This window comes from Neophocaena asiaeorientalis, unplaced genomic scaffold, assembly GCF_003031525.2.
Source record: "Neophocaena asiaeorientalis asiaeorientalis breed wild unplaced genomic scaffold, Neophocaena_asiaeorientalis_V1.1 scaffold320, whole genome shotgun sequence".
NCBI classification, from domain to species: Eukaryota; Metazoa; Chordata; class Mammalia; order Artiodactyla; family Phocoenidae; genus Neophocaena; species Neophocaena asiaeorientalis.
The window spans coordinates 545,995-618,083 of NW_020174826.1; positions in this window are offsets into that span (position 1 = coordinate 545,995).

The window sequence follows — 72,089 nt, forward strand, 5'->3', positions numbered from 1 at the left end:
TATGTGACCCTAGGTCTGAAGCGGGTCTCTTGTAGACACGATATATATGGGTCTTGTTTTTGTATCCATTCAGCGAGCCTGTGTCTTTTGGTTGGAGCATTTAATCCATTCATGTTTAAGGTAATTATCAATATGTATGTTCCTATGACCATTTTCTTAATTGTTTTGGGTTTGTTTTTGTAGATCCTTTTCTTCTTTTGGGTTTCCCACCTGGAGAAGTTCCTTTAGTATTTGTTGTAGAGCTGGTTTGGTGGTGCTGAATTCTCCTAGCTTTTGCTTGTCTGTAAAGCTTTTGATTTCTCCATTAAATCTGAATGAGGTCCTTGCCAGGTAGAGTAATCTTGGTTTTAAGTTCATCCCTTCCATCACTTTAAGTATATCATGCCACTCCCTTCTGGCTTGTAGAGTTTCTGCTGAGAAATCAGCTGTTAACCTATGGGAGTTCCCTTGTATGTTGTTTTTCGTTTTTCTCTTGCTGCTTTCAATAATTTTTCTTTGTCTTTAATTTTTGCCAATTTCATTACTATGTGTCTCAGCATGTTTCTCCTTGGGTTTATCCTGTATGGGACTCACTGCGCTTCCTGGACTTGGGTGGCTATTTCCTGTCTCATGTTAGGGAAGTTTTTGACTATAACCACTTCAAATATTTTCTCTGGTCCTTTCTCTCTCTCTTCTCCTTCTGGGACACCTATAATGTGAATGTTGATTTTTTTAATGTTGTCCCAGAGGTATCTTAGGCTGTCTTCATTTCTTTTCATTCTTTTATCTTTATTCTGTTCTGCAGCCATGAATTCCACCATTCTGTCTTCCAGGTCACTTATCCGTTCTTCTGCCTCAGTTATTCTGCTATTGATTCCTTCTAGTGTATTTTCATTTCAGTTATTGTATTGTTCATCTCTGTTTGTTTGTTCTTTACTTCTTCTAGGTCTTTGTTAAACATTTCTTGCATCTTCTCAATCTTTGCCTCCATTCTTTTTCTGAGGTCCTGGATCATCTTCACTATCATTATTCTGAATTTTTTTCTGGAAGGTTGCCTATCTCCACTTCATTTAGTTGTTTTTCTGGGATTTTATCTTGGTCCTTCATCTGGTACATAGCCCTGTGCCTTTTCATCTTGTCTATCTTTCTGTGAATGTGGTTTTTGTCCACAGGCTGCAGGATTGTAGTTCTTCTTGCTTCTGCTGTCTGTCCCCTGGTGTATGAGTCTGTCTAAGAGGCTTGTGTACGTTTCCTGATGGGAGGGACTGGTGGTGGGTTGAGCTGACTGTTGCTCTGTGAGCAGAGCTCAGTAAAACTTTAATCCGCTTGACTGTTGATGAGTGGGGCTGGGTTCCCTCCCTGTTGGTTGTTTTGCCTGATGCAACCCAATGCTAGAGCCTACCTGGGCTCTTTGGTCGGGCTAATGACAGACTCTGGGAGGGCTCACGCCAAGGACTACTTCCCAGAACTTCTGCTGCCAGAGTCCTTGTCCCCACGGTCCCCCACCCCCCACCCCGTCTCTGCAGGAGACCCTCCAACACTAGCAGGTAGGTCTGGTTCAGTCTCCCAGGGATCACTGATCCTTCCCCTGGGTCCTGATGCACACACTATTTTGTGTGTGTCATCCAAGAGTGAGTCTTTGTTTCCCCCAGTCCTGTCGAAGTCCTGCAATCAATTCTCACTAGACTTCAAAGTCTGATTCTCTAGGATTTCCTTCTCCTGTTGCCAGACCCCAGGTTGGGAAGCCTGACGTGGGGCTTAGAACCTTCAGTCCAGTTGGTGGACTTCTGTGGTATAAGTGTTCTCCAGTCTGTGAGTCACCCACCCAGCAGTTATTGGATTTGATTTACTGTGATTGCACCCCTCCTACATTCTCTTTGTGGCTTCTCCTTTGTCTTTGGATGTAGGGTATACTTTTTATTGAGTTCCAGTGTTTTCCTGTCGATGATTGTCCAACAGCTAGTTTTGATTCTGGTGTTCTCGCAAGAGGGAGTGAGAGCATGTACTTCTACTCCACCATCTTGGTTCCTCCCTGAATTCGTGTTCTTGCCTAATAAAAATTTAAAAATTTTTTGAAAAGCCATGTTTAAGGGACTCCATTACTAAAGGTCTCACACAAGATCTCACATGCTCTGGGACACAAGGAAGAAGTAGCAATTTGAAAGCAGGCTGATTTGGACTCACCTGCTAATCTTGAAGAGCCTCTGAAGAGACAGGAGGCAACTGGAGCTCACCCTGGGTACATAGACACTGCTGGCAGCCATTTTGGGGATCTTGTACTACAATGAGGACACTGGTGCTAGCAAAGGCCATTTTGGAATCCTCCCTCTAGCCTATTAACACCAGGACTCAGCCTTACCCAGCAGCCTGTTAACACCAGTACTGGAACATCTCAGACCAAGCAACTAGCCAGGAGGAGACACAGCCTCACCCACCAGCAGGCCTGCTGTCTTAAAACCCATTGAGACCACAGCCACCCCAGGACCCAGCCCTGTCCACCAGAGGGTCCAGGACATGAATCCATACCCCATTTTACAAGCACTAGTCCCAGACACCCCACCCCATCCACCAGGGCCCTACCGTGAGAGACCTTGGGATCCAGTTCTGCCCACCAGTGGACTGGCATTAGTCCCAAGACCAGCCTCAGCCATTACTGAGTAGGCACCAGTCTTGGAATCCCTGATCCCTGGACCCCCACACCAGTAGGCCATCACACTACCTCCAAGACACCCAGGCCTCTGCAGCCAGAAACACTGAGACACAGCTATGCTTACCAGTGAGCTAGTACTAATGCTGGGGCCTCCTGAGCCTCAGTGATGCCCACCAGTCAGCAGGAATCATATCTAGCATCCCTGGGTCCTGCAGTCAGAGATGCCAGGACCCAGCTTCACCCATCACTGAGCAGGCAACAACCCTGGCCTGCCATAGTGGGTGGACACCAGCCCCTGGACCACCTCAGCCCCATAACCTGTCATGTCAGGAACCAGCCCACCAACTAGCAGATTGTCAACAGACCCAAGAATCCCTGGGCCCTGGCTCTCCCCACCATCAGGCCAACACCATCTCTGGGACATTTTTGGAACCTCAGCCAGTGGCTCTGGGATCTGGCTACACCCACTAGTCAGCCAACACCAGCTTTGGGATCCCAGATTTCTGCAGCCAGAGACCCTGGGACCTAGCTCCACCCACTAGTGAGCCAGCAGTAGCCTACACACATTCTTGGTCACAGCCCTGCCCACCAGCAGGTGAAATTACCTCCAAAGCACTGTGGACCTCTCAACCAGTAACCTTGGGGTCAAGCCCCACTCATCAGTGGACCAGTATCAGCTTTGGGACACACTGGGCCACATAGCCAATCAGGTCAGCAACTATCCCCACCTACCAGCAGGCTGACACTAGATCCAGGAACACTGGCCCCACACCACCCACCTCAGAAACCAACTCTGCCCACCAGTGGGCCAGCAGCAGCTGCAGGACCCCCAGGGATCTGCAGACAGCCACTTTGTGACCTGGCCCACTAGTGGCTGGTAGGCTCTGCACAAGGTGGGGCCTGACAATCCACCAGATCAGAGACCAACCATGCCTATTAGACTGCCCACAGCAGTCAGCCAGCCAAAACAGGAGCCCAAATAAGAGGCACTCCTAGAACATATAATTCATGATGGGAGGGAAGTGTGCTGCTGGGACTCATAGGACATATCCTACAAAGGCCAATTCTCAAAGATTGGAAAAAATAACCAACCTACCAAATACATAGAGAAAAAAAAGGTGTATTAGACAAAATTAATCAACAGAGGAATACGTTCCAATGTAAGGAACAAGATAAAACCCCAGGAGAAGAAGTACTTGAAGTGGAGATAAGCAATCTACTGGAGAAAGAGTTCAAAGTAATAATTGTAAAGATGCTCAAAGAATTGGGCAAAAGAATGGATGAACACCATGAGAACTTTAACAAAGAGTTATAAAATATGAAAAAAGAACTGAAAAATACAATAACTGAAATAAAAAATACACTAGAAGGAGTCAACATTAAATTAGGTGATACAGAGGACAGATCAGAGAGCTAGAAGATGGATTAGTGGAAATCACTGAAGCCGAACAGAAAAAAGAGTAAAAAGAAAAGAAGACTGTTAAAGAGACCTCTGAGACAACATCAAGCATACTAACATTCACATTATAAGGGTCCCAGAAGGAGAATAGAGAGAAAAAATGGCAGAGAACATATTTGAAGACATAATAGCTAAAAAATTCCCTAATTTGGGAAAGGAAGCAGACATCCAGATCCAGGAAGCACAGAGATTCCAAAAGAGGACCAACCCAAAGAGGACCACACCAAGACACATTGTAATTAAAATGGTAAAAATTAAAAATGAACAAAGAATAAAAAAGCAGTAAGAGAAAAGCAACAAGTTACATACAGGCAGACTCCCATAAGACTATCAGCTGACTTTTCAACAGAAACTCTACAGACCAGAAGGGAGTGGCACAATATATTTAAAGTGATGAAAGTTAAAAACCTACAGCCAAGACTACTTTACCAGGCAAGGCTTTCATTCAGATTAGATGGAGATATCAAAAGTTTTACAGACAAGCAAAAGCCAGAAGACTTCAGCACCACCAAACCAGCTTCATAAGAAATGTTAAAGGGAATTCTCTAAGCATAAAAGGAAAAGGCCACAGCTAGACACATGAAAATCACAAAAGGAAAAAGCTTACTGGTAAAGGCAAATATATAGTAAAAGTAGGAAATCTACCAGGTACAAAGCAAGTAGGAAGATTAAAAGACCAAAGGAGTTATATCGTCTATATATTCAACAACTAGTTAAGACATACACAAAACAAAAAGATACATAATGTCAAACACAGTAAATGAAGAGGGCAGGGTTCTTAAAATGTGTTTGAAACTAAGAGATCAGCAACTTAAAATAACCGCATATATATGAGGTGTGTGTTATATATTTATAAAACACAAACCAAAAATCTATAATAGATACACACAACAAAAAAGGAAAGAAATCCAAAATTAGCACTAAAAGTAATCATCAAATCACAAGGAAAGAAGACAAAAGAAAGGAACAAAAAAACCCCTAGAAAACAACCCCAAAATATGTAGCACAATGACTATAACTACATATCTATTAATAATTACTTTAGATGTAAATGGACTATATGCTCCAATCAAAGTACATAGAGATGTCACTCACTTTAGATCAAAATACATACACAGACTAAAAGTAAGATGATGAAGAAATGTGTTCCATGCAAATGGAAATCAAAAGAAAGCTGGAGTAACCATACTTATTTCAGACACAAGAGACTTTAAACCAAAGAGAAAAAAAAAGACATAATGATCAAGGGATCAACCCAAGAAGATATAACAATTGTAAATACATATGCACCCAACACAGGAGCATCTATACATAGAAAAATATTAACAGACATAAAGGTAAAAATTGACAATAACAGAATAGTAATAGGGGAATTTAAAACCCCACTTCTATCAATGAAGGGATCATCAAGACAAATCAATAAGAAAACATTGACCTTAAGCCACACATTAGATCATTTGAACTTAAGATATACATACAGAATAGTCTATCCTAAAGGAGCAGAATAAACACATGGAATATTTAAGTACACATGGAATGTTCTCCAGGATAGATCACATGCTAGGCCATGAAACAAGTCTCAGTAAATTGTTTTAAACATTAAAATCATGTCAAACATCCTTTTTTCTTTTTTAACCACAATGCTATATGAATGGAAATCAACTACAAGAAAAAAAACTGAAAAAAAAGAAAAAGAAAACACAGGCTAAAAAATATGCTACTAAAAAACCAATGGATCTCTGATAAAATAAGAAAATTCCTAGAGACACAAAAAATGAAAATACAACAATTCAAAATCTATTGGACCCAGCAAAAGCAGTTCTAAGAGGGAAGTTTATAGCAATACAAGCCTAGCTCAGAAAACAAGAAAAATATCAGGTGAACAATCTAACCATATAGCTAAAGTAACTAGAAAGAGAAGAAAAAATAAAACCCAGAGTTAGTTTGGTTCCTAACTAACCAAAATACAAAATTGATAAATATTTAGCCAGACTAGTCAAGGAATAAAGAAAGCAGGTCTAAATCAATAAAATCAGGAATGAAATAGAAGTTAAAACCAATACCACAGAAATACAAAAGGTCATAAGAGATTAGTACAAAGAATAAGACTCCAGTAAAATGGACAACCTAGAAGAATTTGACAAATTCCTAGTAATGTACAATCTGCCAAATTGAACCAGGAAAAACAGAAAATATGAGACCAATTACCAGCAATTACATTGAATCAGTAATAATAAAGAACTCCCAACAATCAAAAGTCCAGGACCAGATGGCTTCACATGTGGATTCTACCAAACATTTAGAGAAGTGTTAACATCTAGTTTCTCAAACTATTCCCCCAAAACTGCAAAAGAAACACTTCTGAACTCATTCTACAAGGCCAGCATCATGATGATAGCAAAATCAATCAAGGATATCAAAAGAAAAAAAGAAAAAGAAAATTACAAGCCAATATCACTGATGAACACAGGTTCACAGAAATCCTTAACAAATTATTAGCAAACTGAATACAACAATACATTAAAAGGATCATACACCATGATTGAGTAGGATTTATCCCAGAGATGTAAAGATGATTCAATATCCACAAATCAATCAATCTGATAAAACATTTTAATAAATTGAAGAATAAAAATCATATGATAATCTTGATAAATGTAGAAAAAGCATTTGACAAAATTCAACATCCATTTATGATATTAAAAAAACTCTCCACAAAGTGGGTATAGAGGGAACATACTTAAACATAATAAAGGTCACATATGATAAGCCCACAGCTAAGATCATACTCAATGCTGAAAAGAGGAAAGCATTTCCTCTAAAATCAGGAAAAAGACAAGGATACTCACTCTCACTACTTTTTTTTTTTTTTTTTAACATCTTTATTGGGGTATAATTGCTTTACAATGGTGTGTTAGTTTCTGATTTATAACAAAGTGAATCAGCTATACATATACATGTGCTCCCATGTGTCTTCCCTCTTGCGTCTCCCTCCCTCCAGAACCCAAATTGGAAAGGAAGAAGTAAAACTGTCATTGTTTGCAAATGACTTGATACTATATATAGAAATTCCTAAAGACACTACAAAAAAACTACTAGAGCTCATCAACTAATTTAGTTAAGTTGCAAGATACAATATTAATATACAGAAATCTGTTGCATTTCTATACACTAATAATGAACTATTGCAAGAGAAATCAAAAAAGCAATCCCAGTTATGATTATGTCAAGAAGGATAAAATACCTGGGGATAAATCTGAGGAGGTAAAAGACCTATACTCAGAAAACTGTAAGACACTGATGAAAGAAGTTGAAGACAACACAAACAGATGGAAAGGTATACCATGTTTAAGAACTAAAAGAATTAATTATGTTAATATGACCATACTACCCAACACAATCTACAGATTCAATGCAATCCATATCAAAATACCAATGGTATTTGTCACAGAACTAGAGAAAATAATTCTAAAATTTGTATGGAAACTCAAAAAACCCCAATACAGTCTTGAGAAAGAAGAACAAAGCTGGAGGTATGACACTCCCAAATTTCAAACTATACTACAAAGCTACAGTCTTTAAAAAAGTATGATATTGGAACAAAAACAGATACATATATAAATGCAACAGAATAGAGAGCTCAGATATATACCCACACATATAGGGGCAATTAATATATGACAAGGGAAACAATAATATACAAAGGGTAAAAGACAGTCCTTTCAATAAATGGTGCTACATGCTGGTCAGCTACATGCAAAAGAATCATACTGGACTACTCTCTCACACCATGCTCAAAAATAAATTTGAAATAACTTAAAGACTTAAATATAAGACCTGAAACCATAAGACTTCCAGAAGAAATCTACAGCAGTACACTCTTTGACATCAGTGTTTGTAATAATTTTTGGATGTATCCCCTCAGGCAAGGGAAATAAAAACAAAAATAAACAAATAACCTAAACTATAAAGCTTTTGCACAATAAAGGAAACTGTCAACAAAATGAAAAAGCCACTTACTGAATGGGAGAAGATATTTGCAAATGATATATCTGATAGGGTTTAATATCCAAAATATATAAAGAACTCATAAAATTCAACATCAATAAAGCAAGCAACCCAATTTAAAAATGGACAGAGTGTCTAAAGACATTTTTCCAAGGAAGACATACAGATTTCTAACAAGCACATAAAAAGATGCTCAACATCACTAATCATCAAGTAAATGCAAATAAAAACCTTAATGAGATATCACCTTACACCAATCAGAATGGCTATTATCCAAATGATAACAAATAACAAACATTGGTGAGGATGTGTAGAAAAGGGAACACTTGTACATTGTTGGTAGGAATATAAAAATTAGTTCAGCTACTATGGAAATTGTATGGAGCTTTCTCAGAAAGTTAAGAATAAAACTACCATATGATTCAGCAATTCCACTACTTCATACTTATCTAAAGAAAACAAAAATATTAATTCCAAAAGATATATGCAACCCTATGTTCATTACAGCATTATTTAAAATAGCTAAGATATGGAAGCAACCCAGGTGCCATTAATAGATGAATGGATAAAGTAGATGTGTTATATACATACAATGGAATATTACTTAGCCATAATACTGCTTTAAATCATCATCAAGTTTGTATATATCATAAGAAGTGAGAACCAATATTAGCATTTTCTATAAAAGAAACCAAAGCAGAAAATAATTGGGGAGACACGGCAAGGTGTTATTTTGCTTCATAGAGCAAGCTGAAGTTATTAATCTTTCTCAGAATTTTTCTGAGAAGCATTGACTCTCCCTGTAGGAGTCAATGTCCCTTCTGGGCATGTAGGTAGGAAGGAGCTTTTCATATAAGCTTTCTAGAATCTCAGAGAACTTTTAAAAACATCTATGGAAGTATTTTTACTTAAGAGTTTTCCATTAACTTAAGTATTTATAAATATGTTATAGAGAGTAAATCATAGTAATGAACGTGTGCTGAGCATACTGAGAAAGCTGGATTTCACAGAACTACTGTAAAATACTTAGAGACAGCAACGGCTGCTTGGGAACTTTTAAAGCTGTTGTGACATCCTCTGTAGCAGCAAATCAAGCCTCAAGAAAAAGTGTTATTGTTATTTTAAAAATAACAATCAAAAATAACAAACATACTTATTCCTGATGACTCAAACAAAGCGACAAGAAGAAAAGCCACAAATTCAATTGATTCAGACTTCCTAGGAGGGCTCAGACAATCCTTAATAAATTTCTGAAGATCAATATTTAAGTAGCAGCAAGAAAACAAATATAGAGATTTTTCTTTTCTTCCTTATTTGTGAAATCAGCACAAGCCTTAATGGGACAAGGTAGGAAATAAGATGAAAAATCATTTTCCGACATGAAGAGAAAATAAGGCAATGGGTTGGGGGCTGGGGAGAAAATATACTTTTACAGATCAAACCAGTAAGATTTACTGAAATCCAAGACCCAATTACTTCCAGTGTTATTTTCTAAGGGATTTAGAAATACATCCCCTCCTTATATGGTTCTAGCACCAACTCTTGAGATAAGAGATTTGAGCTGCACACGGGTGGTGTGAGCAGGAAGCCCACAGCTAACAGGTGGATCTCTCTGGCTGTGCTGAAGAGCTGAGTCTGTACAGGGAATATTCTGGATGAAACCCCACCTACCCCAAAGCTTACCAAGGCAATTTATAATAAGAATCCATAAACTCAGAGGGAAGAGATCAAGATGGCAGAGAAGGAGGATGTTGAGCTCACCTTCCCCAATGAGCACATCAAAAATGCATCTTCAGGGCTTCCCTGGTGGTGCAGTGGTTGAGAGTCTGCCTGCCGATGCAGGGGACATGGGTTCGTGCCCCGGTCCAGGAAGATCTCACATGCCATGGAGCAGCTGGGCCCATGAGCCATGGTCACTGAGCCTGTGCATCCAGAGCCTGTGCTCCACAATGGGAGAGGCCACAGCAGTGAGAGGTCTGCATACTGCAAAGAAAAAAAAAAAGCATCTTCATGTGGAGCAGTTCTCACTGAAAACAAACTGGAGAGTGGCAAAAGACTCTTCTACAACTATGGCTGTAAAGAAAGATTCACATAGAGTTGAGTATGAAGGGAAGAGAAGCAATCAGATCAGAAACTGTGCCCTTAGGAGGGGACATAGAAGAGAAGGAGATATTATGGACATGGGGATCCTCCCTGGGTAGTGAAGGGTTTGAACTACATATTGGGCACAACACTCCTGGTGTCCAAACCCAGGAAGACAATGATCCTTAGCTGGTTTGAAAATCAGTGGGACTTACAGGAGGACTGTAAGAAATCTAGACTCTGCTCATGAAGAGCACACACATACTTTCTTACTCCCAGAAACAAGGCAATGGAAGCAGGTTGAAACTGCCTGGGGTTCCTGCCTGCTTCCCATGGCTAACCCTTCATGCCCCCTGACCTGTGCTGAGCTCCCACTCTGGTCTCACTAGCTCTGGTGCAGCTCCCCACAAGGATGAAGGCAGCCATTACTGACAGCACACAGTTGTCGGGGACTGAAGGTACTTGTTTTTTCTTCCTAGAGAGAAAGAAAAAAACACAAGTGAAACACTAAAGAAAATAATCAAGTCACAAGGGAAGAAACTAAAAGAAAATAACAGAGAAGAACTACAAAAATGACTAGAAAACAAGTAACAAAATGGCAATAACTACATACTTATCAATAATCCCTTTAAATGTTAATGGACTAAATTCTCCAATTCAAAGACCTATGGTGGCTGATTGAATAACAAAAAAGACACTCATCTATATGCTGCTTCCCAGAGACTGACTTCAGAACTAAAGATACCCCAGACTGAAAGTGAGGGGATAGAAAAAGATATTTAATGCAAATGGAAATGAAAAGAGGTTGGGGTAGCAATATCCATATCAGGCAAAATAGACTTTCTCAATAGGTGCAGAAAAAGCATTTGATAAAATTGAACATACATTCATGATAAAAACTCTCAACAAAGTGCATAAAGAGTGAACATATCTCAACATAAAAAAGACTATTTATGAAAGACCCACAGCTAACATCATACCCAATAATGAAAAGCTGAAACCTTTTCCTCTAAAATTAGGAAAAAGACAAAGATGCCAACTCTCAACATTTCTATTTAATATGGTTTTGGAATTCCTAGCCATAGATATCAGACAAGAAAAAAAAATCCATCCAAATTGGAAGGGAAGACATAAAACTGTCACTATTTGCAGATGACATGATGCTATATGGCGAAAACTCTGAAGTCTCCACCAAAAAACTATTAGAACTAACAAATGAATTCAGTAAAGTTGCAGGATACAAGATTAATACACAGAAGTCTGTTGCTTTTCTATACACTTAAAAAAACAAAAAAAGACAAAGTAAGAAAATAGTCCCATTTAAAATCACATCAAAAAGAATAAAATACCTAGGAATAAACTTAACTGAGGGGGTAAAAGATCCATCACTGAAAACTATAAACCATTGATGAAGGAAATTGAAGATGGCACAAAGAAATGAAAGGTAATTCATGTTCTTGAATTGGAAGAATTAATATTGTTAAAATATCCATAGTACCCCAAACAATCTACAGATTTAATGCAATCCCTACCAAATTGCCAATGGCATTTTTCATAGAACTAGAGCAAAAAATTCTAAAATGTATATGGAACCACAAAAAAAAAAAACTTAAATAGCCAAAGCAATCTTGAGAAAAAAGAACAAAGCTGGAGGTACCATGCTTCCTGTATTCAGACCATACTACAATGCTACCATAATCAAAACAGTATGGGGACTTCCCTGATGGCACAGTGGTTAAGAATCCACCAGCCAATGCAGGGTACATGGGTTCAATCCCTGGTCCAGAATATCCCATGTGCCACGGAGCAACTAAGCCCGTGCACCAAAACTACTGACCCTGTGCTCTAGAGCCCATGAGCCACAACTACTGAGCCTGCATGCCATTACTACTGAAGCCCACACACCTAGAGCCCGTGATCTGCAACAAGAGAAGCCACTGCAGTGAGAAGACCAAACACTGCAGTGAAGGGTAGCCCCCACTCACCGTAATTAGAGAAAGCCTGTGCACAGCAACGAAGACCCAATGCAGCCAAAAATAAATAAATTAACTAACTAATAAAAAAAAAACAGTATGGCACTGGTACAAAAATAGACACAGAGACCAATGGAATAGAATCAGGAGCCCCAAAATAAACTCACACACTTATGGTTGATTAATCTACAACAAAGAAAGCAAGAATATACAATAGGGAAAAGATAGTCACTTCAGTAAGTGGTTCTGGGAAGACTGGACAGCTACATGTAAAAGGTTGAAATTAGAATATTTTCTTCCACCATTTACAAAAATAAATTCAAAATGGATTAAAGACCTAAATTTAAAATTGGAGACCATAAAACTCCTTGAAGAAAACATAGACAGAACACTCTTTTACATATCATAGCAATGCATTTTGGATCTGTCTCCTCAGGCAAAGAAATCAAAAGCAAAATTAAACAAGTGGGACTAATTAAACTTAAAAGGTTTTGCACAGTAAAGGAAATCAAAAAACAAGAGACAACCTACCCAATGGGAGAACATATTTGTAAATTATATGACTAATAAGATTTTAATAGCTAAAATACCTAAACAGCTCAATACAACTCATGATCAAAGAAATGAAAAACCCAATTACAATCTGTATAGACATCTTTCCAAGGAAGCCATACAGATTGGCAACATGAACATGAAAAGATTTTCAAAGTTGTGAATCATCAAAGAAGACTACAAATCAAAACCTCAATGAGATGTCATCTGACACCTGTCAGACGACTCTCATCAAAATGACCACAAATAACAAATGTTGGTGAAGATGTAGGAAAAAGGGAACCTTAGTACACTGTTGGTGGGAATGTAAATTGGTGCAGCCACTATTGAAAATAGTATGGAGTTTCCCCAAAAAAGCTAAAAATAGAACTACCATATGCTTCAGCAATTCCACTCCTGGCTATATATCCAAAGAAATGAAAACACTAATTGAAAAACTAGATACACCTCAATGTTTATAGCAGCATTATTTAAAATATCCAAGATATGGAAGCAACCTAAGCATTTATCAACAGATGAATGGATAAAGACGATGTGGTATATTTTTGCAATGGAATATTACTCAGCCATAAAAAGAATAAAAATTTCAATTTGCAACAACATGGATGGACCTGGTATATATCATGCTTAGTGAAATATATTAGAGAAAGAAAAATACTGTATGATATTACTTATATGTGGAATCTAAAAAATAAAACAAAGTAATGAATATGACAAAACTGAGATAAACTCACAGATATAAAGAAAAAATAGTTGTTACCAGTGGGGAAAGGAAGTGGGGAGGAGCAAGATAGGAGTAGGGAGTTAAGAAGTACAAACCCTATGTTTAAAATAAATAAGCTACAAGGATATATTGTACAGCACAGGGAATATAGCCAATATTTTATAATAACTTTAAAAGATGTATAATCTATAAAAATATTGAATGACTCTTCTGTACACCTGAAACTAATATAATATTGTAAATCAACTGTACTTCAAATAAATAAATACATAGAATTCATGAACTATGAAAATTTCTCTGCTTCTGATGAGAGAATTGAGAGGGGTAGAGTGCTTCTTCTACGTTTTGTTTTTTTTCTTCTCGGTATCTTGATCTACTCCCTCTGCCTACCAGTTTCTTGTTGATCTCCACGATGTCCAGGAGTAGGCCAGAATTCCCCAGTGGGTTGCATCATGTGTTTTTGAAAAAAGGTCCCCAAAAGTGGAGATGGATGGACCTAGAATCTGTCATACAGAGTGAAGTAACTCAGAAAGAGAAAAACGAATACCGTATGCTAACACATATATATTGAATCTAAGAAAAAGAAAATGGTACTGAGGGGAAGGGTAAGCTGAGATGAAGTAAGAGAGTGGCATGGACTTATATATACTACCAAATGTAAAATAGATAGCTAGTAGGAAACAGCCGCATAGCACAGGGAGATCAGCTCGATGCTTTGTGACCACCTAGAGAGGTGGGATAGGGAGGGTGGGAGGGAGATGCAAGAGGGAGTGGACATGCTGATACATGTATATGTATAGCTGATTCACTTTGTTATAAAGCAGAAACTAACACACCGCTGTAAAGCCATTATACTTCAATAAAGATGTTAAAAAATAAATAAATAAATGAGCATAACTGAAAAAAAAAGTTAAGCCTGTTAATAAAACATAGTCTTGTTAAAAAAAAAAAAAGAAAGCAAGATGGTTTGGAAATTCTGATCTACTTTAGGATACTAGGGTGGTAACATAACTAGTAGTAAGATTGGCTAATGTAACCTGTACAAACAAAAATTTTTATTTTAAAGATCTTCTATTAAGTACAGCAGATTAAGACAATTTTTAAAACTATACCACAAAACACTAAGTACAACTATTTGTCTTCTCTGAATGTTAGTTTGAGCTGGGTACAAAAGGTGTTATTCAATGAGAAAGGGAAAAACAGACAGTTGTTACAGGGTGTCTACTATTTCTAAGGCATTTGATAAATATTTACTCACTTAATTCACAATAAATCCCAGTGATATAGATTTTTCTTGTCCATTTGGAGCCAAGAAAACTGAATTTCAAAGTTAAATAACTAAATCAATTCCACCAGCTACAATGTAGCAAAGGCAGGATTTAAACTCTCCAGTGTCAAGGTCCAAGCTCTTGCCACCAAGCCATGTCTGTCAAATTAGACAGGTACATGGGAGCAGTTTGTCAGCTGAAAAGTCACCTTTAAAGCATCTTTCATACGCTGCCACTGCCATTTGATCTGTTGTGTGACACTCTCTGGGCATTTGTTCTCCATTCTCTAAAATGGTAATAATTTCTGTTATGGATTTAGAGATTATATGGCACCTTTCAGTGTGTTCAATAAACTGCATCTGTTATTATTCCATGATATGAAGAATTTAACTTTTCAGTCTTCTCCAAGTAACTTGTGGGAGGCAATAAAGAAAAACAAAGTTATTTATGTTTTAGCCACCATGATGTTACAGGAGTTTTCCTAAAACAATACTAATTTTTTAAGATTGTCTTGCCCCTTTAGTTTTATTCATCAAAAGACCTGACAAACATGAATCATTTCATTTATCCTTTTTCTTCTTAATAGTTTTCATTGGCCTCCTTGTCAAGTTACCTCTAATAATTTATCAATTATGCCTGATCAGGCCTGCTTAGCTGGCAGAGCTAAGCTATAAAAAAAAAGAACAGGAGCAGATGTCAAAACTGCATTTGTTATCTCTTTTTTGCCAAATTCCAGGCAAAGAATGGCACTGTTCTGCTTGCCTGCCCCTTTTACTGGTGAGTAGTCCAAAATGGTTCACACAACATCTGCTTTTGTAAAGACCTGCCAGCATTGCCCAATATGTCCAAATGTTATCTCACACACACAAATACCTGTAGAACTGAAAGTGAACACACTCTCCTGGGATACCAAATACAGTGTTGTTTTCTTCTAATTTGTTCCAAGGCCTGGGAAAATGGCCAAGGAATGGTAGCATGGACTGGAACAAGAGATCCAGTCTCTTTCTGATTCCATTTGCAGAAGATACTTTCCCCCATGTAAAACTGATTGCCATTTTATTGACACAGCTTTGAGGTTAAAAATTCAAAGCTGTATTAAGCCCCTTAGTTGTTCCCTTGATATTGGGAAGGATGGGAAGGGACAATCCATTACAGCTAGAAAACTAAGTGCACATCAAAACCCCAGAAAACAAGGCAAATGAGTTTTTTCCCCTCAGGAAGTGTAGGGATCCTTATTAACTTAACTTCAGCATGTAGGAAAGTTCTTCCCTGGTTCCCACCTCTCTTTTCCAGTATGACTGTCTTCCCTAAGACTCCCAGCCATTCTGCCTCTCCTTTATTAATCCCACTTCTTTCTCCTGGGTTTTGAAGAGTGTTCTCAGTTATTTGTTTCCTTCAAAATTCCCACTTAGTGGAGCTTGGTGGGTGAGTTGGGGAGCTCATTTCACATCTTGTACATTTCAATCAGTATCAGGGTGAAGCACTTACAAGACTAAAGGTTTTCCTCATTAAAGTAAGCCATCTCCAAACCTAACTTAGGTATGTATAGTTAAGTGTCTCTATGTCTTCATGAATGCCCTAGTTTAGTCTGGGCCACAGCCCTCAAAGAGACATGGGTATGTCCTATGCTGCAGGAGGGTAAGAGATAAATTCAATCATGTTTGGATGAAATTAGAAATGATGATTTCAAGTTGTGCTGGTATCCATCTTCCTCTTCCTGTAGGGATGCTCATCTCTAGACTTACCCTGTAGCAGCAGGTCTAGATTGACAAATGGAACATCATCATATAGTCTTTACATGACAGTCACTGAACATTCTATTATAGAACTGGGGTTGCAAATTATTTTTCTATAAAAGACCAGATATTCAATATTTTCAGCTTTGCAGGACATATGGTATCTGTCGCAACTACTCAAATCTGTGGTTGTAGCATGAAAGGAGCACAGACGATGCAGAAATGAATGGGCATGGCTGCATTCCAATAAAGCCTTATTAACAAAAATAGGTGGCAGGCTGGAGTTGGTCCACTGGTCATAGTTTGCCAAACCCCATTGTAGAAAATGGAAGTAAACGTATATTCCTAGCTATCTCTCTGTGGCTCAGTGAGATATATTTTACTTTGACCTCTCTCTGGACACTCCTTCCACCACTAGAACTCCTCTTTTATAACCCCTCCCTACTGTTCTTTGATTTCTTTTCTTTATTCAATAAAAATATATTCAGAAATAACAAAGGTATGAACCCTGTATTCAAGAAGTGAAACAATGTCATTGATATAAGACACTGTGGAAACAGAGAGGAGACAAATTAGAATAGGAGGAAAACTTCACAGAGGAGTTGATATAAACTGAAGCTTAAAGGTTGCATCGGTGTTTGCTAGATTGGACATTGCAGGCATTGTAACATTCTGTGTAGATTGAGAGCTATGAGCAAAGGAAAAGAGACATGAACATGCAAGGCTCATTTGGGGAAAGGTAGCTTTTCAGCATAGGTTTAGTAAAAGGTGAAACAATGTTGTCATGGTGAGGTAAGACTGTGGTAGAAGGCAAAGTTAGATTCAAAAGCCCTTGCATACTATGCTCAGGACGTTTGTTCCTTTGGTATGAGTGGAAAGAAGTGAAATCATTGGCAAAGATCTCTGTTACGGCAGCATAGCACAGGGCCTGAGCCCCCATTCCTGAGGTTGACTGCCTGGGCCTAACCCTTACTCTCTCACTGCAGTGTGGCACTGCAACCTCTTTCTGCCTCAGTTCTTTCACTTTTACAGGAAATAATGATAATAAAAATAATGCCTACCTCATGGGGTTATGATGATTAAAACATTTCAATGTTTGTAGAGCCCTTTGAACAGGATCTGTAACATAGTAAGGGGCTAAATAACCATTTGTTAAATAAAAAGAAATACAAATATTACAGCATTTCAGGAGACAGTGTCTGAGCCCAAATATTAGTTCTGGGGAGGCAAAAGGGGAGGTAGTTATGAGAGAGGATAAAGAGGTACATCTTTAAAAAGTTCATTATCAATTAAATGAGGATGGCACGTCCTTAAGAGAGAATTGAAAATCTCAGCAGAGAATAGTTTTATGGTTTGTCCATCTGGGTGATTGGTGGTGAGGTTTTTGGATAGAGAATTGCAGTGGAGAAGCAGTGTTGGGGGGAAAATATTAGATATATTAATCATTGCTTCCCACCCACATTCCTTTTTTAGAAAACAGCCTTTCTTTCATAGTATCTGGAAGGAACATTCCTTGTGCTAGGGTGATCATATAATTTATAATCTAAATTGGAGCACATTAGAGAATGAATATAGGAGCCTGTTAGTAATCACTACAGAACAACAGGTATTAACTGGTACTCTCTAGAGCAAAGTGGTCACTGTATCTTTGAAGCTCATGATCCTTCCTAAAGTCCACAGTTGAATGGATCTAACACATTTTAGCCAATAAGACTCTTTCTCCCTAGAATTTGGGATTAAGAAACTGAGAAATCTCTCTTTTAGACATGAAATATACTTATTGAACATTATTAACTATGTGTCAGAAAGTATTCTAGGCACTGTTCATATAGCAATTAACAACAATGAAAAAACTTTGCCTTATTGAAGTCATATTCTAGTGGAAAATCAGATAAACTATAAATGTATATATAATGTCAAATAGTGATAAGAACTACGAAGAAAAATAAAGATAAGTAAAGGGATGGAAAGTGCTAGTGTGCTAATTTAAAAAAATTTTTAGGTTTAGTTTTATTGAGGTAACACTGACTTATAACATTACATGTTTCATGTGTACAACATTATATTTCTACTTCTATATACCCTACAGCATATTCATCACCAAAAATATAGTTTCCATTCATCACTGTACAGTTGACCACTTTTACCCATTTTGCCCTCCCCCTCATTCATTTTGCCTTCCCCCTTATTTCCCTCTGGTAACCACTACTCTGTTCTCTGTGTAGGGTGCTAAGTTTACACTGGATGGTTAACAATAGGGAACTATTTGAGGAGATAACATTTTAGCAAAGATCTGAAGGAAGCAAGAAATAAACAGGATGGCCCTGAGATGGAAATTCTCTTGATGCGTTTGAAAAGAAGATGGGATAAAGTGAAAGAGGTTAAGAATGGTAGAAAATAAGAGCAGGTGTATTGTTGGGATCCAAGTGACAACTGGAGGATGATCATTCAGTACTGGGGCTAAATTTGGCTTCAGGCCTTGACAGACATACATTTTTGGTTACCCACCCAATGGATACTCCATCTAATTCCCTCACTATCTTCTAATTATAGATAAATATTGGAAAATCTACTCCTGCTTGCTAGTAATTGGTTTAGGGATGCAAATGGAACCAGATTTAATCAAAATAGTGGTGAAGTCTGACTGGAATCTTCTTTGGAAGTTTCTCTCATTTTTGAAAAGAACTAAATAAATCTCTCTTCTTTCACTGGATGCCTGGAATTTCGGCAGCCATCTTGGGACCAAAGAGGGAGCTAGTCTAAGGATAAAAGAAGACCCAGCAAGATGGCTGAGTAGAGATACAGAAATAACTTGAGCTCTAATGAGGTCATTGAAGTGCTGAATTAAACAAACCTACCTTCTTATTTCTTTACCATAAAATAACAAAATTTTCCATAGATTGTAAGGCAAACTGAGTAAGTATGTTTTAAAATGGCTAAGAACATCTTAAAATATATATGCAAAAAACCAATACCAAGAGTAATATGAAGCAATAATGCCACTGAGAAGGATAGTATGAATAGAAAAAGAGCATCAGAGACTGGACAGATAGGAATAACAATGTAGAATTATACTCACTCAGAGAGAGAAGCCTGATTCCTGAATTTCCAGTCCAATCCCTGTCTATTAACTCCACTTTAGCATTTGTCCCTGGATGCCCATCTGTTTTTTGTTGTATCCTTTTTGTAAATTCCTTTCTACTTGAATATGCATAGGGTTAGACCCCTTCCAGAAGAGGGTCTTAATTTCACTTTTAAACATGCTGAGTTTGATGGACCTGTGTGTCTCTCAAAGAGGTAATGTCTAATTTGAAGTTACATATTCACATCTCAGTCAGAGATGCTCATAAGAGCATCACTAACATGTCTAGCTGAAGAAACTGATGGAATCATCCAGGTAGTATCTGATACATGGAAGGAAAGAGAGACTAGAATACTGGGGTTGAAGGCAGCATTTGAGTGAACGGTCCTCAAAGGGGTGGCATGAGGGAATTAGAATAAAAATCACTTGTGAGGACATTTTCTTTTTTTTAACATCTTTATTGGAGTATAATTGCTTTACAGTGGTGTGTTAGTTTCTGCTTTATAACAAAGTGAATCAGTTATACATATACATATGTTCCCATATCTCTTCCTTCTTGCATCTCCCTCCCTCCCACCCTCCCTATCCCACCCCTCTAGGTGGTCACAAAGCACCGAGCTGACCTCCTTGTGCTGTACAGCTGTTTCCCACTAGCTATCTATTTTACATTTGGTAGTGTATATATGTCCATGCCACTCTCTCACTTCATCCCAGCTTACCCTTCCCCCTCCCCGTGTCCTCAAGTCCATTCTCCACGTGTGCATCTTTATTCCTGTCCTGCCCCTAGGTTTTTAAGAAACTTTTTTCTTTTTTTACATTCCATATATATGTGTTAGCATATGGTATATGTTTTTCTCTTTCTGATTTACTTCACTCTGTATGACAGACTCTACGTCCATCCACCACACTACAAATAACTCAATTTTGTTTCTTTTTATGGCTGAGTAATATTCCATTGTATATATGTGCCATATCTTCTTTATCCATTCATCTCTCAATGGACACTTAGGTTGCTTCCATATCCTTGCCTCCTTTATCAAAAATAAGGTGACCATATGTGTGTGGGTTCATCTCTGGGCCTTCTATCCTGTTCCATTTATCTCTATTTCTGTTTTTGTGCCAGTACCATACTGTCCTGATTGCTGTAGCTTTGTAGTATAGTCTGAAGCCTGGGAGCTTGATTCCTCCAGCTCCATTTTTCTTTTCTTTCTCAGTATTGTTTTGGTTATTCAGGGTCTTTTGTGTTTCCATAAAAATTGTGAAATTTTTTGTTCTACTTCTGTGAAAAGTGCCATTGGTAGTTTGATAGGGATTGTATTGAATCTGTAGATTGCTTTGGGTAGTATATTCATTTTCACAATGTTGATTCTTCCAATCCAAGAACATGGTATATCTCTCCATCTGTTTGTAGTATATTTAACTTCTTTCATCAGTGTCTTATAGTTTTCTGCACACAGGTCTTTTGTCTCCTTAGGTAGGTTTATTCCTAGGTATTTTTTTCTTTTTGTTGCAATGGTAAATCAGAGTGTTTCCTTAATTTACCTTTCAGATTTTTCATCATTAGGGTATAGGAAGGCAAGAGATTTATATGCATTAATTTAGTACCCTGTACTTTACCAAATTCATTGATTACCTCTAGTAGTTTTCTGGTAGCATCTTCAGCTTTCTCTATGTATAGTATCATGTCATCTGCAAACAGTGACAGCTTTACTTCTTCTTTTCCAATTTGTATTCCTTTTATTTCATTTTCTTCTCTAATTGCTGTGGCTAAAACTTCCAAAACTATGTTGAATAATAGTGGTGAGAGTGGGCATCCTTGTCTTGTTCCTGATCTTAGAGGAAATGGTTTCAGTTTTTCACCATTGAGAATGATGTTGACTGTGGGTTTGTCATATACAGCTTTATTATGTTGAGGTATGTTCTGCCTATGCCTACTTTGTGGAGGGTTTTTATCATATGGGTGTTGAATGTTATTGAAAGCTTTTTCTGCATCTACTGAGATTATCATATGGTTTTCATCTTTCAATTTGTTAATATGGTGTATCCCACTGGTTGATTTGCATGTATTGAAGAATCCTTGCATTCCTGGGATATAACCCACTTGATCCTTTTAATGTGCTGTTGGATTCTGTTTGCTAGTATTTTGTTGAGGATTTTTGCATCTATGTTCATCAGTGATATTGGCCTGTAATTTTCCGTCTTTCTGACATCCTTGTCTGGTTTTGGTATCAGGGTGATGGTGGCCTCATAGAGTGAGTTTGGGAGTGTTCCTCTGCTATATTTTGGAAGAATTTGAGGGGGATAAATGTTAGCTCTTCTCTAAATGTTTGATAGAATTCACCTGTGAATCCATCTAGTCCTGGACATTTGTTTGGTGCAAGATTTTTAATCACAGTCTCAATTTCAGTGCTTGTGATTGGTCTGTTTATATTTTCTATGTCTTCCTGGTTCAGTCTCAGAAGCTTGTGCTTTTCTAAGAATTTTTCCACTTCTTCCAGGTTGTCCATTTTATTGGTATATAGTTGCTTGTAGTAATCTTTCATGACCCTTTGTATTTCTGCAGTTTCCGTTGTTACTTCTCCTTTTCCACTTCTAATTCTATTAATTTGAGTCTTCTCCATTTTTTTCTTGATGAGTCTAGTTAATGGTTTATCAATTTTGTTTATCTTCTCAAAGAACCGTCTTTTAGTTTTATTGATCTTTGCTATTCAACTCGTCTTTCTGAACAAGTGTCTTTAAGCAAAGGTCTAGAGCACTGCAAAGAGGGCTTCTCAATGTCTCAGTAGTGAAACAAGTAACAACTGTAAGAGAATTCATCTAGTATTTATACCTTAATTTGGTAATTGAAAAGTCTTCATCACATGCTTTCAACTCTATCTTACTTGTAGTGTTACAAGAGCCTTTGATTTACTCACTACAATTGCATACATCAAATTAGTGCTAATTATTAGCTAACACACAAGAACAAAATGAAGAAGATCTGCAATAAATGACTTTTTAAGAAATTACTTTCTGAGTGTAATGCCTATGAACAGTCTGACAGAGGGGTGAGGGGAGGTGCACAGAGTGTAATTCTTGCCTTTGTAAGTTCTAGGATGACATTTAACCTTTAGTCTTTAAGACCTGTGGGAAACACTTCGGTAGCACTCCCTGTTGTCCTGTAATAATATCTGGAATGATTAGACAAAGAACAAAGCAAAGCAGTAAATATTCTGCAAGGTTACAGTTTACAATTTGAACAGTATTAGAAAGGAAATCAAATATAAGTGGAATCAGAGTGCAGAAGGAAAGTACAAATGAGATGCTAAGTAGTTCCTTTTCTATTTGTATGTCTACTGTTTCTTTCTAATACCAGTATAGTTAATCAGGTCTTCAGCATTTATTTTTTCAACTCAATGATGCCATAATTTAAGCAGATATCCTAGGAAATGAGGGCAAAAGGAGATCTAGACCAGATGAATGTGTGAATGACTTGAAACTTGAGAAGATATTGGTTCATTAAAATGGTGGTCTGAAAGCATTTTTTGATTATTCTAAAAGCCACAGAAATGTCTTAACCATGAACTTGCAATTTCCCAATAGAAATATAAGTGTTAAAGATCTATAGGTGAATCTGAGAGTAAACAATTACCCTTAAAGACCAACATTCAATTCCATCAAATAGTTATTCAAGAACAATTTGTTTTCAATACTATAGAGAGTGGACAGAATTTGGGGTCTAGCCCTGTGTCATGAGTGAAAATCCCTTATCCATTATGAACTTCCATTGTGTCATCTGAAAAATGAAGATACTTGTGCCAGTTACCTATTACTGTGAAACAAATCACCCCAATTGTAATTTAGACAGGTCCCACTAAGACCCATCCACTCCATGCAACATCAGCTGGGGTGAAAGAAAGGCTGGAGGTAATTTGTCAGCCGAGGGCTGGAATTGTCTAGAGGCTCACCACCAATCTGGTGATTGCTGGTTGATGGCTGGAACCTCTGCTAGGAATGTCAAGTGTGATCTTTGGTTCTTCTCCACAAGGGCCAATTCTGTGGTGCTTGAGTTCCTCATGGCATAGAGCCTATGTTCCAAGACCCCCATAAAAAATGTTGAAGGTGGAAACTGTATATTCTTTTATGACCAGCCTTGAAAGTGATATATTGTAACTTCTGCCACAATCAGGAGCCTACTCAGATATAAAAGAAGGCAACTCAGACCTAACTCTCATTGGGAGGAATGGCACAGTTACCGGGTAAGAAGAGCACAGGGGAGATATTGTTGTGACCATTTTTGGAATATACGACCTACAACAATAATAAAATCTACCATTTAACATACATTGCTATTACACTTTTTATTTCAAAAAAACTCCTTACAAGTGTTTCCACATATTTTCACAGATTTTTTATCAACTTCACAAAATAACAAGGAAATTAAAATTTAACATTGAATTTAATTCCTAGTATCACATCTTTGTCTCTGAGATAATGGCTTCTTGGGTTTGTACACATGGTAGCTTCAGTGCATTGTAATACAAGAAGAGAATGACAGGTAAAGCAGCTGATTTGTTGTCATTGCCTTGAATTGTGAGAATAAAACCTGATTAATCTTTATTAGTGGGACAAACAGTGTGGCACTTTCATCAAGGCTATGTTTATGAATATCCTTTACATTTAATATCCATGTGCTAAACACCTCTTCTTCTTATGCTTTTTTGTTTTTCATGAAGTAAGAGCATTAAGCAAGGGCTAGGGTACCTACTCTCTTGAGTAAGGCTGTGGGTATTACCTGTGACAGTTGTATATGAGAGCCTCTACTCACTGGTTGAATGAGCAAGTCTTTCAACAAGTAAAAACTAAATCTCACACAACAATCTAAAGAACCAAGTTTGCTGATTGGCAAATTAGTGATACATTATTAATTTTGAGTCCCAATATCCTCAATTCTTATCTAGAGAATTACATATAAGACCAGTTGGGAGAAATAAAAAAACTTTGGCAGACACTTTCCCCAAATGTCCTCAGATGTTCCCCAAATATGGTAGAGGATGCACAAAGAGAATTCTTTAATGTTTCTCTTCCCATCAGAAAGCTGTTATAATATTCAGTGCCAAGTAGTCAAACAAAATAAGACCACCAAATTATTTATAATTTTACATTTTCCAAATTCCCAGATATTTAACATCACAAAGACTCAATTGAAATCTGTTTACCTCCAAGTTTTACTTTGGCATTAATTTATTAAACAAGAAACTGAGAAAGTCATTGAGAATAGTAGCAAAATGAAGTGCATTATTGAACTGTCAGCAAAACTGCCAGGCATATTTTCTACATTGTGGGGAAAAAAAAATAATGTAATTGACAGAGTTTTCATTACTTCCACTAAACTGTTGCTTTCATTGTTGCCAAATCATACTATCTGGATGTAGTTCACTGAAGGATGGGTAGACACTGAGGATCCACATTATCAGCCAATATTTCACCCCAGGTGTTTCCTGCTCTCTTATATTTGGTTACTGTGATTACAAGTAGCTATCTTTACAGTGGTAAAATCAGTGGTGGATTTTCTGTTGTCAACAGGAATAGCCCTGGAGGTTTATGTTGGATGTTAGAAATCAAAGTTGGCTTTGACAAAATGCATTTTAGACAATGTAGAGGAAAGAAAAGCCAGTTATATCCTATGAGTATGTTGTCCAGTTTAAATAGCAGGACACATTTTGCCAGTGTAAATATAACCACTGTTTCACCAGTGATAACAGGTACTTAGTAAATTAATCCTTATACATACCTTAAATCAGTAGATTGAGACTGCCACTTAAATTAAAAGACCCTATATATGGAGAGAAAATGACATAAAATAAAGTAGCCTTAAGAAGTATAGCATCAGGTCTTGATGCTGCAGCCCTGGTTCCTGCAATCTCACTGGAGGCATTCTCGGTGCTCCAGCCAGGCCTCCCTCCATCACCTCCTGGAAGAAACATTCACAAACCACCATTTGCACCTCTCAGGTGAACTTTCTCAAAAAAGCTCACCTTCCTCATTCAGCAGATTAAGATTGGAAGAGCGTAGACCTTCAAGATGGCAGAGGAGTAAGATGTGGAGATCACCTTCCTCCCCAGAAATACATCAGAAATACATCTACATGTGGAACAACTCCTAAAGAACACCTCTGAATGCTGGCAGAAGACCTCAGACTTCCCAAAAGATGCCCTTAGGTGACCTACACACGGAGGCGAGGCAAAATCCAAAGCTGAACACCAGGAACACTGTGAACAAAGTGAAAGGGAAATCTCTCCCAGCAGCCTCAGGAGAAGTGGAATAAATCTCCACAATCAATTTGATCTACCCTGCATCTCTGGAATACCTGAATAAACAATGAATCATCCCAAAATTGAGGTGACGGACTTTGTGTGATTTTGTCTGTATAGATTTGCTTTCACCATATGCCTAGGGTTCTCTCTGTCTGTATTTTTTTGTTTTTTGTTTTTTTTTTTGGATTTTTTTTAGTATAGATTTTACTGCTTTCTATCATTGGTGTATTTGGTTTTTGGCTTGGTTGCTATCTTCTTTCTTTTTTATTAATTACTTTTATTTTATTTTATTTTTCTTTTTGCGGTACGCGGGCCTCTCACTGTTGTGGCCTCTCCCATTGTGAAGCACAGGCTCCGGACACACAAGTTCAGCAGCCATGGTTCACGGGCCCAGCCACTCTGTGGCATGTGGGATCTTCCCAGACCGGGACATGAATCCATGTCCCCTGCATTGGCAGGCGGACTCTCTACCACTGCGCCACAAGGGAAACCCAATTACTTTTAATTTAAAAAATTTTAAATAATATTTTAATTTATTAATAACATTATTTTATTTTACTTTTTTCATTCTTATTTCATTTTTTCTCCCTTTTCTTTTGAGCTGTGTAGCTGACAACTTGGTGCTCAAGCCAGGTGTCAGGCCTGTGCCTCTGAGGTGGGAGAGTTGAGTTTAGGACATTGGTCCACCAGAGACCTTCTGGCTCCACTTAATATCAAATGGTGAAACCTCTCCCAGAGGTATCCATCTCAATGTTAAGACCCAGCTCCACTCAACAACCACCAAGCTACAATAATGGGCACTCTATGCCAAACAACTAGCAAAACAGGAACACAACCCCACCCATTAACAGAAAGGCTGCCTAAAATCATAATAAAGTCACAGACACCCTAAAACAAACCACCGGACATGGTTTGACTCAACAGAAAGACAAAATGCAGCCTCATCCACCAGAAAATAGGCACCAGTCCCTTCCACCAGGAAGCCTACACAACCCATTGAACAAACCTTAGTCACTGGGAACAGACACAAAAAACAATGGGAACTATGAACCTGTAGCCTGCAAAAAGGAGGCCACAAACACAGTAAGTTAAGCAAAATGAGAAGACAGAGAAACATGCAACAGATGAAGGAGCAAGGTAAAATCCCAACAGACCAAACAAATGAAGAGGAAATAAGCAGTCTACCTGGAAAAGAATTCAGAATAATGATAGTAGAGGTGATCCAAAATCTTGGAAATAAAATGGAGAAAATAAAAGAAACATTTAATGAGGACCTAGAAGAACTAAAGAGCAAATTAACAATGATGAACAAAAATATAAATTAAATTTAAAATTCTCTAGAAGGATTCAATAGCAGAATAACTGAGGCAGAAGAAAGGATAAGTGACCTGGAAGATAAAAGAGTGGAAATAACTACCACAAAGCAGAATAAAGAAAAAATAATGAAAAGAATTGAGGACGGCCTCAGAGACCTCTGGAACAACATTACATGCACCAACATTCGAATTATAGGGGTCCCAGAAGAAGAAGAGAAAAGGAAAGAAGACAGAAAAAATATTTGAAGAGATTATAGTTGAAAACTTCCTTAACATGGGAAACGAAATAGTCAATCAAGTCCAAGAAGCACAGAGAGTCCCACACAAGGTAAATCCAAGGAAAAACATGCCAAGACACACAATCAAACTATCAAAAATTAAATACAAAGAAAAAATATTAAAAGCAGCAAGGGAAAAACAACAAATAACATACAAGGGAATCCCCATAACATTAACAGCTGATCTTTCAGCAGAAACTCTGCAAGCCAGAAGGGAGGGGCAGGATATAATTAAAGTGATGAAAGAGAAAAATCTACAACCAACATTACTCTACACAGCAAGGGTCTCATTCAGATTCGACAGAGAAATTAAAATGTTTACAGACAAGCAAAAGATAAGAGAATTCAGCACCACCAAACCAGCTTTACCACAAACACTAAAGGAAACTTCTCTAGGCAGGAAACAAAGGAGAGAGAAAAGACCTACAATAACAAAACCAAAACAATTAAGAAAATAGTAATAGGAACATACATATCAATAACTACCTTAAATGTAAATGGATTAAGTGCTCCAACCAAAAGACATAGACTGGTTGAATGGATACAAAAACAAGACTCATATACATGCTGTGTACAAAGACCCACTTCAGACCTAGGGACACATACAGACTGAAAGTGAGGGGATGCAAAAAGATAATCCACGCTAATGGAACTCTAAAGAAAGCTGGAGTAGCAATTCTCATATCAAACAAAATGGACTTTAAAATAAAGAATATTACAAGAGACAAGGATGGACACTGCATAATGATCAAGGGATGAATCCAAGAAGAAAATATAGCAATTGTAAATATTTATGCATGCCACATAGGAGCACCTCAATACATAAGGCAAATGCTAACACCCATAAAAGGAGAAATTGACAGTAACACAATCATAGTAGGGGACTTTAAATCCCACTTTCAGCATTGTACAGATCATCCAAAAAGATAATAAATAAGGAAACACAAGCTTTAAATGATACATTAAAGAAGATGGACTTAATTGATATTTATAAGACATTCCATCCAAAATACACTTTCTTCTCAAGTGCTCATGGAACATTCTCCAGGATAGATCATATCTTGGATCACAAGTCAACCCTTGGTAAATTTAAGAATATTGAAATTGTATCAAGTATCTTTTCTGACCACAACACTATGAGACTAGATATCAATTGCAGGAAAAAATTTGTAAAAAATACAATCGTATGGAGGCTAAACAATACATCACTAAATAACCAAGAGATCACTGAAGAAAACAAAGAGGAAATCAAAAAATATCTAGAAACAAATTACAATGAAACATGACAACCCAAGACCTATGGGATGAAACAAAAGCCATTCTAAGAAGGAATCTTGCCTCAAGAAACAAGAAACATCTCAAATAAACAATCTAACTTTTACACCTAAAGCAATTAGAGAAAGAAGAACAAAATACCCCAAAGTCAGCATAAGGAAAGAAATCATAGAGATCACATCAGAAATAAATTAAAAATAAATGAAGCAAACAGTAACAAAGATCAGTAAAACTAAAAGCTGGTTCTTTGATAAGATAACAAAAATTGATAAACAATTAGCCAGACTCATACAGCAAAAAAGGGAGAAGACTCAAGTCAATAGAATTAGAAAAGAAAAAGGAAAAGTATCAACTGACACTGCAGAAATACAAATGATCATGAGAGATTACAACAAGCAACTATATGCCAATAAAATGGACAACATGGAAGAAATGGCCATATTCTTATAAATGCAGAACCTTCTGAGACTGAACCAGGAAGAAATAGAAAATGTGAACAGACCAATCACAAGCATTGAAATTGAAACTGTGATTAAAAATCTTCCAACAAGCCAAAGCTCAGGATGCGATGGCTTCACGGGTGAATTCTATCAAACATCTAGAGAAGAGCTAACACCTATCCTTCTCAAACTCTTCCAAAATATAGCAGAGGGAGGAACACTCCCAAACTCATTCTACAAGGCCATGATCACCCTGATACTAAAACCAGACAGTTGTCACAAAGAAAGTAAACTACAAGCCAATATTGCTGATGAACACAGATGCAAAAATTGTCAACAAAATACGAGCAAACAGAATCCACAATCACGTTAAGGGGATCATACACCATGATCAAGTGGTGTTTATCCCAGGAATGCAAGGATTCTTCAGTAGGCACAAATCATTCAATGTGATAAACCAGATTAACAAATTGAAGGAGAAAAAACATATGAACAGCTCAATAGATGCAGAAAAAGCTTTCAACAAAATTCAACACCAATTTATGATAAAAACCCTGCAGAAAGCAGGCATACAGGGAACTTACCTCAACATAATAAAAGTCATATATTACAAACCCACAGTCAACATCATTCTCAGTGGTGAAAAGCTGAAACCATTTCCTCTAAGATCAGGAACAAGACAAGGTTGTCCACTCTCACCACTATTATTCAACATAGCTTTGTGAGTTTTAGCCATAGCAATCAGAGAAGAAAAAGAAATAAAAGGAATACAAATTGGAAAAGAAGAAGTAAAGCTGTCACTGTTTGCAGATGACATGATACTATACATAGAGAAAGCTGAAGAGCTACCAGAAAACTACTAGAGCTAATCAATGAATTTGGTAAAGTAGAGGGTACAAAATTAATGCATATAAATCTCTTGCCTTCCTATACCCTAATGATGAAAAATCTGAAAGGTAAAGTAAGGAAACACTCTGATTTACCATTGCAACAAAAATAATAAAATACCCAGGAATAAACCTACTTAAGGACACAAAAGACCTGTATGTAGAAAACTATAAGACACTGATGAAATAAATTAAAGACGATACAAACAGATGGAGAGATATACCATGTTCTTGGATTGGAAGAATCAACATTGTGAAAATGACTATACTACCCAAAGCAATCTACAGACTCAATGCAATCCATATCAAACAACAATGGCATTTTTCACAAAAGTAGAAATAATATTTCACAATTTGTATGGAAACACAAAAGACCCCGAATAACCAAAGCAATGTTGATAAAGAAAAATGGAGCTGGAGAAATCAGGCTCCTGGACTTCAGACTATACTACAAAGCTACAGTAATCAAGACAGTATGGTACTGGCACAAAAACAGAAATATAGATCAATGGAACAGGATAGAAAGCCCAGAGATAAACCCACACACATATGGTCACCTTATATTTGATAAAGGAGGCAAGGATATACAATGGAGAAATGACAGCCTCTTCAATAAGTGGTGCTGGGAAAACTGGACAGCCACATGTAAAAGAATGAAATTAGAACACTCCCTAACATCATACACAAAAATAAACTCAAAATGGATTAAAGAGTTATATGTAAGGTCAGACACTATCAAAGTCTTAGAGGAAAACATAGGCAGAACACTCTATGACATAAATCACAGCAAGATCCCTTTTGACCCACCTCCTAGAGGAATGGAAGTAAAAACAAAAATAAACAAATGGGACCTAATGAAACTTAAAAGTTTTTGCACAGCTAAGGAAAATATGAACAAGATGAAAAGGCAACCCTCAGAATGGGAGAAAACATTTGCAAATGAAGCAACTGATAAAGGAATAATCTCCAAAATTTACAAGCAGCTCATGCAGCTCAATATCAAATAAACAAACCACCTTATCCAAAAATTGACAGAAGCCCTAAATATACATTTCTCTAAAGAGAATATACAGATTGCCAAGAAACACATGAAAGGATGCACAGGATCACTAATCATTAGGGAAATGCAAATCAAAACTACAATGAGATATCATCTCACACTGGTCAGAATGGCCATCATCAAGAAATCTACAAACAATAAATGCTGGAGAAAAGGGAACCCTCTTGCACTGTTGGTGGGAATGTCAATTGATACAGCCACTATGGGAGCACTATGGAAACTCCTTATAAAACTAAAAGTAGAACTTCCATACTACGCAGTAATCCCACTATTGGGTATGTACCCTGAGAAAACCATAAAAAGAGTCATGTATCACAATGTTCATTGCAGCTCTATTTACAATAGTCAGGACATGGAAACAACCTAAGTGTCCATCGACAGATGAATGGATAAAGAAGATATGGCACATATATACAGTGGAATATTACTTAGCCACAAAAAAATGAAATTGAGTTATTTGTATTGAGGTGGATGGAACTCGAGTCTGTCTTACAGACTGAAGTAAGTCAAAAAGAGAAAACCAAATACCGTATGCTAACACATATATATGGAATCTAAAAAAAATGTTTCTGAAGAACCTAGGGGCAGGGCAAGAATAAAAACGCACATGTAGAGAATGCACTTAAGGACACGGGGAGGAGGAAGGGTAAGCTGGGCCGAGGTGAGAGAGTCGCATGGGCATATATACACTACCAAATGTAAAATAGATAGCTAATGGGAAGCAGCCACATAGCATAGGGAGATCAGCTTGGTGCTTTTGTGACCACCTAGATGGGTGGTATAGGGAAGATGGGAAGGAGATGCAAGAGGGAGGTGTTATGGGGATATATGTATATGTATAGCTTGTTCACTTTGTTATAAAGCAGAAACTGACACACCACTGTAAAGCAATTATGCTCAAATAAAGCTGTTTTTTAAAAAAAGGAATGATAGCATCTGGAGTTTTATACAGTTTTTTGATTCTGTGACTTGATGCTTTCAAATCTGTGACTATACCCCTGGGACAAATTAATGTAAGATGATTTCTTTAGTTAATTCTCAGTTTTTCTTGAGAATGGGAGAGTGTGGATAAAAAAACCCCACACATAATCCAAAAGCATTTCCCACATTCCTGCCTCTGAGGAAGAAGTCGATGGATGGATTGTTGTAAGGTCTTTATCTTGAGCCTGAACTTGACTATGCTAATTGGTGAGTCAGGCTTCCTGGACTTGATTCACTTGCAGAACAGAGTTTTTGGAAGTACTCTACTGGGAAGTGTTTTGTTATCTATTTCTGTGTAACAAACTACCATAAATTGAGTGGCTTAAAGCAATACACATTTATTATCTCACAGTTTCTGTGGGTCAGAAATTTGGGCACAACTTCTCTGGGTCTTCTGCATCAGGTTTTTCCACAAGCTTCAATCAAAGTATCAGCCAGGGCTGAGGTTTCATCTAAAGGTTCAACAGAAGAAAGACCTGTTTCCCAGATCAGTGGGCATTGGCAGAATTCAGTTCCTCAAGGGCTGTCAGACTGAGGATCTAGTTCTTTTCATGCTGTCAGACTGAGCGTCTTACTTTCTCACTGGCTGTTAGCCAGAGGTCACCCTAATTTCTTGCTATGTGGGCCTCTCCATGTGTCAAGTTGCTTCAACAAAGCCAGCAAGGCAAGAAAACAATAGAATCTGCTAGCAAGATGGAAGTCACATTTTGTAGCCTCATCATGGAAGTGACAACTCATTATCATTACTGTATTCTGTTGATTAGACAGAAGCCATTATGTCTAGCCCTCACTCAATGGGAGACTGTTACACTTAGACATGAATACCAGGACACAGGCATTATTGGAGCCAGTCTTATCTGCTTGCCTCAGGGTGGTTGAGGACAGATAGACTGGGATTAGAGGAGAGCTATGTATCTGCCCTGAATAGTGGTTTCTGGACATAGGCCCAGTTTCTGTGGTGAAACCCTCTTTAGGCTAAAATTGAAGGAATTGTTTTCACCCAGAAAGATTCAGGGAAACTTGAGAGGTGTGGCTTTCTCTCCTATGTGACAGTATGTGACACTGGGTGGGAGTAAAGCGTATGCTCTTCTTTTCTACGTGTAACACAGCATTGCTTTATCCTCACAGAACCTGTGTTATTTGTAATAAGAGCTCAGATAGTGGAGCTTCGCTGCTTCAAGAATTTGAATTATGAGGAGTGCTGAGAGATTGTATCCTTGGATTTTTATGCCACTGTAAAAGGGTATGTTGAACATTACACAAATGGATGACTCTTGTCTGTTTGAGCAGATTTGTGCACACTGGATATGTAGTTGAACACTAAATTATTCTAAGTAACTGTTATCAGTTCTTCTGTTTCTTACCCTCCTTTCTTCCTTTGACTCAGTGATCAAGTTCTCTGGAGGTTTTAAACATCTTAATCTGTATGTAAAAATAATAAGGAAAGCCAAATATAAGTTAATTATCTAAGTTTCAAAGCAGAAGACTTGGCAGGGAGGAGCAGCTGCTGCTCTGACTTCTAACCTATAGCCAGAGATATATTTTGAACAATGCTTATGATGTTCTTACATTATTTTGGATGGGTAAGTGGATATCCAAACGTATTAATCCTAAACTTTGTGAGAAAAATTTAAAGTATTTCTGTTTATCCGTGGACATACTAGATTACACAAAGAGGATGTAAGTGTTGATGTCCATCAAATAACAATAAGTTAAAGATAAAGAATATAGAAAAGGAAGAGGTGGAAGCAGAGAAAGAGAAATGTGGAAGAAGTGGGTGTTTTTCCTCTGATAATCCTTATTAGATCTTTTCTGAATGATATACTGCAAGGACCATTACAAAATGTTCATAACATTTTGTTTCTTTCGAACAAAGCAACTCAGACTCTCCATGGAATGAAGGTAAGGACAGCAGGAGACAGACATATCAGCTTTGTCTATTGAATTGGCCCAACAATTTCTTCTGTAAATAGTTTTAGAATGAGCTTATTATGATGGACTATTTTCTCTGAAAACTTAGAGATTTCAGGACAGTGTTTCAGTACCACCTTATGTCTAATATTTATCAAAACAGGATAGGCTAAAGGATTAAAATGTCTAAACTTTATCATGTGTTTCTGTCTGCTGGCAAGGCTATAGAACAGTTGTTAATATTGAAAATGAGATGAAATATGTTCTAAATTTATCTTATCAGCCCTGTCTTTCAATAGAATGATAGTTACTTGACACTATCACATTGTTTTTCAGCCAGTTGAAACCAAATCTGAGAAGGCACAAATACATCCAGAAGTCATGGCTCAGAAATACAGAGTGATGCCAAATGAAACAGGTAAATGTTCATTCACCTGGGGACCATATTTTGACTGCATTATGGTGCAAATGAAAAAAAACCCCACAATGTTCTCATCAATTCAAAAATCATACTTAAAAGACCTCAGTTGGAAACCATATATTTTTCCAATATCCATAATATATACCATCTGGGTTACATCTGGCAACATAAAAATGTTGTCTTATGAACACTAAAGGTGTGAGAACCATCAAGCAGATCCAAGTTGATTTGGCACATTTGTTCACAAAGAAGGCAGTTCTTTTTGTGGTAAGATTTAGCTTAGAAAGTAAATGGAAGTTTAAGAACTCATCCCAATATACCCAGCTTTACCAAAAATAAAGAAATGGATTACTTTAATATTGATGAGACAAAAAGATGGTGTTCTATACTAGAAGATTATAAAGAAGAGTGAATTTTGGAAAATGAAACTGAATAACTAAATTTGAATCTTTTTATCAAGGCTAATTCCTACTCATTTTAGAAATATAATATTGTGTATAGAAATTGTGATTCTCCTAAATAACACCAAGATTTAACTCGCAGTCTGTCTGTATGTAGGTCTGTGCTCAATGTTATATGAAAGTTTAAATTACACCAATGTATAGTATACACTGACCATTGCTCTGAAAGCCTCAACTTCAACAGTTACCTTTATACCTTAAGATCAACATTAAGAAAAGTGTTTAGTATGCTGCCTATTCCTTATTGTTGTTTGGGAAGTATTATTTAGATGTTACTAAAATGAAAACAAAATTTGTTCCAAATTATATATGTCTCCCATTTTTTAGGAGATATCCAGGCTAAAAGCTAATATACTTAACTAAGAACCTTTATTCAATATGAACAACAAGTAGATAAAATAAGGGATAAGCAGGTCCACAATTTGATATACAAAGAATGATGTTAAATCATCTTGATTTTCCACTGGTGCTGAAATTATGGGTGGGAATATACTAGACTGAAGATGGAAAATAATAACCGTAACCATAGTTATAACTGGAAACACTTATTCCATAGAACAGGCAAAGTTGTGAGAGAAGCAATATAATCAAATAATAAAATATGCTCAGTTTCCTCAGTCTGAAGCCTGGAGGAAACTCAACCTGCTGATCCATTCCTTAGATGTGGCCCTGGATAGCCAACTGGAACTGTGCCTCCTGCAGGGGTGGAGGGTGGGGTGGAGAGAGCAAGAAGCAGAAGGGCTGCTGGGAAGAACTGAGAACAGAGACTTAGGGCTTCCCTGAATTGTGGGTCTGGCTACATTTCTGGGATGCTTGGCAGGATGCTTAGGCTAAGCCAGGCTATTGGGTGGGGTCACAAGGCACCTTATGTACTTACTTTTCCTTTGTCTCCCCAGTATTTTTATGCAGGTCAAATCAGTTCAAGGTAAGAAACAAGTGAAACACTGAAGAAAAAATAAGCAAAAAAGGTTATCAGGGGAAGTATCAAAAGGTAACAGAGGTTGTTCCCTGTCAAGAGGAAGGACCGGGCTGGCCACTGAGGAAGCCACCGACTGGCATGTACTGTGAATAGAGAGGTTTAACAGGACTAGCCAGTGATGAATGCAGCCCAAGGGCTCCTGGGTACCTCACTGGCTACCAGAACTGAACGAAAATTACCATAATCAATAGCTTTTGACAGGTATGCAGACTCAGAAACCCGACTTGGGCCTCATCTAGACAAGAATTGTCTTTTTTAAATTAATTTTTATTGGAGTATAGTTGATTTACAATGTTGTGTTAGTTTCTACAGTACAGCACAGTGAATTAGTTATACATATACATATATCTACTCTTTTTTAGATTATTTTCTCATATAGGTCATTACAGAGTATTGAGTAGAGTTCCCTGTGCTATATAGTAGGTTCTTTTATATATAGTAATGTGTATATATTAATCCTAATCTCCCAATTTACCAGAAAACCATAATTCGAAAAGATACATGCACCCCAGTGTTCATTGCAGCACTATTTACAACAGCCAAGACATGGAAACAACCTAAATGTCCATGGATGGATGAATGGATAAAGAAGATGTGGTACATATATACAATGGAATACTACCCAGCTATAAAAAAGAAAGGATTGTCTTTTGAGGCAGATTCACATTAATTAAATTCATGAGCCTGATGAAGGCAATATGGAGGCCATTTTATTCTTTAATGGCCAGCAAGTTTCTGCCTATCTGCATTCCTCTACATTACTTTTCAGAGTGAATCTCCTACTACCCTACCCTTTGCTATGCGTGGGCCACCCTAAACCATGTGAGCTTTGTCAGACACACCTGACATGCTTCCTTCTCCCAGGGCCCTTTTCCTCACTTTTCTTCCCAGCTTGCTTTTGGTCAGCTTATCTTGCTTTTTGTCTTGCTTTTCTCCAGCTCTTTCAGTCATTTTGCAAATGACCCCAGTGAGGCTTTCACTCATGTCCCTGTTTAAAATTCAACATCTGTCCACCCTCACCCACTTCCTGCTGCTTTCCCTTCTCCTTTTTTCCCCATAGTCCTTATCACCATCTGATGCATTTTATATTTTACTTATTTACTTTGTTTATTTTTTTTATTTACTAGAATGTAAATTCTGCTTACTTACTAAAAGGTCAATTCTATGATATCAAGGACTTTTGTCTGTTTTATTTACTGATGTACCCTCAGAATCTAGGACACTGCTTGGAACATAGTAGGTACTCAATTAAAAATATATTTAATAAAGTCTGAAATGGGGATCCTCCCTCAACAAATACACACCCAAAACAGGTCCCTTCCTTGTTCCTATCAGTAAGGATGGGAAGAGGGAAGTATTGATGATCTTAGAAGAACTCCTGTGGATGGGGACAAGGTTTAGAGCCTTCTGTTTTAGAACTAACAGCCTGGTATGGAAAATTTTGTGTGTAAATAAAAACAAAATAGAGAAAAATGTGTTTATTCAGTTAATTAACTAATTTACACAGAAAAATATAACTACAGCTATGTCTATTAGTCAGGGTTCTCCAGAGAAACAGAACAGGACATATCTATCTATCTAGATAGATAGATAGATAGATAGATAGATAAATAGATAGATGATAGATACTCTTGAACAAGGCTGAGGCTTCAACCCCAAGCAGTTGAAAATTTGCATATAACTTTACACTCAGCCCTCTCTATCTGCAGTCCTGCATCCCCAGATTAAAGCAACCACAGATAATGTAGTACTATATCGTATGTATTTATTGAAAAATAATCTGCATATCAGTAGACCTACACAGTTCAAACCCATGTTCTTCAATGAGCAACTATATATATTTCATGTATATGTGTATATGGGTCTGTGTGTATCTATCTATCTATCTCTATGCAGAAAAAGAGAGAGAGGGAGAGAGAGGGGGCAAGTAGGTTTATTATAAAAATTGGCTCACACAATTATGGAAGTCGAGCAGTCCCATGATCTGTCACCCGAAATCTGGAGAACAAGAAAAGCTGGTGGTATTACTCAGTCTGAGTTCAAAGCCCTAAGAATTGGGGGAGGGTGATGATGTAAGTCCAGGTCTGAGTTCAAAGTCTGAGAACCAGAAGAGCAGATGTCCAAGGGCAGGAGAAGATGGATGGATATCCCCGCTCAAGCAGAGAGTGAATTTGCCCTTCCCCCACCTTTTTGTTCTATTCAGGCCCTCAGGGGATTAGACAATGCCCACCTGCAATGGTGAGGGCCTCTTCCTTACTCAGTCTACTGATTCAAATGCTAATCTCTTCCAGAGACACCCTCACAGACACACTCAGGAATAATGTTTTATCAGTTATCTTGTGCATCCCTCAGTTACTAACCCTTAAAATTACAATGATAATTTTATCAGTCAAGTGGACACATAAAATTAACCATCACACTATGTAAAAGTATAAATGTGATAACTTATGTTACATGATACTTTACATGATAAACATACTTTGTTACATGCAAAATACAATTGCAATATTATGTACAGCATGACTACTGTATTTATTCACAGTAGACAGTGGAGCTTGGTAAGAAAATTAAAAATTTTAAATTCCTTGGAGAGTATGCAACCAGACTAAGAGAATTGATTATATTGGGTTAGCCAAAATTTCTTTCGGGTTTTTCCATTCCGAACAAACTTTTTGGCCAACCAAATACCTATAGTAGTTACTAAATCTTAAACTATAATTTTTTGTATGCTCCTCAAAAAAGTAATTATATTTAATTGCACTTAATTTCCAGCTTGAGTCCCATTCCGTCTGGTAGCAGAATCATTAGTTTCTTCTGATAATTCAGAGTAAATGTACTCAGTTCAACACAGATTCAGTCAATTCAGAATTGCTCTCCTTCTTTTTCTCCCTTTGATTACTTCCAAGTCTTGGGAAGTTTATTTAGTGTCACTGCACTGAAGGCATGTCCTATCCTGTCTTTTGTCATCATTTTCTACATTGCTGGCCTCTGAAGAGAGTGCCACATTCCCACTTGCCACCTTGTATGGCTCATAGTATCATTCCCTCTCTTCCCTTCATCCTACCAACAGGGCTTCTTCACATCTGTCTTCTTTCTGTCCTTTACATTTGTGTTCCTCTGGGAAAAGTTTGAAAGGTACACATGAAGATGTCCCATGCTCTTCAATGTCACTCTGGAGGCCTAGGAAACTTAGAGGAGAGTGCTCATGAGGGTGATGGTAGGTAGGGGATGTCTTCGAACTTCTCTGACTATACAAGCTACATTTCTCCTTGACTGCTACATCAACATTCCAGTACCGGAATCTCCTCAAACCTTGCCAATTTCCAGAACCACAGATAGTAAACGGGACACATGTTGACTTTGCCTTAAGGTTCAAACCTGCATGGTAATTAGTGGCAGAGATGGCCATCTGTCCACAAAAATATCATACTTCTCCTTCCATAGTACAGAATTATTGCTGGAAGGAGGCTGTATATCCAGGGGCTGTATTTCCAAGTTCCCTTTGTGAAATCCGGTTGTGAGTATGTAACTAGTTCTTGCCAATTGAATGAGAGTAGAAACGATGTATGTCATTTCTATCTGAGGGTTTATAAGAAGCAGGTGTGACTTTTTCACTTTCTATTTTCCCTTTTCCCTACTGGATGCCAAGGTTCTATGGAACTGAGGAACCATAAAATGGAAGTAGCTTGGGTACTTGAGTCACCACATGGAGAAAAGCTGCCCACCATTCAGACCAACCTCCTTGGACTATTGCATAAGAAATAAAATACTATTGTATTAAGCCTCCAAAATTTGGTTATAGAAGCAAGTATTACTTTAGCAAATACTAAATTCCGCGGTCTTCCAGACCTAGGTCTGGGAATGGAGGGTAGACCATTTCATAGTATGCTCAGTGACATCTAATTTGCTTCCTTTCTCGTAAACTCTATTCCTAGTCCATGGAATCTTCATCTAGTGTGAATTCACAAGAAAAACCTTTCCTGGGTGATATGTATTCTTTCGTGAATATTACTTAGTGTAAGGCCAGCCTTAGTTCTATGAAGAAGTCAAAGTCTTTTCCTTGAATTTCAAAAGTACTTGTGGACTTAGTTCACTCTGTATGACAGACTCTAGGTCCATCCATCTCACTAGAAATAACTCAATTTCATTTCTTTTTATGGCTGAGTAATATTCCATTGTATATATATGCTGCATCTTCTTTATCCATTCATCTGTAGATGGACACTTAGCTTGCTTCCATGTGCTGTCTATTGTAAATAGAGCTGCAATGAACATTGTGGTACATGACTCTTTATAAGAAATCTTAAAAAAAAAAATTGGTTCTGAAGAACCTAGGGGCAGGACAGGAATAAAGATGCAGATGTGGGGAGGGTGAAGGGTAAGCTGGGACGAAGTGAAAGAGTGGCACGGACTTATATATACTACCAAATGTAAAATAGATAGCTAGTGGGAAGCAGCCGCATAGCACAGGGAGATCAGCTCAGTGCTTTGTGACCACCTAGAGGGGTGGGATAGGGAGGGTGGGAGGGATAGGCAAGAGGGAGGAGATATGGGGCTATATGTATATGTATAGCTGATTCACTTTGTTATAAAGCAGAAACTAACACACCATTGTAAAGGAATTATACTCCAATAAAGATGTTAAAAAAATGTACTGTGGAATATAAAGTTGAGTACTGCCTGAAAACATTCTCTTTGCTTTCTCACTGTCATAATTCTTCTGAGGCAGTGGATGTTTCTAGCTGAATGGAAGTTAGAGAGGATAGCTTCTAGTTAGGGTTGTTTGGGTAAAGAAGGTAAACTTGAATTAAGATAATATTTTCTCACCTCGTAATTCATACCATTGCATAATATTAGGGGGTACTTCTCATAGAACTGTAGTACATAAAGTCTAAAAATTAATTTATTTTTCTACTTTTCCCTAGAGAGTGCTTAGATGAGTTTTGCCAACATTTGCTTTGGTGACCTTCCTTCATCTGTACTTTCCTGACTGATCCTCACTTCTGAGAAACACATGATTTCTTTAGACAGTTCATCCTTGCAATCAGATTATCTTCAATGCTGAGTGTTGAGAGTTATTTGAGTTTTTAAAGTGAGTGTATTTATCTGTGTTCTTGCCCATTGCATTTTTAAAAAATAAAACTTATATCAGAGGATGATCAAATTAAGAAAATCTTAATTTTAATATTTTGGGGAACAGCAACTCTTGACCCAGTCACCATGTTCTTAAATACTGGGTTTTTTTTTTTTTTTTTTTTTTTTTTAGGGTTTTTTTTTTTTTTTTTTTGGAAACAAACTAGACTGAGCATTTTGTGAGACACTGTGGAGAGTGAACCTTAGGACACCCCTCTACCACCTCTTTAAGGGCTGAAAACCCCTTTTTTTTAAATTCTGGGTTTTTTTTTTTTTTTTTTTTTCTTACAGGCATTTCTTCTATTGTGATTTGGCAACAAACCTACACCTTTTGGGAAGCCAAAAATCCCTGAAATTATAGAAGAATCCCCTTCAGATGTGAAGAGACTGAAGAGTTTCAGATATATGGACATTCCCTGTCATGCATTTTACTAAGCAAATAAAAAAGCCTAGCAATGGGCACAGGGGACTGAAACCACATGCTGACAACTCTGTCTGTTTCAGGGATAGGCTAATGCAGGTATGATTGCTATCACTCAGGGCAAATGTTCAGTTAGGGTAGTGAGAATTCAGAGTTTAGATAGTGAAAGATACTTGTATTTTATTTTTGAATTAAAATAGAAAATTTTTGGATAATGAAGAAGAGTACCTGCATTTCCATGTTCCTCTTTATGAGGAAAAGTATTCTCTCAAAAAGGGCATTCTACTGGATTCTTCTCATTGTTATGTCAATGAATGTCTTCCTATTCACTTGGAGGTAGGCAATTAACTTAATATCAGCATTAGGAATCTTTCAAATATCTGCATGATTAACAGTAACTTAAACATTGTTGACCTTATGAAAATGGGATATATCTCCTCCTTCTAGAACCAGAAGGCATTGCCTCATGCATTCTCTGCACTTCTCAGATAGTGAAACTGAGCCTCAGAAAGGTAAAGTATTTGCTAAGGTTATTCTTTGTACAGAATGAGAAATGCATACTAGCTAGGAAAGGAGAAGGAAGAAATATGAAGAAATGCATACTAGCTAGGAAAAGAAAAGGAAGCATGGAAACACTCTCAATAATAGGGAATGTGTTTGTAACATGTCAAATGAGATACACACATATATGTTGGGTGGTTATAGAGCTCTCACTTTTTCTCCCTCTCTACATACTCACCCACATACCCCCCCACACACAAACACACACATATTTGCTTCATAAGGCAAGAAACATTGAATACCAACATATTAAAATATATGAATTTTTCTATTTTGAGAATGATTTATTTGTTATGGACACATGTTCAGAGCCTTGACAGCTAAACAACCTTATAAATTGAAAACAAGTGAATAAATGGGGTGTTCAAATATGCACACCAAATAATTTAAGTATTAAGGGGAAAGTTGTAATAACAATGAACTAAATTATAATAGCTGTTAATATGCTAAGGATTTTGATGTTCATTGAATCCTTATAACAACCTGATGACTAATATAAGGATTGCCATTTTAAAGATGCAGAAACTGAGGCTCAGTGGAAGTTATGAAACCTTTTACACAACAGGGTTTCCTCGGGATCTTATGCACATTCAAAGAATCACTGACCTCTGTCGCACATCAAAGCCACTCAAATAAGTAGGAGAGTAGTTGTTCTTGTGAACTAGAAGTTCATCGTCCAGACCAAGGGAATGTTCCATTGGAAAAAATTTCAAGACCCAGTAGTCCATAAAGATAAAAAATAGTCTGCCTCAACAATTCCCTTATGAACTCCCGCAAAGAGCTGTAGAGTGAAAAGGGCAGCCATCAGTAAAATATAGTGGTAACTTAAAATTATCTTTTGAAACATAGATCATTAGTAATGCTGCTACTTCTCCTTTCTTCTTTTCCTGAGTGTAATATGCACAGCTGTATGAATTATGTAAGACTCTAAGGTAGGGCTCACAGGTGAACCTGGCTGAGAAGAACAAAATCTTCCCAACCTTGTTTTTACACAGTCCTCTCTAGCAATCTTCTCAGATAATGTATCTAATTCTCAATCAGTAACTTGGTATTTTCACTATAGAGGTAAAAGGAGGTGCAGAAAAACCAGGAGACATGCCGTTTTCATTCAGACATATGTTACTTATTTATAGAGTTCTGTCTGGGTGTTGTGCCCCTGCCAAGTCAGGGAATACAAACAGAATCAGGAAAGGCTGCTGTACTTAAGGAGCTTACAGCCTAGTGGTCTTTTATGCTCTTTTACTTATCCACATTCCAGTGGTTGAACTGGCATCTCCAAGGTGGGATCAGCATTATGAACTACAGTAGCTAATTCTGTGAAAGAAAGGGCAGCATGGCAATTCCAAGTTAATACACAGAGGACTTGCAAACTCATGCTGAATAAATATTCTAGCTCCAGCACGTTGACATATCAAGAATCACACACTAAACATTAAACTGCCTTCTAGATGCTGGTGTATGCTTGAGGAATAGAGTTCAAAGGACAGACTTTTATCATTATCATACATTTGTATAGAGACTATTATAGACAGCTAAACATTCCCAAGTTTAATTTGGTCCCCTCACTGACTATCAGCTTTAATTATGTCCCTAGACAATTTGTGTGCTATTTTTCATGCAAATTACCTTATTAGAAAATGAGGTATCACTTCAAGAATTAATCCAGTTTCCTTTTCTGCCTGTAGCCTATAGCTTTTTACTTCAGTCCACATACTCTCTTCTTCTCCCACAAGTGACATCCACCATCACAGTGAAATAGAATTTCTGAGTGCATGAATGTCAAAACAATGGGCTAATGTGGAATCCAGCCTCTCAAGTTTGCTTTGAGCACAGTTATTGCAAAATCCAATCTATTTTATCACTCTGTCTTCTTGCTGGATTTAGCAGTTTCATAATTCCACACCTCTGTCAATGAGACCTTTATTATGCAGGTTTCTAAACATTTTACTTGGGGAAAGAATAAACAACACATTTAGTAATAATGAGGTGAGACATTGTTTTTGTATTTGCATTACTGTTTAATGATTGTGATATCTCCAGCACTTTGAGCTCTGGGAGCTTGTTTTGATTGATGCGGTTTTTCTTGCAGACAACCAGTTACTTGCACTGCACAGTTTGTCTCATGTTCAGAATATGTGGCTTCAGAATTATAGAAAAATGGAGTGCCCATCTTCCACTCACCATGGTTGCTATACAGATAATATTGCTACTCATTTTGTTTATGTTTCAGTATAAATATTTGAAATGGAGTGTTCAGCAACCAGAAAAATTTAATCATAACATTTTTTTCCAGTATTTTTCTCCTCCTTTTTGCTGTACAATGGCTGTGAAACCCCAATGATTTAAAATTTTTTCCCTGACCCTAATTCATCCTAATTCTTCCTGCTTCAATGTGTCTTTCAAAGTTTATTTACTTAAACGCTATTTAGTGCCATCTTATAAAATAAAGCTAAGTACGCCATACTTACTCTAAGCTAAGCCTGATTGACAGCAGCAACTTCCGGTCTCTAAATGGAGAGAGTTCAGGAGCAATAGAATAATTACAAAATTAACTTCAGGACAGGTCAAATACAAAGGCAAAATGAAAAAAAAAGAGAGACTTTGCGGTTAGGCAGTGCTGAATTTAAATCCCAGCTGTGCTACTTAGTAACTCTGTAAGCTTGTGCTAGTGACTTAATTTGACATGTAGGTTCTTTATCAATAAATGAAGATTTAAAAATATTAATCTCATTGACTCCAAAGGATTAATGAGATAATGTATGTAAAATTCCATTGTATAGAAGTCTGGTGCATATCAGGCACTTCATATACTTTTCCTCTTATTATTGTTATTAAAACACACCAGAAGGGCTTCCCTGGTGTCACAGTTGATTGAGAGTCCTCCTGCCGATGCAGGGGACACGGGTTCGTGCCCCGGTCCGGGAAGATCCCACATGCAGCGGAGCGGCTGGGCCCGTGAGAGAATAAGTCAGATATATGGATAATGGATAACCCTATGTAGATAAATAGTAGTGGTGCTAGAGCTGAGTATTAATAGGGAGACCGAAGAAGAGCAGTTTGTCTGTGTTTAATTCCTGAACTCTGAAAGCATAGGCTACTCTCCATTCACATCCAAACTTTAGTATGCCTAAGGGACATTAAAGAGCTTCCAAATTATTCCTCTCAGAGTGGGGAAAGGATCTATTCTGAGAGGCAGTCCTCAAAGACAGTTGGTGCATTGCGACATGGTGAAGTTGTAGCTACTAAACCCAAATGGAGGCCATACTAGCTTGCAGAGATCCTTATCCAAAGGAAAATGTAAGAAAGGCCTAGAATTAAGGTAGGAAACTTGTACTTGTGAAACTCTTCATTCAACAGATACTTTTTCTAACTCCATTCAGAACACTAAGTATGCTGTGTGAACACCCAGGTGCAAATCCTGATTCTATCACTCACCAATCTATAAAAGAGAGCTCTATACTTTTTACATAAAACAACTGTTGTGTGACTCACATGCATAATGTAATGGTGACTGCTTAGCAAATTCTAAAGCACTTTATATACGCTTTAGCTGAGATGTATAAAATAAGATACTACTCTGTTAGCAATTCAATTTAAATTTGTTTATGGTTTTACTTAATTAGTAAGTTTAATTAGTAAGTTTGAGTGTCCACCGCAGTAAATTTGTTTTTTCTTTCCTAAATGCCTGAGGCAAGAGGTCCACATTAACATCATTAGGGCATCCCACAGGAGAAGACAAAGCTTCAAGAGCAGATCACACTTAAATATCTGCAGATCTCTTTAGCTACAACATTTATCCAGCTTATCTCTGTGGCACACAAAATGTTAAAATATAGAAATGAAGATGTTAGGAACTGGGTAAAAGGAAGGTTTTACAAAGAGTGGGTGGAGTTTCTGAAATATTTTAAAATCTACATAGATAATACTTTCTGAGTTTAACCTCAATAGACCGTCAAAATTCTTCAGAAAAAAATTTCAGGGCCTATAAGTGGCCTAAAGGAAATAATACACATTTTCTTTGACTGCCTAAAATAGTTATTTCTATTCATTTGTGAAGGTTACCTTTGTTATGTAATGTTATGAAATAAAATATACTCATCAATATAGCTAGCATAGAGCTTAAACATGATCATCAATTTTTTTACTTGCTCAACCCTTTGACATCATGTCTTTTCTTCAAATTTGTCTGTGAATCACAGTAAAGTATCATGAAGCATAGTTTAATTTTATTTTAAAATTTTCATTGGAAACAAAACATTATTCTGGGGTTCAATGAGAATTTCTTACTCCCCCAAAATTTCTTGACGTGGGGCTGGTTTTGAGAAATTCCCCAATATAGTTTAAGTTCTTTCTCTGGTTTTACTGATGGCTTCATTTATTCATATGTGTTCGATGAATTTCTTTTATGCTCCAGGCAGTGTGCTAGAGCTTGGGGTACTAACATGACCCAGGTCAAACAGGGTGCTGCTTTTACATACAGTTGGCCCAATGAGCCTGTGGCCTGACTTGCACCGTCATAACCCCAACATATGGTGTAAAGGGAAAACAGAAAATGTAAGCTAAAACTTTGAGAATAAGTGGGAAAGAGTATTGATAGAAAGTGAGATTGAGTTAAAGAGAAGAAACAGGAGAGATATGAGCCCTCCTAAAACTCTCACTGAAAAAGAATCTCAGATGTCACTTCCTTTCCATAAATAACTGTTTATAGGTGAATTCTAAATTTTTATACTTCCAAGGAAATGCCAAGTTAATGTTTCATATTATCGAATACACAGCAAATTGCTGCCTTAAAATAAGGATTGGCTAGAAATTTGAAGTCGTGAAAGTCTGTTTTTATGCCTTTAATGTTTTTGTATATAGTAATCATACTCTGCAGTGAAAATAGGGTAAAACAAGCTTATCATAAAGGGCAAATTAAAAAAAATTGTACTCAGAACTATAGTTACAAAGGATTAGGTAGGTATTTGAGCTTGGACACTATGGAGAATTACTTTCACTTATGCATGAAACGCTACTGCAATTTATTGTGATTATAATCAACTTGTTTGGCATCTTGTAAGTTAGAAATATGGGTTGAAACACCACTTAAGTCCAATCTTTACCAAGTTAGTTGCAATTCTTACTTAAAGAAAGGGCATGGATTAGTTGAAAGAGATTAATCATGATTCATCTGAATGTTATTGTCTTAAAACACATCTTGGAAACTTACTCATTTTATGGAATTCCTTTTCCCCCTACAGTATTAATAAATAGTAGAGATAGAATGTTAGTTCCTTTGATAAAATATCATGTGTGTATCTATCTACAAGGCTATGGAAAAGTCATGGAAATTAATTTCTGAGAATTAATTCCTTTCAACCCTTCCAGCTTTCATGCATTGTCCTTTTATAAGGCATCTTTCTGCCTCTGCCTGAGGCAGGGTCATAGGGAGATAGTGACATTCTCATGCCAAGAGTAACAGCACTGCTGTTAGGCAGAATATTTTTCATCTCATATATGAATCTTGACAAATGTAGCTACTTATTGGTCTAGTGTCTGTTGATTCTCAATCTGCTACCCATTTTTTTTTTTTTTTGGTGCCCAGGGTTATACAACCTTTAATCTTTTTACCAGCAGTGCCAGGAGGAGCTTACTTCAATACACCCAAATTTGAACCCAAGTCTGAGATGCAACATTCCATCCACCCCACTTCCTTTGTGATTATCTGAATACCTGGGCAGGAATTGTTACATTTCACATTTTGGAGGAAATAACCAAATGGTGAAAAGCTCATACAGAAATTACAGGCTCTCTCAGAAGTTAATAAAAAGTCTGCTTTCTGTGGATAAATGAAGCTACATACCATAAATGGTGAGGAAAGTAATAGGTTTGATGAGAGTCAGTAGCAATCTTTTAAATACACTAAAATGAATGTATGCATTTCCACAAGGCAATGTGATGTATTATAATTAAATGGACAGGAAAGTGCACAATTTGTTTCACTTGAAAAAATAAGTTTGTCCAGGGAAATACAGCTCATCATGAGTACATGTGAAAGGAAAGAAAAAACATAGAGGTAAAAGATCCCTTTTTGCCCTAACTAGAGTAGACAGGGGTTGATAGTTGATCCCATAGGAATTTCATCTTCTCCCATCTTCTCACAACTTCCTAAGTCAAGTGTCAGTGCTCTTCACAGGTGTCTTCTGTTCTTAGTCACAGAAGTAAATATTTACAGTGGACATTCATTTTCTGCAGACTTTTGGGGTATAGAAAAAGTGTCTACACAGAAAATTTTTCTAAAAGCTGAATGTAGATTTCTGTTTGGTTTTTATTTTATTAATATATATCAGTAGACTAAAAATTTTGAATTTTAAGACTTTACATTAAGCTCAATAGGTAATAATTATCTATTATTCTATACTGTTTTCTCATGTCCATTGGCCTATTCCATCTCCCATGTTATTCTAGTTCTCTCCTAGTGTGTGAGGATGGGGTGGGGAGGAGGGTTACTAGCAATGTGTCTGTGTTGGAATGGAGGATTCCTACTCTAGACAACATGAGTTGCCAAGATGATATCCACTGGAAAGTGTCAACATTTGAATGTTAACATGATAAAGTCCAAATTCTAGCAAGCACAGGGATCAGAGTAAAAACTCCAGTTTGGTGTTACTGAACCAAGAATTCATACTGAGTGAAGTGGGTTCATATCAGGAGTAGGACAGGAATAAATACAGAGGGTCCTAAGTAATTGACTCTAATGCATGTGAACATTAATAATTTACCTCTAGGTATCAGGAGTTGAGTGGGCCAGAGAGGCAAAAATTGTTAAGACAGAGTGAGTATAACTTTTGGACATATACTGATACTCCTGGCATCTCTAAGCAGTCTAAACTGTAACTATTATTTCCCTCAAATAATTAAGATTTATTTTTTCCATAACCAAGATAGTTAGAAGTCAGAACTAAAAGAATTCTTGGAATGATCTAACATGGGTTAGATTGGGATGAAGCCAAGATACAAAAAATTGATGAGTTTTAAGAATATCTATGAAATCTAATATTCTGGGTGTACATTAGATTCACCTGGAGAGCTGGGGTTTTGTTATTGTTGTTATTTGTTTTGGTTTGATTTGTTTTTTTCTAAAAATATTCTAATGCCTGGGCTTCACTCAAACCAAGTTAATAGAATATCTGGAGGTTGGTCTCAGGCATCAATATTCATTTAAAAGCTTTTTAGGTGATACAAATGCACAGGCAAAATTGAGAACAGCCAGCCTAAATCCATCAGTCTTGGAAGTCAAGTTCAGTCTTTTAGGGATAGTTGAGACAAGCCATTGACTGAATTTTCAAGTATAAAATATGAAATGAGGAAAGGATAGTTACTGTTCATTGGAAATTATCCTTTGTTATATTCATTCATTCAACAAACATTAACTGAATGGCTACTCTGTGCCAAGCACAGGTACTAAGGTTATGAGCAAACAGCAAAATAACAAGCAGAAACGTGTCCTCTGCCTTTTAAGGAAGCCCCAAAACATACCACACCTTTCTCCCCACAGGCTGATAAAAGGGATCAGGGACAGTTCAAGATGATTTCAAGAATTTCCATGAACCTCTTCATTTTCTCTTATCCTGGTATTTCACAGACTTTATCTGCTTGGCTTGAGATCTGCTCTGCAAGCTCAATTCTGCCTGTGGATCTTTGAGCCTGGTTTTTGTATATGATCTCCTCATCGTTTCACTCTTAGATTCCTCCAGCAATTCCTCCTCCTCTTTACAATGCTGACTCCCCCCTGCTCCAGGTTGCTTTGGATGTTTTTCATTTCAAAGAATAATTTCTTGATATTTCCAGTTCTCTAGTAAAATGGGAGAATTCCAGTTCACACACATTTACTCCTATACTCCAAGAAATAAGAATTAAGATGAATCTGAGCAATAAAACAGCATTTTCTATATATAACCAATGCAAGAGATAACTCAATCTCAAACATAGCTGAACCCTAACTAGCCAATTAAATTTAACTTAAATGCTCACAAAATCATGAGCTCTTAAGAAGTGGTTCTCAAATTTGGTTGGGTGTCAGAATCATCTGATATTGGAGGGTGGGAGGATTTGAAAATAGCATTCCTAGATACTACTCAGAGAAATCAGAGGCTGAGGAGATGAGTGTGATAGAGGATGGGCACCTTGTTTCTTAAGTTTGCCAGATGATTTTGATGTACAATGACAGTTAAGAATCACAGCTTTAAAAGAACATATGAAGATGGAAAGAAACCCATGTTCAGTAGCTTTCTTAAAATTCACTAGGAACCCAAAAAATGTATATGGCTTCTTCTCATTAGAGCCTACAGGAAGCCCATAAAATGAATTCCAATGACTCTTCATAGAGAAGAGGGAGAGAAGGAAACTCAACCAAATGACACTGACTTTACAAGGTGACCACAGTTTGGGTTAGCATCTCAAAGTTTCCTTTTAGCATGCACTTTGATCAAGAGTTTTTACATTTTAATGACATACTTTTGACTGAATTATTTTAAAGATACTTTATTCTGCAAGAACATAACCATAACTCTTCCTTGGAAAACCACTATGATTCCCAAACTCATATGGCTTTTGGATAGAAAAAGAGAACAAGGTAATATCAAAAACAGATAAAGCAACAGTCAATAATGGATCAGAACTTTTAGTCTGAAAAGAAAAATAACTGTCATCTACCTCTAAAGATTAACAGTTACCTTTCATTTATTTTGAAAACCTGGTGGCCAGTTGTAGAACTCCATCACATCTCCCTAAAAGTATTTGTCTTCTCTATGGACACAGTATGGGGTTTCTCAATGTTTCTAACATCTCTCTTTAATTACACAGCAGGCCATTGTGTACTTCACTCTCATACTCTGCAACTAGTAGCACCATTGTGCTGAACGCAGTATGTGGCCTCTGCATTTCTGCAAAATAGCGTTCTCATAGGAATTTCATCCATAGACTAATGGTAACACTACAGATTGTCTTCCCCAAGTAGAAATACTACATTTTTGCTATTAGATTTTTTCTTCTTTCCTTTACCTAAGTTACAACCTTAGGTAATCTATGAAAAAAATCCATGAAATTTTTGAAAAAAAACATGAAAAAAACAACTGCATTACTAGACCAATGTCCTCTCTTTGTAAGAAAAAAATTAAGATAAGTTAAATCTCTATGTATCAGAAATTCCAGAACATTTTTCTTAGGTTGACATAAAATTTCACATTTTACTCCTTTAAATTTTTTTTATTTAAAAAACAGGAAGTCTCCTAGGATTTTCCTAATTTGTACAACACGGCTTTATGTTTAGACTTATTCATGTTTGGAATCAAGTCTGTCAGTGTTTTTATCCTTAAATTATAGAAAGGAAACACTTTTCTAAAAAAGCTTTTAACAGACTGCCTTGTCTACAAACTTATTTTCAAACTTTTACTCAAATCACCATTACACATGGCCTCAATTTACCAGAAAAGATTTGCCATTCAGAATATTGTACACTGATAATGTTGCCTGTGTTTTTTATTCATTCTTTTCTTTCTTCATTAATCATCAGCTGTTACAAGTTGTTGTGCTAAAATTGCCGATAGACAATGTAAACATGAGTTCATGACAATATAAACATTTTTTCTGTTCTCAGAAATCTTGAAATTTTAATGATGTGAAAGGGGTGGTAAAATTAAATAAAATAATGCAATCACAATTTGATAAATGTCACAAGAGACAGTGCTATGCAGGCTCATAGAAGAGAGAATAAACACACTTAATTGGAGTGGATAGACCAGGGAAGTCTCTATTTTTCATTCATTTAAAATTATTAACACTATCCTCTATGGATATAGTGAACAAAATATCTTGAAGATGCAGAAGTATTCTTTGGGTATAACCCATGCCAGTTTTACAATAAAAGAAAGTTACCTTTCTCCACAAAAAAGAAAAAAACCATGTACGAATAAACATGAATGCCTGTATTTTTCTCAAGTCCCTGAGGTAAGGCACAGATGGCTGAGGGTGGCTTGCCCTGCTGCTGCAGATGCACTGCCTTTGTGTAGCACCACTGATTGTCAGTCCACTTAGTATACCGACCACTACCCTTACAGATGAGGGAGGGACAGCCAAAATTATTCTTATCAAAATTTAATCTTAGCCTGACTAAAAATAGTCAAATTTATCTTCAGAATTGTAGACTGTTCTTTCTGGATCTTTTCCACTTTTATTTAACATCTTCATTTCCACCAACTTGCCTCAGAAACCCTGGAATATATCCTATTGAAACATACTGTTAAGTCCCTCAAATTCACATGAAGATATGAATGACTGATATTATGTAAATTTATGTTATTAGTAATTCAGAGAAATTGCTAATTATAATAAGAATAACATTATTTTTGCATATATTTTATAGTTTGAAATACCATTTTGCCTTTCTCTTTTTAATTTGCTCCCATCAACAGCTCTGCACAGTGGTCATGCAGGTATTATTCAAAGTTTTCAGGTGGTGAAAATAAGGGTAAAAGAGATTATGCCATTTATCAGAGTCACACGTGATCAAGTGCCATCATCACTGCTCAAACACCAAGCGATCTGACTCTAAATCATTGCTGTACAAACAGGTAATGATGAAAGTTCAGGCACTCATTTTGTTCTGAGGGAGGTATTTGGAAGGTTTACCAGTTCTTAAGACAACAGACTATAAAGATAGTCAATTATTTTTCCTTCATGCTTGACCAGCCCTAGTTACATTAACAGGGACATATAAACTTTCTGATAATTTTCTGTTTCTCCAGTAACTTAAGTCTACTGTTCATCATTCAGCATGCATTATACCAGAGAGAGAAAAAAAAAAAAAACACCCCACAGGAAATCAGCATTTAAAATTCAAGACTGAAGCATGGTTTGGATGAATTAAGGATGCCAAGTGATATCTACTGATACCATAGCTGTCACTCAATAGCTTTCTCAAGATTCTCCTCCAGTCACAAAAAACAAAGTGTCTAAGCTTAGCCAAAGTAGGACCAGTGATGATACAAAGTGACAGAGCTTTCATTGCATGGGAGACAGTTTAGCTAGTTCTTGCTTTGGATTCCTAAAAGATGCATATGGAACACTCAGTCTATGACTGAAGTATGTGTGATCTTCAGGGGAGCCGGCCAAAGTGCTAAAGTGCATGGGTTTTGGATGTCAGTGTGAACATGTGGTGCTGTGTGAATAAAATGTGATAGTGCCTATCAAAATGAGCCTGCATCATATTTTTACTTGACACATTAAGTAAAGCTTTCAGCTCTGGGTGTATTGATGATGGAATTTTGTTCACAATTGTTTCATGATAGCTTGTTTTGGGACTTGAAAAACAAATACTCTTTATCTTCTTATCAGGAAAGATTTAAAAGTAGTATCACACACTTAACCAGTGCTCTGTAGCTCTAGATTTGAGAACTCATTATTTTCATCTTCTACCTAAAGAGTTTAACCTGTTGAATACCCCAGCCAATATTATACTTTGCATAGAGAATATTTGTTTTTGCTGTCCAATCAAAAGCACTGGACCAAGAATTATATATTTGAGTTGCAAATTCAAAAATTTAATTCACATTTTGAATAAAATTATTTGATCAGATGAAATAAAAGGGATAGTTGTGTGTCTTCCAATATATTTTTCATATATACTGAGTTAAATAAATGCAGGTAGTATCTATGTTTCTTGTTTGTTTGTTTACATTTTATTTTAAAATTAATCTTTACTGATATAATTCTTTATTATTCATGGATAATTTTAAGGCCAGGGTATCTTAGACTGGGTTGCTCAGAAATCAAGACGTGAAACAAAGTGAAAGTGTTTATTGGGAACTGTGTTCTAAGAAGTAGAAATGAGAGGTGAGGGAGTGAAGAAAAGAAGAAGGGAGAATCAATTCAAAGATGTCTCCCTGAAATGGCGGTTGCTATGGTGCAACTGGTTATTCAATACTATAAGACCTATTGAAGAACTTTATAAAGTAAATTTTAGGACAGTTGTTAGAGTAAGAAAGGAGGAAGAATCTATCCATGTGCTCTTTTCTACCAAGAGCTATCCTTCAGAGCACTTCTAGATTACACTTGAGTGAGTTGCCCCACTCCAGCAACTGTATCAACAAGGGCCTTCATGAAGAGTCTGAAATGCTGTCAAAACATAAACATGCATGAAACAAGTTTGAGCTAAAGCAAAACTGGTTGTTCCCATGGCTGCAATAAGAACAAATCTGTGGTGGTACTGAAGAGGTTTCTGATTCATGAGGGCTCCATTACTTATGAATACCTGGGTTCTAAAAATTCACTTGTAAGTCTGTTATATGAATATTCTATTCGTACACAAACTGTCTAAATCTCCTTCTATAGACATAATTAAAGAAATTCCCCGAGTAATCCACAAAGGTCCACTTAATGCATGTAGATAAAAGTATTAACTTTTTCCAATGAAAAATTGTGTTTAAAACTACTCTTGTAACTGTATATCATATTGTTTTAGCTAAACATTCTAACTGACATCTAATAGCTCTTGGGAGATAGTTGCCAACAGTCTCAGCCAAATAAGGCTGAAATCTGAAATTCATTCTCATTAGAGTATTAGTGACTGATATCAGATGAGTCTGATAAGTGGGAGAGGAAAAAGAAAATAATGAGAGTGAAGTATTAAGGGAGAGGATTGGCAAAGGTGAAAGTTTCCTAATTTTTAAAAAATAATCTGTCTGCTTCACAGCTTTCCTTCTTCTCATAGCATTTCATTACATATATTGCTTTAATATTGTTTCAATTTTGACTATAACCTTTGAGTCTGGGTCTGCAAGGCACATTCAAAACAGCATGGTGAGATCGGTTCAAGATGGTGGAGTAGAAGGACGTGTGTTTGCTCCCTCTTGCAAGAGCACTGGAATCACAATTAACTGTTGAAGAATCATCAACGGAAGAAATTGGAACTCACCAAAAAAGATGCCCCACATCCAAATACAAAAGACAAGCTGCAATGAGACAGTAGGAGGGGCACAATCACAATAAAATCAAATCCCAAAACCACTGGGTGTGTGACTCACAAACTAGAGAAAAATTATACCACAGAAGTCCATCCAGTGGAGTGAAGTTTCTGAGCCCCACGTCAGGCTTCCCACCTGGGGGTCTGGTAATGGGAGGAGAAATTCTTAGAGAATAAGACTTGGAAGACTAGTGGGATTTGATTGCAGGGCATTGACAGGACTGAGGGAAACAGAGACTCCACTTTTGGAGGGCACACACAAAGTAATGTGTGCATCAGGACCCAGGAGGAAGGAGCAGTGACTCCATAGGAGACTGAACCAGAACTACCTGCTAGTGTTTGAGGGTCTCCTGCAGAGACGGGGAGTGGCTGTGGCTCACCATGGGAACAAGGACACTGGCAGCAGAAGTTCTGGGAAGTACTCCTTGACATGAGCCCTCCTGGAGTCTGCCATTCGCCCCAACAAACAGCCTGTAGCCTCTAGTGCTGGGTTGCTTCAGGCCAAACAACCAACAAGGGGGGAACTCAGCCCCACCCATCAGCAGCCAAGTGGATTAAAGTTTTACTGAGCTCTGCGCACCAGAGCAACACAGACAGCAGAAACAACAAGAACTACAATTCTTCAGACTGTGGAATGAAAACCAAATTCACAAGAAGATATCCAAAATGAAAAGGCAGAGGACTATGTACCAGATGAAGGAACAAGATAAAACCCCAGAAAAACAACTAAATGAAGTGGCGATAAGGCAATTTCAGAATAATGATAGTGAAGACAATCCAGCACCTCAGAAAAATAATGGAGGCAAAGATTGAGAAGATGCAAGAAATGTTTAACAAAGACCTAGAGGAATTAGAGAACAAACAACTAGAAGAATTAAAGAACAAACAAACAGAGATGAACGATACAATAACTGAAATGAAAAATATACTAGAAGGAAACAATAGCAGAATAACTATGGCAGAAGAATGGATAAGTGGCCTGGAAGACGGAATGGTGGAATTCACTGCCATGGAACAGAATAAAGAAAAATGAATGAAAAATAACGAAGACAGCCTAAGAGACATCTGGGACAACATTAACACACCAACATTCACATTATAGGGGTCCCAGAAGGAGAAGAGATAGAGAAAGGACTCGAGAAAATATTGGAAGAGATTGCAGTGAAAAAAATCCTTAAGGTGGGAAAGGAAATATCCACCCAAGGAAGTGCAGAGTTTCAGGAGGATAAACCCAAGGAGTGACATGCCGAGACACATAGTAATCAAATTGACAAAAATTAAAGACAGAGAAATTATTGAAAGCAATAAGGGAAAAATGACATAAAAAATGAGGGAACTTTCATAAGGTTAACAGCCGATTTTTCAGCAGACACTCTACAAGCCAGAAGGGAGTAGCACACTATATTTAAAGTGATGAAAGGGAAACACCTACAACCAAGATTACTCTACCCAGCAAGGATCTCATTCAGATTCAACGGGGAAATCAAAAGACTTACAGACAAGCAAAAGCTAAGGGAATTCAGCACCACCAAACCAGCTCTGCCACAAATGCTAAAGAAACTTCTCTAAGTGGGAAACACAAGAGAAGAAAAAGAAAAAACAAACCCAAAACAAAGAAGAAAATGGTAATAGGAACATACATATCAGTAATTACCTTAAATGTGAATGGATTAAATGGTTCAACCAAAAGACACAGGCACACGGAATGGACACAAAACAAGACCAATATATATGCTGTCTACAAGAGGCTGACTTCAGACCTAGGGACATATATAGACTGAAAGTGAGGGATGGAAAAAATATTCCATGCAAATGGAAATCAAAAGAAACCTGGAGTAGCAATACTCATATCAGATAAAATAGACTTTAAAATAAAGAATGTTACAAGAGACAAGGAAGGACATTACATAATGATCATGAGATCTATCCAAGAAGAAGAAATAACAATTATAAATGTATATGCACACAACCTAGGAGCACCTCAATACATAAGGCAAATGCTAACCACTATAAAAGAGGAAATTGACAGTAACACAGTAATGGTGGGGGACTTTAATACCTCATTTATACCAATGGATAGACCATCCTAACAGAAAATTAATAAAGAAACATAAACTTTAAATGACACAATAGACCAGATAGATTTAATTGATATTTATAGGAAATTTCACCTGAAAACAGCAGATTATACTTTCTTCTCAAGTGCACATGGATCATTCTCTGTGATAGATCACATCTTGGGTCACAAATCAAGCCTCAGTAAATTTAAGAAAATTAAAATGATATCAAACATCCTTTCTAACCACAGTGTTATGAGATTAGAAATCAATTACAGGGAGAAAAATATAAAAACACAAACACGTGGAGTCTAAACAATATGTTACTAAATAACCAAGACATCACTGGAGAAATCAAAGAGGAAATCAAAAAATACCTAGAGACAAATGACAATGAAAACACGATGATACAAAAACTATGGGATACCGCAAAAATAGTTCTAAGAGGGAAGTATATAACAATAAAATCATACCTCAAGTAATAAGAAAAATCTGAAATAAGCAATCTAAATTTATACCTAAAGGAACTAGAGAAAGAAGAACAAACAAAACCCAAAGTTAGTAGAAGGAAAGAAATCATAAAGTTCAGAGCAGAAACAAGTGAAATAGAAATAAAGAAAACAGTAGCAAATATCAATAAAACTAAAAGTTTGTTCTCTGGACTTCCCTGGTACAGTAGTGGTTAAGAATCTGCCTGCCAATGCAGGGGATGTGGGTTTGAGCCCTCGTCTGGGAAGATCCCACATGCCATGGAGCAACTAAGCTCATGTGCCACAACTACTGAGTCTGCACTCTAGAGCCCAACTGAAGTCTGTGCACCTAGAGCCCATGCTCCATAACAAGAGAAGCCACTGCAATGAGAAGTCCACACCCTGCAATGAAGAGTAGCCCCCACTCGCCTCAACTAGAGAAAGCTTTTGCACAACAATGAAGACCCAACACAGCCAAAAATAAATAAATAATTTTTTTTTAGAAAAAGCTTGTTCTTTTAGAATATAAACAAAATTGATAAACCTTTAGTCAGACTCATCAAGAAAAAGAGGAAGAGGACTCAAATCAATAATATTAGAACAAAAAAGGAGAAGTTACAACAGAAATACAAAGCATCATAAGATGCTTACCTCAAGCAACTATATGCCAATAAGATAGACAACCATGAAGAAATGGACAAATCCTTAGAAAGGTATAACCTTCCAAGACTGAAACAGGAAGAAATAGAAAACATGAACCAGACCAATCACAAGTACTGAAATTGAAACTTGATTAAAAATCTTCCAACAAACAAAAGTCCAGAACCAAATGGCTTCACAGGTGATTTCTATCAAACATTTAGAGAACAGTTAATACCCATCCTTCTCAAACTCTTCCAGAAAACAGCAGAGGATGGAACACTCCCAAACTCATTCTGTGTGGCCACCATCACCCTGATACCAAAACCAGACAAAGAAATACAAGAAAGAAGAAAATTACAGACCAATATCACTGATGAATATAGATACAAAAATCCTCAAAATAATACTAGAAAACAAAATCCAACAACACATTAAAAGGATCATACACGATGATCAAGTGGGTTTTATCCCAGAGATGTAAGGGCTCTTCAATATATGCAAATTAATCAATGTGATACACCATGCTAACAAACTGAAGAATAAAAACCACACAATCATCTAAATAGATGTAGAAAAAGCTTTTGACAAAATTCAACACACATTTATGATAAAAACTCTCTAGAAAGTGTGCATAGAGGGAACCTACCTCAACATAATAAAGGCCATATATGATAAACCCACAGCAAACATCATTGTCAATGCTGAAAAACTAAATGCATTTCCTCTAAGATCAGGACCAAGACAAGGACGTCCCTCTCACCACTATTATTCAACATGTTTGGAAGTCTTAGCCATGGCAATCAGAGAAGGAAAATAAATAAAAGAATACAAATTGGAAAAGAAGTAAAACTGTCACTGTTCACAGATGACATGATTCTATACATAGATAATCCTAAAGATACCACCAGTAAACTACTAGAGCTAATCAATGAAATTGGTAACGTTGCAGGATTCAAAATTATTGCACAGAAATCTCTTGCATTCCTATGCACTTACAATGAAAGATCAGAAAGATAAATTAAGGAAAGAATCCCATTCACCATTGAAACAAAATGAATAAAATGCCTAGGAATAAACTTACCTAAGGAGGTAAGAGACCTGCATGCAGAAAACTATAAGACACTGATGAAAGAAATCAGAGATGACACAAACAGATGGAGAGATATACCATGTTCTTGGATTGTAAGAATCAATATTGTGAAAATGACGGTACTACCCAAAGCAATCTACAGATTCAATGCCAAATATATAAATAGCTCATGCAACAACTATGCAAAATATATCAATAGCTCATAAACAAACAAACAACCCAATCAAAAAATGGACAGAAGACATAAATAGACATTTATCCAAAGAAGACATAAAGATGGCCAAGAGGCACATGAAAAGCTGCTGAACATCACCAAATTTTAGAGAAATGCAAATCAAAACTATAATGAGGTATCACCTCACACCAGTTAGAATGGCATCATCAGAAAATCTACAAACAATAAATGCTGGAGAGGGTGTGGAGTAAAGGGAACCCTCTTGCACTGTTGGTGGAAATGTAAATTGATACAGCCATTATGGAGAACAGTATGGAGTTTCCTTAACAAACTAAAACTAGAATTACCATATGACAGAGCAATCCCCCTATTAAGCATATTCCCATAGGAAACCGTAATTCAAAAAGATACATGCACCTCAATGTTCATTGCAGCACTATTTACAATAGCCAGGGCATGGAGGCAACATAAATGCCCTTCAACAGACGAATGGATAAAGAAGATGTGGTACATATATACAATGGTATATTACTCAGCCATAAAGAGGAACGAAATTGTGTCATTTGTAGAGATATGGATGGACCTAGAGACGTCATACAGAGTGAAGTAAGCCAGAAAGAGAAAAACAAATATATATTAACACATACATGTGGAATCTAGAAAAATGGTACAGTTGAACCAGTTTGCAAGGCAGAAATAGAGACACAGATGTAGAGAACAAATGCATGGACACCAAGTGGGGCAAGCGGGGGTGGTCATGGTGGGATGAACTGGGAGATTGGGATAGACGTATGTACACTAATATGTATAAGATAACTAATAAGAACTTGCTGTATAAAGAAAATAAAATTAAAATTTTAAAAAGGCATGGCATGGCATTTTGAATTGACAATGAGTCCTTTATTTGTCATACATTAATATTTAAGTCATTACTTGAATGATAAGAGAAAGGAAAATCGGGGACAGTATGTAGTGATTCTGTATTTTTATTGCATTTGTAAATCAAGTTATTTAAATTTGGGGAGTGCATCTATTTTTATTATGGCCAAATTTTACTCTTTATTTCTGTCTCTGTTTTTATTTGTGGAATGGAAAAAAACTGGGAAAAAAATCTGGTTTACTACTTTTCAGTGTTTCTCTTAGAATTCTTTTAAGAGGTACTTTTCTTTGGAATTTATCCAGTTATTCTAAGAGGAGAGACTATCCCTTTGGTATTTAGATTATGAACAAACAATAAAAGGTATAAAAATTTATTGAAGAGTGATGTCAGTAAAAATAGTGGAGTTAAGAACTCTAAAACTCTATCCCTCCATAAAAGTAATGAACAATTTAGCAGAAATGGTTGGAATCATCTTTTTCAGAGCTCTAGAAACTAATCAAAACCTTTCACAATCAGGGTAAAACTATATTTATATAAAAAAACCAGAATCTTGTTAAAATAAAAAAAAGCAAGATTCATGGCATTTTAACCGACCATGATCCCATCTCCAACTCCTCTGGTAAGTGGTGTTCTTAAAGAAAACAGTCTGCATTTCTGGTACACATACCCATGCCAGAAGGAGCAGAATGGACCACATTTACAAAGAATTGTGGTTGTTTGTTTTGACCTGTCTTGTGTCAAATGGAGGACCAGTTCAAAGGAGTTTCCTTCATCCTACCTAATTCAGAACTCTCCCAGTGCTGAGGTGGCTACCCAGGGGGCATTTGTCAAAATATTTATAGGCAATTACATTAGTTGTTTCTGTCTATGGCAATGGAATACAGTTGGAGCAAACAACAAACTAACCAAAACTTGGGAAGAAAGGCTGGGGAATGAGATGTTTTGGGGAATAAGGATATGAAAAATCTGACATATTCCTGGGACTCTGAAGTCTCTGCACATGTGCAGGGCTGTATGCATGTTCAGAAAAAAAGGCCCTAAGCTCTGACCTCTGGATGACCTTCAAACTCTGCACAAGTAGGAAATGAAGTCTAAGGCAGAGCTGTAAATTGCCTAGATGAGTGTTGAAGGTGTGCACTAACACACACAGAAAGCCCATCTGCAAAGATTAGAAGATATATTTTGTTTCCGGGAGTTAAAGTAGTCTCTGTCCAATCACTGGATAACCACTAAGCTAACAAAATAGAGACTTCAGTCACCCCACACAACAAAGAATATAGATTTGCAAAACTAGTTCAGAAAAGTCAGTAAATAAATATATAATGACTTTTTGTAGTTGTGACAAAAAGTGGCAAAAACATACCCTGGGTATGAAGTAAAATTTATTTCCCATAATTGTCACATTATAATATTCAAAATTTCCAGAATTCAATAAAAGATTATGAAGCATGCAAATAAATAAGAAAACATGACCCATACAAAAGGGAACAAAGCAGGTAATAGAAACAGTTTCTGTGGAAGCCTGGCACTGGACTTACTAAAAAATAATTTTAAATCACATGTTTAAACATGTTCAAAGAGCTAAAGGAAACCATGACTAAAACTAAAGGATATTGTGTCACTGAATATATAATGTTAATAAAGAGATAGCCATTATGAAAAGGTATCAAATAGAAATTCTGGCACTGAAAATTATTATAACTGAAATAAAAAATTGACTAGAGGGACTAAGTAACAGATTTGAGAAAGAAGAAGAAAGAATCAAGAGACAAGAAGTTAGATATATTGAGATTACTCAATCTGAGAAACAGGAAAAAGAATTAAAAAAGGTGAACAGAGCCTAGGAACCCATTTGGCTACTATCAAGTATACTTGCGTATGCATAATGGGAGTCCCAAAACGAAAGGAAAGAAAGGAGTGGAAAGAATATTTGAATAAGTACTGGTAAAAACCTTCCCAAACTTAAAAAACAAACAAACAAACATTAATATACACATCTGAGAAGCTCAATGAGCTCAAGTAGGATAAACTAAAAGAGATCTAGCCTGAGACACATTGTAATCAAAGTGTTGAAAGACATAGACAGAGAGTATTGTGAAAGCAGTAACAGAAAAGTGACTCATCATTTAAAAGGGATCCTGCATATGATAACAGCTGATTGCTTATCAGAATCCATGGAAGCCAGAAGGCTGTGGGATGACATATTCAAAGTGTTGAGAGAAAACAAAAATTTTCAGCTGATAATTCTATATCTGATGAAACTATCCTTCAAAAATAAAGGAGAAATTAATCCATTCCCAGATAAACAAAGCTGAGAGACAAGTCCTATTAGACTTGCCCTACCTTTCAAGGTGAAATGAAAGCATACTCGACAGTAATGCAAACACACACACAAAATAAAGAACACTGTAAAGGTAACTACAAAGGCAAATATAAAAGCCAGTATTCACGTTTCTTGTTTGTAACTTCTCTTTTTTCAGATCTTATTTAAAAGACAACTTCATAAAATAATAATTATAAATCTAGTTTTGATGGACACTCAATTACTAAAGATGTAATTTGTGAAAATAAAAGCATAAAGGGGGAGATGGAGTTATGTAGTATCAAAGATTTTATATACTATTAAACCTTAGTTGGTATTAACCCAAACTAGATTGCTATAAATTAATATGTTAACTGTAATCTCTAGTTCAGTTTCTAGGAGAATAATTTAAAAGTATATAGTAAAAGAAGAGACAAAAGTATTAAAATGGTACAGTAGAAAATATATATTTAGCACAAAAGAAGGCAATAATGGAGGACTTGAGGAACAAAAGAGATATGACATATAGAAACTAATACCAAAATGCCAGAAGTCATTCCTTACAAGTTATTACATTAAATGTAAATAGATTAAGTTGTCCAAATAAGAGTCAGAGATTGGCAGAATGGATTAAAAAGATATGATGTCACTAAGCACTGTCTGCAAGAGATTCACTGTAGACTCAAAGGCAAATATAGGTTGAAAGTAAAAGGATAGGAAAAGATATTTCATGAAAATAGTAACCAAAATAGAGCCAGATGGCTATACTTAATATTAGACAAATCTACTTTAAGACAAAAATTGTTATAAAACACAGAGAATATTCTATAGTAATAAAAGGGTCAATTCATGAAGGAAATATAACAGTTATAAATGTATATACCTAAAGTAAAGCCCCAAAATACATGAAGCAATTACTAACAGAATTGAAGGGATAATAGACAGTTCAACAATAATAATTGGAGATTTCAGTACCTCACTTTCAATAATGGATAAATGAGTAAGCAGAAGATCAGAGAGATTAGACTAGACTAGAAGGCTTGAACATTATATACCAACTAGACCTAATAAACATATATAGAGTATGTCACTCTAAAACAGCAGAATACACATTCTTTTCAAGTGCATATGGAACATTCTCCAAGACAGACCTTATGTTATACCACAAAATATCTCAATAAATTAAAATCACACAAATTATGTTCTACACAACAATGGAATGAAATTATAAATCAATGACAGAAGGAAATTTGGAAAATTCACAGTTATGTGGAAATTAAACAATACATTCCTAAATTGCAATAGGTCAAAAAATAAAAGGGGAAATTAGAAAATACTTTGAGATGAATGAAAACAAAAACACAAAATACCAAAATCATGGGATGCAATTAAACTAGTGCGCAGAGGGAAGTTTACAGCTGTAATCTTCTGTATTAAAGAGAAGAGAGCTCTCAAATGAATAACCTAAATCTACCATAAGAAATTAGAAAAAGAAGGGCAAACCAAACCCAAAGCAAGCAGAAGGAAGAGAATAAAGATTAGTGCAGAGATAAACAAAATAGAGAATAGAAAAAAGAAAATTTTAAAACACAAAAGTATATTCTTTGAAAATATCAACAAAATTGGCAAGCATTTTGACCAAGAAGAAAAGAAAAAGAATCAAATTACTCAAAACAAGAATGAAAGTGGGGGTATTACTACAAAGACCTGACTGAAATAAAAAGGATTCAAAGAGAATACTACAGATTTTGGTATATCAACAAAGTAGATAACCTCAATGAACTAGGCAAATTCCTAAAAATGTACAATCTAATAAAGCTGACTAAAAAAGAAAATAGAAAATCTGAATAGACCTGTAACAAGTAAAGAGATTGAGTTAGTAATCAAAAAACTTTCCACAAGAACAACAAAAAAGCCCAGGACCACATAGCCTAACTGGCGGATTCTACAAAATGATTAAAGAAGGATTAACACTAATTAACACTAAGGATTAACACTAATTAACACTGTCTCAAACTCTTCCAAAAAATAAAGATAATATTTCCTAACTCATTCTATGAAGCCAGTATTACTTTGATAATAAAGCCATACCAGAAGAATAGGAATAGGAATAAAAGGAGGAGAAAGAGAAGGAGGAAGAGGAGGAAGAGGAATAAGAACACTATAGACTGATCTCAATTATGAACAAAGATGCAAATATCTTCAATAGAATAGTAGCAAACAGAATCCAGCAGAATATTAAGAGGATTATACATGATAATTGAGATTTATCTCAGGAATTCAAGTTATTCAATGTATGAAAATCAATGCAATAAGCCATGTTAATAGAATAAAGATTTTAAAGATACATGATCATATCAATAGGCGCAGAAGATGCGTTGGAAAAAAATTCAACACTTTTCATGATAAGAACACTCAGCAATCCAGGAGTAGAAAGAAAGTTCCGCAACCCAATAAAGGACATCTATGAAGAACCCAGCACTAACCACATACTTACTGTGAAACACTGAAAATCTTATACCCCCAGGATCAAAAAACAAAAGTCTGCTCTTTTTACTTCCTTTCAACATTTTACTGGAAATTCTAGCAAAAGCAATTAAGCAGGATAAATAGATGAAATACATTTCGATTGGAAAGGAAGAAGTAAAACTGTATTCACAGATAACATGATCCTTATATACAGAAAACTCTAAAGAATCCACAAAAAATAGTAGAGGTAATAAATAAGTTCAACGACACTGCAGGATACAAAATTGATATACAAAAATCAGTTGTATTTCTATACACTTGCAATGAACAATCTGAAAAGTGAAATTAATTAAAAAAATACATTCACAATAGCATCAAAAAGGATAAAATGCCTAGGAATAAACTTAACCAAGGAGGCAAAAAACTTCCACATTGAAAACTACAAGACATTGCTAAAAGAAATTAAAGACACAGATAAATGAAAAGACTTTTTGAATATCCAATAAAATTAGTATGGGCATATAATGAAATATTGTTCAGATATAAAAAACATGAAGTACTTATACTACAACATGGATGAAACTTGAAAACATGCTGAGTGAAATAAGTCAATCACAAAGCACCACATATTGTATATTTTTTGTATGAAGTATCTCCCTAAACTAGGCAAATCCACAGAGCCAGAGAGTAGATTATTGGTTGCCAAGGTCTGGGAAGAGAAGGGGATGGAGATTAACTGCTTAATAGATATGGGATTTCTTTTGGGGGGGAGAAAAAATGTTCTAGAATTATATAGTAGTGATGGTTGCACAGCATTGCAAGTATACAAAAAATCCCACTGAACTGTACACTTTAATATGGTTAAAATGATGAATTTTACGTTATGTAAATTTTAACTCAAAATTTTGTACGTTTATTGGAGAAAATATGGCAAATATTTACTTTTGCCCTTGATTATCAGAATTAAAATATTATATTAAATTAAATACATATAATAAACACATATAAATTTCCATGAATAAAGTAAATGATATAATTCTTAATTTTGCAACATCTAGGATTTTTTCTCATTAAAGGTAAAGAAGTAGAAAATCTCATTAAAGGTAAAGAAGTAGCTGCCTGAAGAGAAAGGAAAAGTAGACTTTGCTGTTTAGTATGAGAACTAGGGTATTCCTTTGAATTAAACAAATGTAAACATTTTTATCTCAAATCATTGGATTCCCAGAAATAATGAACTTTAACTATAGCTTCCAGTTATATTCATTTAAATTCAAACTTGGGACTAAAATCAAAACTCTTTCAAGTAAATTAAATAGACACACAAATTTATTCTATATCTTCAGCACTGGAGGTAGGGCTCCTTGATGTAACTAAATCTTTCATCATTTGGAGTCATTCTAAAAGTGCACTAATTGTACTTACACTGGAAACTTTCAGACAGTAATCCATGTGCTAGGATTCTCTTCCTTCAGTAAGATTACAGCTCTGCTTCAGCATGAATGTGCTTTCCCTCAGGGCTCACTAATGCCTTCAGTCGTTGCAGCATATCAAATTCCCTCTGAACTAGATTGTAATGAAATGCATGGTGCATCCTTCAAGATGGATTTATTTCAAGGTATTTAGCAGAGGCTGAATGAAACAACATTGATAAAACAACCACACTAAAACTGATAGGATCTGATAATAACTGTTTTTTATCACCATCCATTCACTTGACAAACATTTGTTCAGCAGTTGTTCATTTTTTTAGCTAGACACTGCTCTTGATAAGGAGTTAAAATTTAACACTACTTTCAAGACCACAGTACATTGGGGATATGATATAGAGACAAAAATAGAAATAATAATAACTTAATGTAGCAAGTACAATGACAGAAATATGCCAGAGTGAGAACACAAGAAAGAAGCAAGTAGCATAACCTGGATGATGAGGGAACGTTTCAAAGAAGAGTAAAATCTGTTTCTGTGGGTAAAATAGTTAACCAGAGAAAGAGGAAAAGGGAAAGTAATTCTAGACACAGGATAATAATTCATAAAGACACACAGGTAAGAAATAACACAGAGTGTAGGTAAATTGCAAGATACTTTGCAATGTTTCTAGAAGGGGTCAGACCAAGAAAAGCTTTGCATACCATGTTAAGAAGTTTAGCTATTATCACGTTGGTAATGGAAAACTACTAAATAGTTAAGAAGCAGCAAAGTACAGATTGATTTGTACTTTACACAGTACACCTCTGAAAGAATATGGGATTTGAGGGAATATACTAGAAAATTTTAGAATGAGTAGTCTGTATGACACATATTCGATGGATAATAATGAAAAGTTTAGAAATTCATAGCATATCTCTATGATGAATTAGCAAAATTAAGAGGACTTCTTGGCATATACAGGTATGGGTTTAGAAACTGAGGAAGAATGACAGTTGTAGATCTAAGTACTGTTTCCTCAAAAGAAATTCTTTTCTGAGACAAAAATAGATACCAAACTAGTTGTTAGAGTTTAAGCCTAGGATCAGGGTTTGGGATTGACCACTGCTATCATAAAATCCCCAATCTTTCGAAAAACAAAAAGGCAAGGAACACTAAACCTCATATATCAGGTCCCAGGTACCTGCCTTCGGTGGTGTCTATGGATTCCTCAATTCCAAAACAACACACAATCCAATAAGTAACATTTGAATGGACATTTTCCAATAAACTTGAAGAGTTAAAAAAAAAAAAAAGCCAAACAAAACAATTAGCAGATAACTACAAAATGCAATCAACATGGTACTTTTTGTTTTGCTTTGTTTTAGACAGTTGTTTGGGACTGTATCTGATTGACCGTCAATGTGGTTATTACAAACATTGTAAAGACTGCAATGCATTGTAAAAAAAACCACAGTACACAGCTATTTGGTAATGCCATCAATTGCTCTACAGTAAATTGTGAATATAGATATGTTCAGAGCACAAAGCAGAAAAGAGTTGAGATGAATCCCAGATAAAGCATAAAAGCATAGACTTCTCTTTTTTTCTCTTTCCCTGAAAATTTTCATCTCATAAATTGAAACAGTGTCTTATTGTCCTGACCAAAATCCCTCTTTTTTTTTAAGAAAACACCATGAAAATTAACGTCTACTAACATCAATGTTGGTTTGAAGTAAAGAGTCTATTATAACTCCATTAGAAGAGAATTGCTTGTGGCATCAAATTACCGTGGGAAACAAGTCCATGCTCTGCCTTCCCATACACACATTGCTAAGACCCCGTAGAGAATCCATTAGTGGGACACAGAATCCACTTTTCTTTGCCTTAGGAAAACAGTAACCTGTAATTTTTCTTTGCCCGAGGTTTTAAAAAGGCCATTCCTGGCTGAGTCTCATGCATGCTGTCAGAGTCCCATGTCCAACTCATAGTTCTCCTAGTTACCATCTGGACACCTTCTCAAAAAAAAAGAAGACACAGTGGAATCAGCCTTCCTTGTTTCACAGTATATCGAGTGAGCAAGGAATTCATTTTAGCTGAGCTCTCTTTCTTGATTTTCTATTTCTGTTATAAATTTGATTTTAATTTTATAAAATAAGATTCTCAAATATTTAGTTTTAGTTTAATATTAGGTATATTCTGTCATCAAAAATTTACATTTGATTTTGTGAGGTTTTAACAATGATATGGAAATTTAACTACACTGTGTTAAAACAGATTCTTTGTCATTAAAGAAGGCCATATTTTAATGGTCATAGTATAATGTTCAAATGCATGATATCAAAGTATCTCAGCCTGATGTTACTTTAAAAGATGACACAAAACATTAAAATGATTATTAGAGTAGGTCAAATATGGATTATGCTTACTTAAAGACACAATAATTTCTTTTTTCTCTCTCTTTTTTTTTTTTTTGCAGTAAGCGGGCCTCTTACTGTTGCGGCCTCTCCTGTTGCAGAGCACAGGCTCCGGACGCGCAGGCTCAGCGGCCATGGCTCATGGGCCCAGCCGCTCCGCGGCATGTGGGATCTTCCCGGACCGGGGCACGAACCAGTGTCCCCTGCATTGGCAGGCGGACTCTCAACCACTGTGCCACCAGGGAAGCCCCACAATAATTTATTGATGGTTTATGTTAATGGAGAAAAAAGATATAAATATTAGATATGGAGAGTCTGTATATTAAAAGGCACAGTTTTAATTCAGTAGCTTAATACTTAACTCCATCAAATCTAAACCATGTTAAAGTTCATGGATGGGATGATTTGAATCTCCTTTAGGTTAATTATTTTAAGGGCTTGGACTAGTGGTAAAGCAGCTATGTTTTCCCAAGAGGGACTTCTGTCTTGTTTTTAGATACTTTCATATTACATAATATTGTTTTTTCCTTCTCTAATGATTTATATATTCTTTTGAAGTGATAGGAGTTTGGTGGAACAAAAGAGGAAATACCACCAGACACATTGCTTTGGTTATGGGTATATTACTCATCATGTAATCTGATTTCACCTCTTGTGACCTTTGAATCTTGTATAACTGCCCCTTTTGATCATACGATATTGTCATTCAGGATGGAGGTAATGATTACATAGCAATAGGCTATAATGATGATCCAACAAAGAAAAGGCAAAATTCTAGATAATTTACATATCACCATGTATTCAACCAATGAATAGTTAATAGTAACAGCATTTGGCATAGCTCACTACTCCATTCTTCTTGAACTACATCATTCACTGGACACTTTTAGGTTCTCCTCCTTCCTTATTGTTCACTTAGCATTCTTGCTTGTCTCCATCTTTAATTTCCAACCTCTAAACAATGGAATGTCTTAGGATTCCATCCTGGCATCACTTCTTTCCATTATATACCAATAAACTCTTGGTAGACTCATCTTGTCCCATGGTTTTAAACACCATCTTCATGCTAATGACTTTAGGTTCATGAATCCAGCCTGACTTCTCCTTGAAATGTCTCCAACTGTCTATTAATATCCAATTCTGTTTTTTGACACTAATTCTTGATGTCTAAAAGGCATCTCAAAATTAACTTTTCTAAAACTAACTTCTTGATTCCTCTCTCTTAAACTTGTTTTTCCCTCAGTTGTCCCTTGTCAATTAATAGCCATCTCATTCTTCTATTTAGAAGTCTTCCTTGTTCCCTCTCTTTTTTTTTCACAGGGCAGATCTGATCCATTAACAAATCCCTCTGGTTCTACTTCAAAATATATCCATAATCCAATCGATTCTCACCAATACCACCATTGGCCCCTGGTCCAAGTGACTACTATTTTTTTTTTTTTTGGCCTGGATATCATAGTAGTCTGTAATTATCATTCCTGCTTACTCTGCTACTATTTATTTCTTACAAAGCAACCAGAATTGATACCTTTCACAACAAGCTCAGATTATCATTATTCAGCTCAAACTTTCCAAAGTCAGCTCATTTTATTCAGCATAAATTCCCAAGCTTTGATAATTGCTTACAAGCTACATGATCGGGCTCCTGTTTATTTCTCTAGCTTTATCTCACACCACTCTGATTACTCTCTCTGTCCTGATACATTGCTGTGTTGTCTTTCTCACTGCTCCTGGAATGTGCCAAGCACAATCCCATCACATGGCCTTTGCAATTGCTATTCTCTCTGCCTATGTATATGTCTATTTATTTACATATTTATAGATAGATAAATATCACTGCATTACTTTATACAAGTTTTTGTTCAAATGTTACCTTAAAAGAGAAACCTTCCAGGACTACTCTAAATAGAACAGCACACCCATCTATTATATGTTCATATCTATTTACCTTGCTTATTTTACCTAGTAGTACTTCAGAGCACTAACATTGAATAGGTTTATTTGTTTATTGTGCCTCTCACCACAACCACGATGTACATCCCTTAAGGGCAGAAATTTGGTTTTATTCTCTGAAGAATCTTCAGTTTCAAAGGTAGTATGTAGTAGGTCTTAACAACAACATCTGAGAGTCAATGAATTTGTTATACCTTATACTAGGGAACATGCTCTCCTGAATTCACGTAATTTTTAAAGTTTTTTCTGTTTTGAAGAAAGAAGTGTCAGCTTCCCATGCTGTCTTTCAATTTCTCAAAAACCTGCTAAAAATATAAATGATTACATAAACTCTAAAAACAAGCCTGCTACTTTGGCAAAGAGACAACCATAGAATCTCTTGCCATTTATTTGCTAGTTCTGAATTTCTTTTTTTCAACCTATTAACTCCTTTGCTTGTAAAATTATTCACATAGAATCCCCCTCAGTCTTAAAACATTTGTTCAATTTTGTGGTCTATGATTGTGGCTATCTATACTTCTTAATGTTTGCCCTTGGATGCTAGTAAATAAATCTTAAATCTTCACTAGCTAATCAGCCTACTTAGCAGCAATATTAAGTATCAGGCTTATGTATATGAAATAAGTATATTGCTCCTATAATTTTTAGGAAATATCTTATTTGTGTGACCAGATATCAGTTTTCATTCAATATATGATCCTTGGGTTAAGGGTCTCAGCATATATGCACTTAAGACCAATTTTCTCACTTATTACAACTGAACAAAGCAAATGCATAGATATCTCCTGGTGAGATATACATTCTGTGAAATCCTACTTTGACTTGCAAGAACTTCCCAAATTCATCCAGAAGGTAAAAGGGATAAAAATATGTGAAAGAGTTTTTCATTATTAAAAAAAACAAAACAGAAAAGTGTAAAGTATTTGGGATTTCCTTATTAAAAAAATTCAAGCTAACTCTCCTAGAATTCTCTGTCCCCTGCATCTGCCTTCCTGGTGTTCATCACATTTTGGTAGAATTATATTCTCCTCACTTCGGTTAATTGTGGGAAAAAGCAAACATTGGCTTCTTTTTCAGTATTCAAATATTATATTACTATTGTCAAATATCCAGATTTAGCACCAATTTGTTCCCAGGTGTGTTTCATTCAAACCAAGAATATCTGCTTAGTGTTATCCATCACAAAATAATAATTCTCTTGGGTTTTTCCTCATACATACATTTCAGAATCAAACTGGCATATGACCAGTGGTTTATGTTCCAGATTTTTGACAGCATGTTCTTCTGGCTGCAG